Genomic DNA, 72,089 nt, shown 5'->3' with positions numbered 1-72,089 from the left:
GAAAAGCATCTTTGTTCTGGGGCTTTACAGAACTACGGACCCAAAACACTGATCTCATGCACCTACAATGAAACTTCCAGAATGCATGAATTAATCTCCAAAGAACCACAGCACAATGCCCCATGAAAAGAAGAGGGTTATTTATTTTATATAGCATCTCTCTTGCTTTCTTTCTCTGAATGAATGACTGGGTTTATGTGAGTCTATATGAGACATTGACTAAATGAATGTGTTGCAGACTAAGGATTTCCCAACACATTAGTCATGGTGGAGATAACCTGGCAGCGCAAGAAACATTTGCTGCTGTTTGATTCATGGGTTATATTCACTGAGTCGTCATTACTCCAGATAGAGCTCACTGTCAAGGTGAAACTCATCCTCTGCGTTTTACTGATGAGAGACAATTAGAAGAACTAATGTAATTAATGTACTTACATGACACTGCAGATGAGAATGGATAAAGAATCCCAGACAAAGAAGACAGACTTTAAATACCCAATTAAAGTTTTGTGGCTATTAGTTCATGTCTGTTAGCTTTGAGGTCTGATCTGTTCGCTAGTGTACTCCTACAAGTGGAATAAATTCACTTTTAGAAGATATACTGTACACTAAAATATACATTTACAATGTACAGTCTCTCTCTTCCAGGAAAACCATAATGATGCTGACTCATCTTGTACCACACAGATATTTCTGTTTATTCAGATGCTCTCTGAGGAAGTCCTTAACATTGGTGTCACATGCAACCAACTAGAAATGAGCAAATTATAGTTAAGGGCTTTGATGTAAATGAACCTTGTCGCACGCGGGTTTGTCCAGTACTGACGGATCTCCCAGCGTGAGTTTTTTAATGCATACGGTAATTAAAATAAATCTTAACTTACACTTCACAGCAGATGCACTGGTGCACTCAAGGTCAGATTATATATTATCAAACATATAATGTGGTTTTAGATGTTTATAATGATTGACCCGGAAGTGGTTGTGACGGACGGAATGGGAGCTCAAATGGACTGACTAGTTTGTGTATTTTTTGACGTCAGAAAACACGACCGCAGCACTGCATCTAAACAGTGCGCTTCAACAGTAATGGCTTTATATTTGTATTATTGATTTTGTGAAAGATAGATAGTCAGATGGACAAATAGAGACAGACAGATAATCACAGAGACAGACAGACAGATAATAAGACAGATAAACAGACAGACAGATAAGATAATCAGGCAGATGACAGAAAGACAGATAGATAATTAGACAGATGACAGACAGACAGATAGATAATCAGACAGACAGATAGATAATCAGAAAGACAGACAGACACACAGACATATAAATAATCGGATGGACGGACAGACAGACAGATAATCAGACAGAGAGACAGACAGACAATCAGACAGACAGACACACAGACATATAAATAATCGGATGGACGGACAGACAGACAGATAATCAGACAGACAGACAGACAAATAATCGGAGGGCTGGATGGACAGACAGACAGATAGATAATCAGACAGACAGATAGATAGATAATCAGACAGACAGACAGACACACAGACATATAAATAATCAGATGGACGGACAGACAGATAATCAGACAGACAGATAGATAGATAATGAGTCAGACAGACAGACAGACAGATAGATAGATAGATAGATAGATAGACAGACAGATAGATGACAGACAGATAGATGACAGACAGATAGATAGATAGATAGATAGATAGATAGATAGATAAATAGATAGATGGATGACAAACAAACAGACAGATAGACAGACAGACAGACAGATAGATAGATAGATAGATAGATAGATAGATAGATAGATAGATAGACAGACAGATAGATGACAGACATATAGATGATAGACAGACTGACAGACAGACAGATAATCAGACAGACAGACAGATAGATAATCAGACAGACAGATAATCAGACAGACAGACAGATAATCAGACAGACAGATATATAATCAGTCAGACAGACAGACAGACAGACAGACAGACAGATAGATAGATAGATAGATAGATAGATAGATAGATAGATAGATAGATAGATAGATAGATAGATAGATAGATAGATAGATGACAGACAGATAGATGATAGACAGACTGATAGACAGACAGATAATCAGACAGATAATCAGACAGACAGATAATCAGACAGACAGACAGATAATCAGACAAACAGACAGATAGATAATCAGACAGACAGATAATCAGACAGACAGACAGATAATCAGACAGAAAGACGGATAGATAATCAGACAGAAAGACGGATAGATAATCAGACAGATAATCAGACAAACAGACAGATAGACAGATAATCAGTCGGACAGATAGTGGGAGGGAGGGAGAAAGAAAAACGAAAAGAAAGAAAGAACGAGGTTTACGTCTGGAAATGACAATCCAGTACACGGAGCTATAAACATGGATTTGTTTGATTGGACATTTACCCGTTCAGTCACTGCTTTTCTCTGCCAGATGTTCTTCAGGTAAGGCATTTCAAGTGCAATCATTTCCTAGGAGTCATTTCTTCTTTTTAGGCGTGTTTGGTCAACACTAGAGAAGACTTCAGAAATAATGTTGCATCAGTACACAAGCACTTACAGATGATATGCTCTTCAACATCCACATCACGTTGCAGTACTTTCACAATAGCCACTGATTGAAGATGTGGAGAAAGAGCACAACATATCCTCCTGCTCAATCAGATATTCACCAAGACCAAATCCTGTCATGCATGAAATTCTCAATAGTGCAGGTCACATCAACACTTTAACGAGAACGCACGGCAATTAACACGCAATTATCTGTCGCCTTCAGCCACAAAACAACCATGCCATCGCTAACAATATCTGTCATCTGTCTCTTTGCATTTAGGTTTCAGGTGTTGGTAACTTGCCTCTTTTGTGTTTATGTGTGTTTAAAAGGCTTGACAAGCACAGTTTTATTTCATGTGTTAATATATTTTATATTAAAATAGGAAGTCGGGGTGGGACATATCAAAGGCCTCATCCCTTTTCTTTTTTTTGTAGATAACCAATAGACTTTAATTTGAAGGAGATCTATTATGCCCCTATTTACAAGATGTAATATAAGTCTCAGGTGTCCCCAGAATGTGTCTGTGAAGTTGTAAATGCCTTTTGTTGGGTGGAATCAAAAACACGCTGGTTTAGTGCGAGTCTCTTTAAATGCAAATGAGTTAAGTCTCCCCGCCCCCTTTCGGGAAGAGGGATGTGCCTTTACAGCTCGTGCTTAGGATACTACAGCAACAAAAAATCAGAATATGACTGACAGCGTAATTACCGGAGTTCAGGCAGGGCTGGACTGGGAAGAGAAATCAGCCGGGGATTTTACATAGCAACTAGCCCAAAAGTTGAGCAGGGGTGGGGTCTTTTCTGCATATCGCGACACCATTTTGTGGTCGGCTCTGCATAACACGGCAGCTCATTTTAGCTTATCGTGGCCCACCGGCCCGCTCTGTTCTCGCGATGGCCAGTCCGCCTCTGATCGGCCCCAAAGTGTGTCGGCCCACCGGGAAAATGCCCGGTATACCAGATTACCAGTCCAGCCCTTTTATGAGTTCAGCCATGTGTATATCTGATCTCCACGAATACAATCAGAGACAAAGGTAACTTTTTTTTGAAAATCCTGCTTTATATTGACACTCATTCACAAAGCAGTGTGGTGTAAAATGATTTGCACAAACATACGCACATTTTTGTATGTTTTTGGGCACATTTCCTTGTCCAAAACTTGTCCACTGTGTCTTCAGTGGCTTTGATGCCGGAGTATTTGAAGACTCTTTTACAGCCAACAACAGAACACTTATTCTAGACATTATTCTTCTCACTGAATCTGCTCCAGTGCGGAAAAAGATGGCGGACTGTGTGTAGATCACTCTGGGGTGGATCTATGATAATAGGGTGGAGTCCATCACCAGTCGTGGGCGTGGCCTATGAAAACCATTCATTTTGACACATTGTTTTTGATTAATAGAAATATAAGAAAGAGTGGGTGGACTTTTAACATTATAAGTTGGTTGTGTACACACACTGCTGACTCACATTTATGTACAAACACCATGTAAAAGTACATTTTGCATAAAAGGTCACCTTTAAGACACACTGCCAAAACATAATTTGTTACATGCTATTGCTAATTATTGGCTGGTAGTATTTTGGGGAGGGGCACTGTCATTCTAAATATATATATTGACTAATATATTACCTCAAACTGTTGCTCTACAGGTACATGACATAGAAGCAGACAGTTCACAATAATCTCACTGTAGCACCCCTTGTGGCAGTGTTAAGAATGCAACGCACAAAATCAAACTTGAAGCATCTGCGTCATGTTCTTGCGTTGAAAATATGTGTATATTCAGCCTTTACATCCTTTACAAAGGGATGTGATTAATCAACTGTAGTTGCTCTATAAATATTAAATATATTTGTATTTAAAACCACATCAAACACACACACTTTACCTTTCTGGTAATAACGAATTAAGAACATGTATTGTAAATACTGTGGCATTTCATAGGTTGCTATATGTGAGAATTCAAGTGTGTAATGTAGAGAAAAATCCAAAGCTCGTGGCACAGTACAGTCCAAAGACTCCTGAATATTCATTGCAGATTGACAAGCAATTTCCATTTAGTTTACCAATGAGAACACACACTCTACTTCTGCGTTCATCTCCCACCACTCATTACAAACACACAACTTACTTGGGGAGTTTTCACTCAAAATCAGAAGCGTGATGTACTGTATGCAGGATGCATTTGGGCTGCAGTGGAGCAGAACGCTGGACTCTCTGCGGTCTCATTGGCGAGTGAAATAATGAGCGTGGTAGAGCAGAGCAGCCATTACTAAACCCTCGACCGCTACAGTCGCTCTCCATTCTCTAACACTGCTATAGTCAGGCCATTACTGCTTCACTTCCCATTACTGTGAGGAAAACAACCAAAATCCATCCGCACCAATGTACAAATACATCTACCAGAGACAGAGGTATATCCACACTGCAGAAACAGGGCTGGAATAGACCTTTTAGACTTTGTTTTGACCTGTAGACGAGAACTCGACCCTTGCTGCTTAAACATTAGAAGCCGTTGTAAAATGATGGTCGATATATAGACTCGTGACTGAACGTAAGAATGTTAGAAATGTAAACTTTGTCATTATTCACCCACTTGTTGTAAATTGACTTGAGAAGAAATTCTGAAGAATTGTGCTGTAATTACAATTAATGGTGAGTTTTCCATGCTTCAAAAAGGACACAAAAGCACCTTCAAAGTATCATAAACGTAGTTCAATATATGACTTGAAACTGTTGACATCTATTGAGTCGGATGTTTTGAAAATTACATGACCGTGGCAAAATTTTTGCTAAATGATAGTACGGGTTCATACACGTAGTATTGCGGCAGTTCCGAGGTGAAATGTCCACTGAGTGGCGCTAAAAGCGAGTTAAACGTTTTCCCAAAAAGACGACGTTTTCAAGGTTAGTGCGAGTTCATTGAGTTTTAAAATTAATAAAACTGACCTCCCATCCCTAAACCTTTAACCTAAATCTAACCGATAGCAAATGTGAGATGAAAAACGCAATTAACTCTTTGCTAAGCTCCGCCCCCTTTTGTTGCAGTCGCTCACTCTGAAAAGCCCTGCAGAATTCCCCATTGGAATGAATGGGAGATTGCCGTGGACGGACTAGTTTTTTGGCTAAATATTCTCATAAACGGAATGGATATTATTTTTATGTGGGCTGGTATGAAGAGTGACATTGTAACGCATATTTATCTGAAGATGTTTGTAAAATAAATTGTTAAATTACACAGTAATTTGAATAAAAACTGCGGAGACTGAACCCAGAATCAAGGCAAATGATTATTACAGTCACTTGAAAAGAGAAAACTTCATTTAATAGTGATTACACATCTAATAACATTAGCGTAAGTGAACAGAGCTGTTTATAACGTCTTATAACACGCTCATTTTGATGCTGTGAACTGTTTATTTATCACTTTTACTATTTACAATCAATGCATGAATAAATTAATGTTCAGCTTTAATTTATCTGGGAACAAATGTAGGTGTTGTTGCAGATATGCAATGAGGAATGACACAGTTTAATCCATAACATGTTCTTCGCAAGATTTGTATAAAGATTATTTAAAAAAATAAAGAACAACATTGAGTGTATCCTCTCTGGCTAATTCGTCTCACTATTACAAATGACAACTGGCAAAAACTAGTTTTTTTATTATTTGGATCAAATCCCGGCTAAAAGTACTCAAACATACATTATGTCCATAGGCTCCTATTGGAAAATAGCAAAAGCGTGTCAGTGTAATAGCGGCAGGGCAACAGTTGCTAAAACAGGATTGGTCAGAAGCACTTTTGAGGTGGGGCTTAGCAAAGGATCGATTGCCGAAGCAACCATGTCATTTTGTGTCAACTCGCATGCACTGTAGGATTCGTACCCAGGGCTGGACTGGGAAGAAAAATCAGCCTGGGATTTTACATAGCAACTGGCCCAAAAGTTGTTGAGGGGCGGGGCTGGCGTTCAGCCAAAGTTGTTGGGGTGTCTTTCGCTGTTCTTTTCTGCATATCGCGGCGCCGTTTTGTGGTCCGTTCAGCATAACACGGAGGCTCATTTTGGCTTATCGCGGCCCATTCCGGCCGATTCGCGGCCGACCCACCGGCCCGCTCGGTTCTCCCGATGGCCGGTCCGCCCCTGGTTGGCCCCAAAGTACGTCAGCCCACCGGGAAAATGTCCGGAATGCCAGATTACCAGTCCAGCCGTGTTCGTACCTTTGCATTGCAAGTGTGACAATCTATCAGTTGAGATACTGCGCAATTTGATCGCACTCAAACAAGCTTGTAAATGTAGTTGGTTTTTGTACTTCACACGTTAATACGTTATCATCTTACAAGCCATGCGCTATAGTAGCAGTGTTTAGATGTCATAACATAGCATTATGTAAAGAACAGGGTGAAAAGTAAACCTTTATGAATTAATAACCTGCTGTTTCACTCGGGATTGGTGTGAAAGTAAAAATATTCTTCCGATCCACGGATAAAAGAAAGACACACAGAGTTCGGACGAAATGAAGGTGGGTTAATGATGCAAAATGTGTTGGGTGAAATACTCCTGCGAATCAGCAGCAAGCTTATGATGCCTTAAAATACAGTCTCTGTAGGCAGCTTATTCGTAAACCCTCATAAACGCTCCTGGCCCAGAAATGAAACAGCAGATTTGAACAGCAGTCTTTGCTCTCAACTAAATCAATAAATGAACAGCCCTAATTAAGGGCGAGGTCACGTCTAATGTTGCACTTCATCAAACAGAGTTTATGCTTTGCACTCCAGAGAGAGTTATGCTCGATACACACTTAAAACAAACATTTAAAGTGGATTCATCGAAATTACAATGCAACTGAGCATTTCAATCTTTAATTAGAAAATTTGGATGGATGGATGTATGTGGATGGATGTGGATGGATGGATGGATGTGGATGATGGATGTGGATGGATGGATGTGGATGGATGTGGATGGATGGATGGATGTGGATGATGGATGTGGATGGATGGATGTGGATGGATGTGGATGGATGGATGGATGTGGATGGATGGATGGATGTGGATGGATGGATGGATGGATGTGGATGGATGGATGGATGGATGGATGGATGGATGGATGGATGTGGATGGATGGATGGATGTGGATGATGGATGTGGATGGATGGATGGATGGATGTGGATGGATGGATGGATGGATGTGGATGGATGGATGGATGGATGGATGGATGTGGATGGATGGATGGATGGATGGATGTGGATGGATGGATGGATGGATGGATGGATGGATGGATGGATGGATGTGGATGGATGGATGGATGTGGATGGATGGATGTGGATGGATGGATGTGGATGGATGGATGGATGGATGTGGATGGATGGATGTGGATGGATGGATGGATGGATGGATGGATGGATGTGGATGGATGGATGGATGGATGATGGATGGATGGATGGATGGATGTGGATGGATGTGGATGGATGGATGGATGGATGGATGTGGATGGATGTTATCCATGTTATCGTTACTAGCCCCATTCTCCCCCATATATTAATAAAGGCCCTATTTATTGTTTATATATATATACACTCACCTAGAACTTTATTAGGAACTGTATGGTCCTAAAAATAGTTCCCAATATGGTCTTCTGCTGTCGTAGCCCATTCGCCTCAAGGTTCGATGTGTTTGCATTCTTAGATGCTATTCTGCACACTACAAATGTACAGAGTGGTTATCTGAGTTACTGTAGCCTTTCTGTGAGCTCAAACCTGTCTGGCCATTCTCCGTTGACCTTTTTCATCAACAATGTGTTTCTGTCCTCAGAACTGCCGCTGACTGTATGTTTTTTGTTTTTGGCACCATTCTGAGTAAACTCTAGAGACTATAGTGTCTGTTGTGCATGAAAATCCAAGGAGATCTGCAGTTATACCAGTCAAACCAGCCTGTCTGGCACCAACAATCATGCCAATTTTCCCTATTGTGATGGTTGATGTGAACATTAACTGAAGCTCCTGACCCATATTTGCATGATTTTATGCAGTGCATTGCTGCCACATGATTGGCTGATTAGATAATCAAATTAATAAGTAGGTGTACAGGTGTTCCTAATAAAGTTCTAGGTGAGTGTATATATATTTCCGTACATACATTCATATCTGTATTATATTGTTTTTTATTATTGTTGTTTTTTCTAATTAGCATATAGTGGTATAGATTGGCTCATACAACGGGAGTTCTTCAACATTAACATCTCTCTAGCGCTCCATTCCTGTCAATACCCTTCCTCATTCTCTATTTCTCTCACTGTGCACTCTTGCCATACATTGTGTGTGTGAGTGCATGTGAGTGTGTGTGTGCGTGTGTGTGTGTGTGTCAGCGGGTCTTGTTTACGAAGTTGTGCTGTTTTTTTCCCTCAGGGGGTTCATAGACTCACGACTGTGGACCCAAACCAGCAACAAAACATCTCACTGACAACCTCTCTCTCTCTAAACAAGGCATGTGAAATGGCAGTTCTGAAAGAAAAACCATGTCAGCAGAGAAATTAAAACAAACAATAGAAAATGTGAGTGAAGTTTGCCCATGCAAAACTCACCACCACAATCCTAGGGTGGTGAGGGGGATTGTCAATGCATTGATACAGTGTTCTGGATGGATCCTGGGAGACTGAGTAAAAAAATGCTACCAAAACTACAGGGAAGAAACTTTCTGTGAACCTCTTGTTCACAGAAAAAGTACCTTGTTTCAGCCTTTTTCAATCAATACCTGTAAGAACAGACTGTTTTCAAGAGATTTCCTCAAAGAATATGTCGTTCGCTGTCTATTATGTTTTAATGCACTCTATTAGAAGCATCAAACGCATATTAAAACACAGAAGCATAATTAATCTGTTGAAAGAAAAAGGAGCAACTTCCATGCAAACCAACTGATTAAAAGTTTGAAAACCGCTTGGTCAAACTTCCTCAGAGTAACGTTGCAAGAAGTCAAGCATAAAACCATTTTGCACGACAAGTCACAAACACACCGAATGTTAATCATTATCGTTTTGAAGGAAAACAATGAATGAGTATGAGCTCCGTCTATTGTTTTCCATGCCAATCATTGAGGTAAAAATTAACGCAGCATTTCTCTCGCGGATATTTTAATGAGTGCCGTTTCTCTGCAGTCTGACAGTCATTCTCTTGCTTTGTTCAGAAGGTAAAGATAATGTTTCCTCTATCAGTGGATGAGCACAGGCTGTCCAGCTCGGATAAGAATATGTTTCCATCGCTGTTGTTGAAAGGTGGCATGAAATTATCCTTGCTTTTTTCTTACTGTCTATTTTGTCCCGAGATATGTAAGCACAGCGTAGTTCTAGCGGGAAGACTACCAGCTGTACATCATCGCACCATTAGCGGGGTAACTCCTGGCCAATCACATGTAAGCCATTGCTTTATAAGTCTGCTCACAATCTATCACATTGCTGTTTCAGTGTGCTAACACGGCAACCTCCACCACCCCACCACCACCTGTTGAGTCCCGTCCTGCACGGGGGTAATTCTCGCCCCTGCCTCCTATCCCCGGTAGGATATGACGGTTCCGAGTACAACTTCTTCGGACCTCCAGACGGGGCTTAAGCCAAAGAGAGACATTACAGTTCTGTTTTATATTCATCAAATAAATGTCATCTTAAATCTAACTCAAATCTGCAAGTCTTCCTGATAGAAATAATGTGCCGTCTTGATATAGCTTTCAATCCAATCGCGCAGTTGCTGTATTTAATTGTCCATTTTTAATAATGCATACCTTGTGATGTGAACTTGGTGCCTGCAATGAAAACAAGTTTTGAGCTCATAACTACAATATCTAATAATAACGTATTTATCTTAAAAAGCCAATGTTTTAAGTGTTAATAACTTAAACTATTGAGCAACTGAAGTACAGGTTTCTTTGCATTTCTTTGGAGAATTAAGTGTATTTGATGATTGACTGAGAATCAGTTGTAATATTTTTTAAGCGGTGTTATTGCATGATCTAAATTAAGAGTCAATTAAACTAAAATTATTGAGTAGAAACAATAATGTTGAAATGGCAAATCTGAGTTAAGTCTACTTGTGTCACATTAAGTTCTTGTTTATTTTTGAACTTACATTAATTACACATGTTTTGGAGACACTGCTAAGTAAATTCAACTTATTAGGTTTTTCATTGTACAACTGTAAAAAGTGCAACAGGTTAATTATCTTGTTTTTACTAAAAGCACTAGCACGCACATGCAATTGTTTTTACACTTTTGCATACTTTTTAATAAAAAAAAGTGTCAGGCATACAGTTTACACTGCTCAATATTCAGCCAGTGGTCAGCTAGTTTTCCAATCCAAACCATTATTTTGTCACAGTGTTATGCGACCAAGATCTTAAATTGTCTCAAGGCCTTAAACCAAAATGAGGCGAGTCCAAGGACATCGGTGCATGCCGCGTGGAGAGAGGGAGATAAAATCTCCATTTGTCTCTGGGGATAATAACCTCTATCATGCTCATCGCCTGAAATAAAAGCCAAGACATCATCAAACCTCATTACCGAGGGAAACGGCCTTATGGATTCATATCGTTCCACTAAGTTTGTTTCCCGTTGTAGATTACCTTTGGCTGTCCCATTTGTTGCCTAAGACTGTTTGTCCATTCTCCTGACCTCTTGTCCTATCATACTAATGTGTATAAATGCAAAACATTGACTGATAAAGCAAACCTCTTGTTCTTAAATATAAGCACGATTGGCCGTGTGGACTTTTAGAAATTAGCCTCCATCAAAACACACTTTTCACACTCACGCTAGTTTAATGTGTCTACCAACAATATCCAACTGTGGATATACATATCACAATCAGTTTATGTTTTTCTGAACCAACAAATGCAATTCCAATCTCAAATTATGTATTTTGTTTGAAAACTTTAGTGAGAAAATGACATTTTAAAATGGGCTTTGTCTTGTTAGGGTTAAATGTTTTTGGTATCCTAAATACAATTAAATTAATAAGCGTAACAAGGTCAAATTAAATGACTACAAAAATGTACTTTTATGTAAGTGATATTTACCTTTATATATTTTTATTTATTTATATATATATATATATATATATATATATATATATATATATACATATGTACACATATATATGTGTAAAAATGTTTTTTTGTTTTTGGCATCATTCGGAGTAAATTCTAGAGACTGTTGTGAGTGAAAATCCCAGAAATACTCAAACCAGCCTGTCTGGCACCAACAATCATGATATGGTCCAAATCACTGAGATCAAATTTTTTACACCATTCTGATGGTTCATGTGAACATTAACTGAAGCTCCTGACCCGAATCTGCATGATTGTATGCACTGCACTGCTGCCACACAACTGGCTGATTAGATAATCGCATAGATGATCGTTGGTGCCAGATGGGCTGGTTTGAGTATTTCTGGGATTTTCACACACAACGGTCTCTAGAATTTATTCCAAATGCTGCCAAAAACATCCAGTGAGCGGCAGTTCTGCGGATGGAAACACTTTGTTGATGTGAGAGGTCAACAGAGAATGGCCAAACTGGTTTGAACTGACAAAGTCTACGATAACTCAGATAACCACTCTGTACAATTGTGATGAGAAGTTTATCATCTCTGAATGCTATTGCTGGCGCTGTTTTGGTGGCACTAGGGGGACCTACGCAATTTTAGGCAGGTGGTATTGGGGTGGCTGTGGCTCAGTTGGTAGAGCGGGTTGGCCACTAATCGCAGGGTTGGCGGTTCGATTCCCGGCCCACACGACTCCACATGCTGAAGTGTCATTGGGCAAGACATTAACCCCAAGTTGCTCCCAATGGCAGGCTAGCGCCTTACATAGCAGCTCTGCCATCATTGGTGTATGAGTGTGTGAATGGATGAATGGGACACAGTGTAAAGCACTTTGAAAACCGCTACGGTTAAACCATTTACTCAGTATCGGCGAGTACTAATTATTGGTACATCCCTAAAATATATACACACACACACACACACAGTGTGCGTTTAAAATATATATTTAATATCTTACAAATTATCACTCATTGTGTAGATCATCATCAGTCAAAAAATGTAGTGGTGGATTTTCTTTATTAAATATTGAACGTCTGGGGCAATACAATAAAATCAAATGCCATTTGAAAATAGCAAAAATAAATGAATGCATGGCAAAAACTTAAACAACTAGTTTTAATGTGACCAGAGTTAATTTGAATAAAATCATTGTAATAAAAATGTATTCTTCATCCTGACTGTAGCTGAAGAAACACGGGTACATTAGGATTAGAATCGAATCTGGCAAACGACGGCAGATTTATTTGGGGTGATTTAATTATGTGGGTCGAAAAGAACAGACATTAGCTGTAGCGACTCTTTTTATGAGAAACACATTAGAAGAATGAGACGCTGAAAGAATGACTTTGCAAAATCTGCTTTTTTTTCCCCCCATAATAGCCTCATTGAGAAACTCCACGGCCTGAATGCTCTAAAAGCTGTACGATTCTATTCAGACCGGACAATAGTTGAACAAAATGAGGAACGCACCACAAACTCTAACAGACATACTTTCCCTCGATACGAACATACCCAAAGAATGAAAGGCCTCAGGAGAACACAAGCAAACAAAGATGCTAATTTGCAAGTGACATCCCAAAAGCGGCCCCACAAACAAGACAACCGCTTGATAGACGCTCTGCAGATATCACAATCTGTTCATTTAAATGACAAAACAAAGAGAAGAAAACAAGACACATTCTGCGGCATATGTGATTGTTAAGAGGGTTTGTCTGTCATCTCACTGGTGTCTGAGTGTTTACATTGTTTGGCAGTGTAAGACCACTGTTGCATTCTTGTCTCCAAACCATTCAAACTCAAGGAAAAGAGACTTATACAAAATAATAATCGGCTGCCTGCTGAGTCGGTGTTTACCCAATGTGCAGTGAGTGAGAGACAGTGTGTGGAAAACTCTCTGGCCTTGATGCTTAAACTTTCATGAAAAACAAAACAAAACACTGGCTTATACTCTCCGCAGCAGTCCAGAAAATATTCCCTGATAGCACAAAAACACATTGCAAGCAACAAGCTACTCATAACAAAAGCAGTTAAACAACAGTCAAGCTGCTCCTTTGAAAAAGTCTTAAGCTATGCTATACGCTAATAACAAATAGTAGCTAACTACTCTAAAGCCACGTGTGAGGTAGAGTGCAAGATTAAGATCCAATAATAAAACATTGTAATTTTCAGAGATGTTTTGAAAAACAAACAAACAATCACACTGGGTCAAAGCAGTTAAACAACAGTCAAACTACTCCTTAGAAAAAGTACTAAGCTATGCTATAAGCTAATAACAAATAGTAGCTACTCTAAAGCTACGTGTGAGGTAGAGTGCAAGATTACTATCCAACAATAAAAAATTATAATTTTCAGAGATGTTTTGAAAGAACAAACAATCACAATGGGTTAAAGCAGTTAAACAACAGTCAAACTTCTCTTCAAATTAGCTATGCTGCATGTTAGCTATGCTACAAACTAATAATAAACTATGTTCAAGCTACTTGGGGGTACAAGATAACTATCACACCCTTCATCTCACCTTTCCTTCATATTCAGCAAGCGCATCATCATTAGTTTCACCTGTTTTCCATCAGTGTTCACAGCTGTTCCTCATGTTGTTAATTCCCATGTCTGTATGTATTCCCTTGTTTCCTCACACATTTGTTTATCAAGCCTTGTGCCATTTGAATAATCTTCATTAAATACTGCATTTGGGTTCACTAACTTCTCTCTCACCTTGTTCACTGCTGACAATAACAGAATCCACAATATAATATCTTATTTAATCAGAGATGTCTTTTAATCAAACTGTGTTTGAATGAATGAACAGTTGCAATAGCTTTAATTGAGCATTAAGCTACAAATAATAACTGTACCGTTACGACAAAATCTTGCTGAATAAACCTCATAAACCAGTTTATTGATGGTTTGCTGAGCTAGTGCTCGACTGGTTGTAATATAGGCTACAGGACATACTGTATACAGTACTGTTTAGCATCTGAGAGAGCGAGCAGAGAATCATGCAGTTAGCATGCAGTGAGGCTAATGCAGGAGCTATGATTAGCCAAACAGACTCAATGCATTATTGAAGAATTCAAAATCAACATAGCTGTTTTGAGTAGCACTGCCGATGTGAAAGATTTCATTGAGCCGACGATAGCAGGATACCATTGATTCTGACAAATAAATGCCATTGAAACGAAGCTGAAGGGTGTTGTACTGTTAGCACTCCGCTCTGCACGCCCAAAGAATATTGCCAGTTTCATAAAACGAATCTTTCCCACACAGTGATATTGCTGAACTTCATAATTTTCATTATAAACTCGAGCGGTGACCTTTCTCACCCACGCACTCTCATATGGCTGAATTATGTGACATTATGGAACACTTTTTATTACCCTTCCTTTTCATTATCTTTCTTTTCTCACACCTCACTAAACCAAGTTTTCAAACTTAATGAATTTACTCACCCTCATATTGTTACAGACCTTTATGACTTTCTTTTTCATAGGAAATGCAAAATAAGAGGTTTAGTAGAATGTTCACCCTGCTTATTTCCATGCAATGACAGTGAATGGGGACTGGGGCTGTCAAGATCCAAAAATGACCATAAAAGTATTGTTTATTAATTATAATCCTATATTCCAAGTCTTCTATACAATAGCTTGTGTTCGAGGAACAGACTGAAATGGAAGTAATTATTCGATAAATATCACACCCTTCACTGAGATTTGATAGCTGTGATTGAGGGGAAAAAATCATGTTAATTATTAATTATTACATAGCCCCCTGGAATACTAAATGTTGATTGATCACGCCAACCACACAGCGGTATGACATTTCTGAATAACAACCACACATTTGGGGATTGTGTTATCAGACCGGTCATCCGGGTATTGCAAGTCATCTTTTCTACTTGTCTAATCGTTCTGCATTCTCTGCAGTGAGCTTATACAATAATTTAAATATCCATTTATTTATTTCACAAGTCGTCCTGTAATAAGCTAGATAATGAGCAGTCAGATGAGTCAAACTAGAGACTCCGCAGTCTCTTTAAACTCCCATAATAATGTGATCATTTATTTCACAAGTTGTCCTGTAATACGGCATGCGTAACAACTTAACATTTCGGTAGTCGGATGTCAGAAAGTAGGATGTGACACTGTTAGGGTGAGTACTTGATGACAGAATCAAATGTGTGCGTGTTAACCAAATAACATTTCAATATTCATTTCAATGCAATAATTGATGCATCAAGAACCGCTTGTTACAAGCGCAATCATTCTCGAGAACACTTCCTTAATGCAACATGTCCTCAAAGCCTTTATTTGAAAAAACAGGTGCCTGGAAGAGTCAAATCCAGGTTATTTTCGAGAGTTCAGAGGAAATGGTTGAAGAGTGAGAGAGAAGGGTGTGCGCGAGAGAGAGGTTTGCCGAAAGACACGTTATCGCTAATCCTCAAGAGTGAGAAACCGAAGCGATACACATCACATCCTTAAATTCATTTGGGTCATCAAACGTGCACAGCTGACAGAAGGCCACACTGCCCGTGATACTCACTTCATATAAACAAGATATTACTCTGAGCAATAAAACGGCCCTTTACGGTGTTTGCTTGCAAGAGTTTTTTTAATGTATTTTTTTTTATCTAAAACTGCTTTGCTAATCTCTATCCTTAAAAGTGCCATGTAAACAAAGTTGAACACTAAAAGATGAATTGGACCATTTAAGAACAAGACAACTATGAAAGTGCAAGTTAAATTGGACAGTAGAATAGAGTATGACCGTAATAGTAAATGCTCCACAGCATGGTGTAATGTTTGCTTTCTATAATGAGGCTTGAGTGTATTTTCTGGAGTCTGGAGTTTCTCGCACTCTGTTTAACTAAACGGCGAGCTCGAAGGCAATTATTTGAGAGAGACAGAGGAACGTGTCTCTGTGGAGTCCTAAAACGCTGATGGAGCAAACCAGTGAGAGAGAACCAATATAAAATGTGGCTTCCTCAGTAACGAGCAGAGGATTAGTTTTTGGACAAAGTTTTTGAGCCTTGAAAAGATTGTTTAAATTAGCCATCTACAGCTTAAGACAGTTAACAACCAAGACATTGACTTCAAGACCTGTAGTTAAAAATCGGAGGCTGTATCCCAATTCAAAGACCACTTTATATAGACCATGCATACTATACACACACAATATATAGTCTCCGAAATGCACATTAGTATGTCCCAAACAGTGGTGTGTTGAAAACAGTAAGTCGAAATGCCAGGATGAGTTTGTTTATTCAGTAGTAGAAAAACTGCGAGGAAAGTGAGGCTTAACCTGTACTAACTGTTTAAACCAAACTATAAGGTGGTTTGCTGGTCTTAACTGGTCTCCCAGTCTGACCAAGCCGATGTTCAGACGGTTTAGCTGGTCAGCCAGCTGATCTCCAAAATATCATCCCCTCCTAAAAACAAACAAACAATCAAACTAGACCAACTTTGGTGATCAGCTAAGATCAGTAAACCACCTAGGCTTGTTTAAGATGGTTTTATCAGCAGGGTGCATCCTCAAAATCATGGACTTACCAATCACAAGCAAAGTACATACTTTTTGTACATGCTAGTATAAAGGCTAAAGTATACTTTGGATTACTGCGTGTTGGAATATCTCATGCACCGCGAATTGTGGCTCAAATTAGGTTATCAGCACAGTGGCACACTTTGCGTGTCATCAGTTCATGTGCCTGGCGTTGACTGTGCTAAAAGAGTATCGCAAAGCAGTTATAGTGCGCATGCCTCGAATGAGTCCGTAGGAGCTTGCGGTCAATTTTGCATGGCAGAGTGCTCTACAGAAAATAACGAAGTATACCCTAGTGTAAGTGTAAATATGTAAATATGGGGACCAGTAGTGGCTCAGTGGTTAAGGCTCTGGTTTACTGACCGAGAGGTCGGGGTTCAAGCCTCAACACTGCCAAGATACCACTGTTGGGCTATTGAGCAAGGCCCCAGCTTAATTGGGATATGCAAAAACATCTGCATTTCATTGGGTCTGCACCTGTACTCTGCACAATGACAATAAAGTTGAATCTTAATCTTAATTGGTAAGCAGCCAGAATCCAATTCTCTGGATGGAGAGGTATATCCTTTTCTTTTAAGCCCAGGTTTCTCCATGCTGTCCTACGTTTAGTACAGTATCATTCCCTTCGGAAAAAGCATCTTCTAAGTGACAAGTCCCAGATGTGTGTCCACTGCTGCTAATGCAAGTGCAACCAGTAAGCAAAAGTCACAGCTTGGGAGTTGTTCAATGCAGGGATCCATACTTCATAAAGAGAGCTCTCTAGGGAATTATGGACTCTCAGCATGTATTGACTTTTCTCTCCAGGCATTCTGACATATTACAATAGTTTCTAGAATGACTTTTGGTCTTGCTGGGATTTGCTGTAGCGCATCTTGCGGTGATGCTGAGAATGCAAAGCATACTTGCACTACATAATGAATTGCACCTGAATATATTTTGAAATACTATGCGTGAAATCCAGCTTGTGGTAACAAGTAGTGTTAGCGTCCACATAGTAGCTTATGCTTCAGCCGTTAAAGTAATTGTTAGACTTATATTTTGGTCTGTTCCTCACACAAATCTAGTGTACAGCTTCAAAAGACCTGCAATATAGCACATGATTCATACGGACTACTTTTTATCATGCTTGTTTGGAGTTTAATGCTTTCATTGCATGGAAAATAGCAGGTTAGACATTGTACTAAAGTCATTTGTGGTCCACTGAGGAAAGAAATTCCCTCTTGGAAAAAACTAATGAGGGCAAGTAAACAGATCTTTACAAGAGTTACAGAATTAACATTTCTAATGTGAACTATTCCTTTAAGCTCTGAGCTTTAGTTTTGGATGTTCAGTGCAAATCTTTCCTAAACGTCAGAAACATTTGGATCTGTCTTTCTCATTCTCAACAGTGTCTATCTGGCAGATCATTTATGCACCGAGACTCTGAGAAGATCCCAACGCCCTAAACCAGAGCAGAATTTCGAATGCAGCTCCCGCAGGGTGTCTGGTGTTGACTTGCTCCCCAGAGACTCGGTTTGCTCCTCAACAGTCTGCTAATACAAACCTGCCTGCTGTGGGAACAAGAGAGCGACCCGAACGACCATCCTGAATACTAATGTCCTCTGCTGGCCTGCCTTTATCGTTATATATGCACCTCTCTTACACATAAAGCAGCACTCCATGGGAGCTGCATAAAGGTCATTTTCACCTTGTTGCTGAGCTTTTAAAAACATGGCAAAATTTATTGATGTGCAAAATTTGGTATTTTCAAACTAAACATTCTAAACGCTTGTTTAGTTCATGAGCAAATCTGTCTTTTTGAACAAATCGTTTAAGTGAATGACTCGTATTTGATCACTTCTAGTATGCTTCTATATTTCTCGTTCACTAAAGTCTCTCCCTTTAGAAGCCAATTAGCTCTAATTTGCAGCGTGAGACTGCTTTGTCAACTTTTCTTGCCTCTAAAGTGCGAGCCAATAGCACTCGAGTGCAGGCTGTCAAGAAGCATGTGTTTGGTTTGACCGACTGAACGAATATGCCTGAACCAGTCGAATAAATCGCTTGATCTCTTTTGTGAATGAACTGAACGTACGGACACACTCGTTCGTGAATTAAATTAATGCATTTTTCATCTAGTTCGTGAACGAGGATCTACGCTCATTTGATGCCATCTACTGTCAAAAAGGTGTAATTTACAGAAATGGTCACTAAACGAATCAGTGAACTAATCTAAACAAATCTTTTTGGTGAATATATTAAAAATACTTGAGTCACTGGGATAAACCCACAACTAACGTCAGTCTATTGGCACTTTTTCTGTGCACGTTACGTTTGGTTCGACTCGACTCGTTTTACTTTTCCGAGGTTGCTTTTCCACTGCTGTTTAGAACATACAATTCTGGTGACGTGTGACGTGTTTGAGTTTGACACAGCTCTGTGTTTGATGGATAGCTCGGGTGGATCTGATGTCAACCAGCAATTATCAGCCTGTCCAGGTAATCTAGAGTGCTGAGGAATTATGCACTGATCTGCGGTGTAATCACACACACAAGTCCGTCCGTATTACCACCCGCTCAACTGCACACAGAGACAGAGCAAAGGTCGTCCAGAAGTGTCTTACAGGTTTAGAGAACACTATATTCACCAAAAGTATGAAAAGATTTCACACAGTGGAGCTGGTTTGCTCGGTCACCAAACCTTCTGCATGGTGTGCGTTTGTGTCGCTCCATTAGGGATGAGCACAGATATTTGATATAGGAGAGGAGCGCTTAAATTGACCTGAACTTAGAAAGGATCCCTTAAGAGGCAACCCACATCCACAAATATCTACTGTAAAAAGGAGGCGCTGAGAAAACACAACTTAAGAGAAGACACCATCACAGTGAGCAATACATGCGTATGCTTTTAAATGACCGCAATCAGTTTACTCGAGAGACTGGTTTGATGGTCAGTTGACATGACAGGTTTTTGAGGGTTGTGTCCCGCTGTACAAATCACATCACAATATGTGGGAAAGAGCAGTCAGATTTAGGGTAATTCATAAGGGTAGAAGGCCCTCAAGTGATGGACGAGGGTAATGCATTCAGTCAACTGCAGAAATGTTACTAAATGAAACAGAACAGCAAACATGACTAGAGAACTCGGTGAGGTGATTAGACCATTGAGCAAACATCAAGAGGACTAAACATAACTGGGACAAAGGGGAGGCTAGAATGGGCATTGCCCCCCCTTACATTTTCCTTGTGCCCCTTTGAAGCATGTATGTGACAGACACTGTCAATAGAGCTTATCTTGTATTTATTCAGGAGCATTTCTTCAAAAAAAAAAAAAATAATAATAATAATAATAAAAAGTCCTGTAGAGGTTCTTCACAAGGTTTGAGAATGTTCTTCAGAGTTGAGCTTCATACGCAGAATGCAAAGCAGCGCCTCTTCGAAATTAACGAAACCGAAGCTTGAGGCTAGGCACTTCTATCAGCTAAACAGCATTAGTCTTTCGTTTATATGAGTTTTTGCATTTAATGAAAGAATGAAGCCATCTCTCCCTCTGGATCAAATATGTCAGATGCTTGTTATATGTAGCTAAATCCAACTATGATTGAATTCGTTGCTAACAACTCCATCTGAACCTCTGTGATGAATATTAAATCAAAACTGCTCACTGGTAATGTACCAACGAGCATCGGGGCACAAAGCCCCTGAGAACATCATACATATTCTTTTTTTGGTAATAAATTGATATCTCCGCCAGACAGATGGCACAGACGTTTAATTTTTCATATCTCTTGGCTGTTTAAGTCCATTTTATTTCTCAGGCTAAATTTGATTAGATGTCAAGATAGTGCTCGAAATTTGTGCAAACAGCAAAACAAACATGTTTTCCTTTGGGAAAGTACTTAATGACTGAGTAACCATCAAATCCAGAGACGTGATGCTAAATCAAATGCTTTGTTAGAGTACCCAATCTACTTTAGCGACAGCTTCATCAGTTTTCATTGGGAAAAAATGACAGTGCCCAACTCTTTGTCTGAGCTAGTTTTAAAAAAAACATTTATATAACTCTAAATTATCATTGGATGGGCAACATCTGTAATGACTTAATCAAGTCCTGCCTTTCAAATAGCCTTTTTGCTCGTGGCATCACCTAGTAATGTTATGTGCATGTAAATTAGCTGGACCAGCCTGAAAAATACTGTTTCAGTGTGATTTAAGGTAAGAAAGCAAAATGTAAGATAACAGTTTTGTACGTTTTAATTGGTGATTTGATGCGGAGATGTCATCTTGGCAATTTTGATTGAAGCTGTACTTGTCAGACAAGACAATAGCTGGCCAGAGGTCCTAACAAGATGTTTGTGGAGTGAACTGTCTTGCTTCATTAAACACTTTGGTAATGTCCAGTTGTTCCATTAATAATAGTCAAATACATTTTAAATGAATCAGACGACAAACATTTATTCAGGTTAATGTTTATTTGCCTGAAATAATTAGAAAAGCCTAAGTTAATCTGTCATTTCAAGTACATCAAATAATGAAATATTGCATACAGAAAATGTACAAGTGCTTGATTCACATGCAACTGCACTTAGTATACTCCAAACAAAACCCACCAGCTTCAAACTCAAGTTAAACAACGCTAATAAATTAACAAGGCCAAACTTATCGTCATTCTTCAGTGCAGAGATGCCTCAATTTAGGTTTTGAGAAGCTTGAAATTTGAAATTAAACGTTAATCTTTCACGAAACGTAGTGTACTTTCTCGCCAAAACCAGCGTCAAATCTGCAGCATGTATCAACAGTTTTGGGAAACTGACATTAATCTCTATCTGGTTTAATTTCATCTCAACATTTCCAGTTATTCTGAACTCTTAAAATTAAAAAAAAGCATCTCCTCTGATATGATCCATATTATATGATCATTATTACATTGGTTCAACAGTTTCCTGGACTGCACTTCTAATCGGATGGGCCGATCCAACCCTTCACCCTGTTTGGATACTATCAGTTGGCCTTTAGCCGTTTGTTGGCTGCTTCCTGGCTGAGGTCATCTTGCTCTCTCTTGGCACCTCTACTTTTGTCTTCGAGTTGGCGGCTTGTTCCAGGCTCGCCATTAGCCGGCATCTCAATGGTCTTCTTCATCTCTCTCTTTTCTCTCCTCTCCTCCATCTCTCCAATTTCCTCTGCAAACAATGCCTTCAGAGGCCGAATGAGCCGTGGAAGCATCTTGAAATCTCCAAATCGAATCTGTAATCCAAGTCAGAACAAAATGAAACAATGTATCAAATTTTCATTCCAAAATGGAATAAACTCAACTTCAATTTTGTTTGTATTTTATTACTAACATCAGTGGGAGAGGAAGGAGAAAATATCTTAGTAAAGAACTAAGGAAGGAATAAAGAGGGAAGGAAGGAAGGATGGTACGACGGAAGGAGTAAGGAGGTAAAGATGAAAGAATGAAGGAAGGAGTGAAGAAGCTAAAATGTAAGGAAGGAAAGAGTAAAGATGATGTTAGAAAGGAAGGAGTACAGAAGTAATTAAAGCTGCATGCAGCGATGAATGGGCCCTCACACCCTGGTGCACATTGGGGCTGCTGTGCCAGGGGAATGTCTCTCATCACTTTTATTAGCATTTTTAGCACTTAAATGTTGTTGAGTGCATAACAATGTAAAACATGTCATTTCTTGTTGCCAGTAGGTGTCGCTATGACTATAACTGAATATTGGCATATAGAGATGTTCAGGCCGGGACTCTTATAAAACATGTGAAGTTTGGAGCAGATTGGACATTGTATGTATGAGTTATAACAACTTCCTGTTTCATGGTAAAACATTGAAATACGCTAGGTCGCGGACACGCCGTTCAAAGAAAAATCAACAGCTTCGCAATTTAGCATAGCCAAGGCCTTTACGTTAAAATAACCAAATATGAAGAAGATCTGATGAAATCTCTAGGAGGAGTTCATTAAAGTGCGAGGCCTGGAAATGGAAAAATTGAAGAGAAAAATCAAAATGGCTGACTTCCTGTTGGGATTAGGGCTTCTTGGGTTGGATTTCTTACGTGTAGGTGAAACGTAGCGTAAAGCACACATCGTTGAACGTTTGTAGGTGGCGCTATCGAGCCATTTTGCCACAACTAATTCTAAAACCCATATCAGATGTAATTGTTCGCCACTTCTGATGGGTGTGCAAAGTTTCATGAGTTTTTGAGTATGTTTACGCCTTCAAAAATGTGATTCATTTGGGAAAAGAATTATAAACAACTAGAAGAACAATAGGGTCACTCGCACCATCTGTGCTCGGGCCATAAAAAAGGAAGAAAGAATTGAACGAAGGAAGGAATGAAGGCATGAAAATAGGAAGGGAAGTAGAGAAGGAAACAAGGAAAAAAGGAAGCAAGCAATCAATCAATCAAGGAAGGAAGGAAGGAAGGAGTGAGGAGGTAAGATGAGGTGGAACTCCATACCTTCATATGGTCAAAGGAGATCCCCACTTTGCTGTTGAAGTCGTCACTGAAGAGTGGGATTTTAGCGTACCGCTGACTGAAGTGATTCAGGACTATGAATTCAGCATTCATCTTCATTCCGATGCCAATAGCCTGAGATGTGGTGCTGACAAGAGGTACAGACAGAAAATGGTTTGGAAATGGAAGAAACATTCAACCTTTCCGGAGATGATTTCTAATGATTAATGCACACCTCAAACTCGCCACAGTCTGCATGGATCATTGAAGTTGTGTGTTGTAGTTTCTCAGAACAACTACACAACTCACCTACATTGTAATGAAGCAGTGGTTTCACAATCTACACTAAAACTAAGTAATATTGGGGCCATTTTTCTCATATTTAGTGTTGGCAAATACTGCATTTTGCCTTAGTAGTGTAGTACATTTACATTTATGCATTTGGCAGACGCTTTTATCCAAAGCGACTTACAGTGCACTTATTACAGGGACAATCCCCCCGGAGCAACCTGGAGTTAAGTGCCTTACTCAAGGACACAATGGTGGAGGATGTGGGGATCAAACCAGCAACCTTCTGATTACCAGTTCAGTGCTTTAGCCCAAAACCATGCGATTTACCCAAATAGTAAATTTTTCACGATCAAGATCATCTGTTGGATTCCTATCAACGCATCATAGCACTAACCCTTTCCCCAACCCCTGACCCCATCTCTGAAATCAAACGCCAAAGATTGGTTATGTTAGAAGTGCTTCTCTGAGATGTTTTCTGCGAAGTGTTGAAAACACATGTCTGCAAAGCTGAACAAACTTTTACAGACCTGTCCTAAACTCTCTACCCTCACTCAGGCAATCAGTTCCCCACTGAAACCCAAATTAATCCCCCACATAAACTCAAATCAGTTCCTCTCAGAAACTCAGAGCTCTTAAAGGGATAGTTCACCCAAAAGTGAAAACTCTCATTATTTACTCACCATCCCAGGTGTGAATGAATTTCTTCACCAGAACACATTGGAAAATTAAAAAATAAATATCCTTGTGGACCAGTGTCCTGTATGCACATGCCTAGCATTAAAGTCTGACTGAAGAATGCTTTACACTACGAGCCGTTTGTGGTCACATGCGTTTTCGACCACTTTTGAGCACCGAATGTGATTGAAGTGTTGGACTCGGTTTACAACCATCTTTAGTATCGTCCCGTTAAAACATATAAACAGGGTCTTAATCCGGTTGTATGCATGTACCCGTTTCACAGTAGCTGTGCAAGTCTGGCTGTGTTGACCCGTGACGGTGTGGCTATGCAAATGTATCCGTGCTGATGTACCTGTGTCTTTTCTCTACCGCCTCTTCTTCCATCCCGTCTTCCAGCGTGGCTTCATGAATTAAAAGTGTTGCATTTTTGCCTGAGAACACACCAAGAGCTGAATCAATCTCACACACATACATACATACAACAGATAAATTACAGTCGTCATGCAGTTCCATCTTTCCCCCAATTGTAAAAACACACAAATAGCTACACACACTTCATCTTTTCCCTCTAGATATCAATCATTGGAAGTCCAGCAGCCCAACAGCAACCATTGAGACAACAAAGAGCTTTCCTAACGAGCAGAAAGGAACAAACCAACTCCAGCGTTCTGGGAGGGGGGCAGTTCAGGATGAATACTCCCTCAGGAGCCATTAAAGAGCGCTCTGTGTTCGATTACATCACTGATAAAGACAGGAAGCAGCATTTAAACAGCATTCATTCATATCGATCTGCGAGTGCTCACTGAAAGACTCACAGACTCTCAATCTTTTCTGTTGGACTAATGGAGGATTAATGCCCACATTTTTGCAGTGAAAACTGCATTTTTAAGGCAAAACTCTCAGAAGTAGACAGTATTAGTTGTAGAGCTGTTGGAAAAAATTGTTTCTGCCAAGCATTGCGATTCATTCTCAACTGATTCTGAATCGATTCTCAAAAGAATCAGAATCGATTCGGAGTTCAGTTTACATCATGGCAGAGCACTGGTGCGCGCCAATGACAGATGTGGAAACAAAGATGCGAGTTAAGTGCATAAACTAAAGTCAAGTGCACAAACACAACTGTTTGTGCACTTGTATACAAAAGCATCAACGGCAAAAAAGGTGCAGTTACTGTGGTTTGTCTTTGTAAGGCAGTAAAGTGTGTGTGGTACATACCCATATTAGCGAGAGCATCGCATGGCATGGTGTCTCCAGAGAACACGAGCTGCCAGCCAGACTGATGCGTCAAACTGCAGGCATATGCGTTCTTACAGTGACGAACTAAACACGTCTGAAACTGCACACACGGTTATCATTTTAGGGTGAATAATTCCATTAAAGGAATATTCCAGGATCAATACAAGTGAAGCTCAATCAGCAGCATCCAATGGCACTACCACCCCTGGAGTCATGAGTTTGAATCCAGGGCGTGCCTCCAGCCAGGTCTCCTAAGCAACCAGATTGGCCCGGTTGCTAGGGAGGGTAGAGTCACATGGGGTAACCTCCTTGTGGTCGCTATAATGTGGTTCTCGCTCTCGGTGGGGCGCGTGGTGAGTTGATCGTGGATGCCACGGGAATAGCGTGAAGCCTCCACACGCACTAGTACTAGGTCTCCACGGCAACGCTCTCAACAAGCCACGTGATAAGATGCGCGGATTGACGGTCTCAGACGCCTCCACAAACATGGATTGAGGCACTACGCCACCATGAGGACTTAGAGCACATTGGGAATTGGGCATTTGTAATTGGGGAGAAAATAAGGTTACAGTGAAACACTTACAATGGAAGTGAATTTTTTATTTTTTTGTGGTAATCCCGTCGATTGAGCAAAACTTGTATTGAACGTGAAATATTCCTTTTAATTAGGGCTCAAATTATGAAGTGAAAAGTTGTTTAAGATCAATTAAACTTATTGTAAAGAAAAATATTTGTGATTCTTTTTAATCCATGTACAAATCGGTCACTAGATTTTGAAAATCGGTTTTTTTTACCTATTAATCGGCCAGTCCGAGCGGTTCATACACACCTTGAGGAGGTCGTTCTTCTTCAAAACGGCTTGAATGAAGGACTTGGTCTTCACTTTGGGAGTCTCGGCACCGTCACATAAAAACTTAGCTGGGATAACACTGCAACGATCGAAATCAAACATAAAGACTTGTTTTAATGGCTTTATTTTTTTGGGGGGGATTATTGATGGTATTGCAGATATAAAGACAGATAATAGAGACAGTTAAGCAGTCGTTCTTTCATACTTGATCTGGCTGAGTATCTCCTGGCAGTGGTCGTGGTACTGGTTTAACCAGGTCATGATGTGCACAGGAGCGATCAGGTACACGGGACTGAACGCTTTACCGAGACTGTTCTACAACACACAACACATCATTAGTGCACGAACATCAACTTTGCATCAAGAAATAACTCAACTGAATTGGACAAATACGTACCAGAGCTCTCTCGCGCTCCACTAATAAATGAATCAAACCCTGAGTGAACAAAAAAAGATACAGAGCTGTCAGCACACAAGGACGAGTACAATATCCTGTTGAATCAATAAATCATTAAAAGAATAAACGTGCTTTAATAATATAGTAGTGAATGAATATTCACAGCTGGGCAGAATATATACAATATAGCACATCCATGTGCCTCATCAAGACACACATTTTAATTCAAATGACTAGCGGTCGACCGATATGTATCGCAGAGGCCAATAAATCGGCCGATACATTTCCCCGTTTGGCCAATTTGTTTCTTGTGGGTGCCGAAAATCACCTGCTTGCACGTGAAGCGACTGAGACATGTAAACGACCAGTCACGGTTCGTTTTGTTGTTACGTGCCATTGTTTAACTACAATAATAGACCGGGTGTGCAACACTGTGTGGAGTTGTGGTGGCGTAGTGGCTAAAGCACATCACTGGTAATCAGGAGGTTGCTGGTTCATTCCCACAGTCACCACCATTGTGTCCTTGAGTAAGACACTTAACTCCAGGTTGCTCCGGGGGGGATTGTCCCTGTAATAAGTACTCTGTAAGTCACTTTGGATAAAAGCGTCTGCCAAATGCATAAATGTAAATGTAACAGTGTCATTTAAACGGTCCGCATATCAGAGACATAATGTCATTATGAGCTCATAATGTTAAAGTGCTCACCTGTTTCATTCTCCCTCTCTCTCAACAGTTCCCTGTAACTATTAACTGTCTTGTCTAATGACAAAAAGGCAAATATCAATAAGACTAAGAGCATATAAAGTCCGCAAATATGCACATATCTCGTTTAAACAGATGTAATAAACCAACCTCACAAAACTTGAGCAGATCCAGCATCCCGTGGAGCGCTCATAAATCTTCCCCTGAAGCACGTAATCTAACAGTCTCTCCTCAACTGTAACTTCTCTAATGATAAAAGGCAAATGCATATCAATAAAATGTGTATTATATACCGGCTGCAGATATCTCGTTTAAACGAGTGCTCATCTAATGTCTTCTTCTGGAGCGTGTATTCCTTCAGCCAGAATCAAAACATCAGGATCAGGATCAAACGTTCCTCTCACTCACAAATCATGACGGTCAGTCCGTGACAATCCAAGCAGGTGATCCAGGCCGTTTAAACTGTCAGGAGATCGCTGCTCGCGCTGGATCCGTACGAGCGCAACTTCAAAGTAAAAGTGCGTCACGCGTGCTTTAAGTAAATGTCTTATTCGCTATGGACTCTATGTGCAATCGGTCAATCACTACAAATGACTACAACCACCATCCAGTTTATAATTGGCATCCATACGTTCATGACGGCTCTCACCGTGTGATGATCTGCGTGCAGGTGCGACACAAAGATAGTGGAGAGTTTGGAGAGGATCTCGTCCACATCGTCGCCATAGTGACGACACAACTGCCCGAACGTGCCCTCACCGCAGTCCAACAGCAGCGACTGAGACGGGCTGGAGGTCAGAGAGACAATCAAGCGCACACTTATCAAGTACTAGAGCTGTAATTATACACATGCGCTGCATTAATGCAGGTGTGTGTATTTCAGCGCTGTAACTGAGATTTACCTGATATTCACTAAAGTTCCACTGACGTTTCTGATCTTCATGGGCAGAGACGAGCCAGTGCCCAAAAACACAATCTCAGGAAACCGCTCACCTTTGCCAATAAACACAATAAACATCTTAAAATCGGTCAACAGGTCACTCAAGGAATTTGCTCTATGAGCTGATTTAAACCACAAAACTAGGGACTAACGTTCACTGGTTATTTCCTACTCCCAATTCTGACACTGTTGTAATCTGGTAAGTAAGTATTTTTTTATCCATAGTTTTATAATAAACTGCCTCAAATCTGCCATGCCAGCAGTCAAAACCTCTGCTGTAGGACTTTTGCTTCAATCAATAGATTCATTAGAAAAATCGATTAAAATAAAGTGGGGAATTAAACCATTAAATACAGGTTTTAATTAGAGGGAATAAGAAATTAGAAGATTAATTAGGAAATTAGAAAAATCTAACAATTATTTTATTAATTTAGAAAGATGTATTAAAAACAAAAAAGGGAATTTAGCCATTAAATATTTAAATTAGGGGGAAAATATAAATTCAGAAAAATTATAACGGTATTAGAAAATCAAACAAATGTTTCAATCATTTTGAAAAAATAAATAAAAATAATAATAATTACATTAAGTTATGAAATGTAATAATGATTACATATTTAAATTAGTAGAATTTAACAAATTAATTACAAAATATTTAATAAAAACAAAACATATAATTAAAAAAATGTATGAATCAAAATAGGCAATTTTTTCTTTACATACATTTTTTAAATTAGTAGAAATTAGAATATGTTAGAAATCTTTAAATCAGAAAAAAAAACTTTAAATACATTTGAAAAAAAAAAATACTTTCAATGTATATTTAAATTAGGGGGAATTAGAAATAAAAAAAATATAATTAAGACAAATTATAAAATATAAAAACCAAACAAATATTTCATTAATTTAGACAAAAAATAACTATAAAAATATATTAAATTAAATGATGGAATGTAATCATTATAAACATTAAAATTAATAGAATTTAAAAATTAATTACGAAATTAATAATTCCAAAATATTCAATTAATTAAAAAATATATTATAAATTTGAAAAATGTATTAAAAATCAAATCAAATTAGGGAATTTAATATTTAAATACAGATTTTCCTTACGGGAAATTACAAATTAGAAATGTATTATCATACATTTCCAATATTGACACTTTTGAAATTTGGGTACTTAAAAATGCTAAAAGTACTTTTTACTTTTATACCGTAACACCTCAAATCTGCCATGCCAGAATCTCTTCAGTACTATAGTTCATCCAGGTGTGCACATCCAAAACAAATCATCATCTCGCTCATTAAACTTTCCTAAATCACGCTTCTCTTCTCTGATTGGACGAGTTCTGTCAGACGCAGCATCAGTACAGAGTGACTGTCCAGACTACAGAAAGTTTTACTCTGAGAACATTAAATGTCAAGCTGCAGAAGTCCTCCTGTCTTTCTCCGTGTACTAATCTAATACTTCCTTCTCTCTCGCTTCTCTCAGTCTCGGTAGGACACTCACCAGACGAGGAGATGGATTCAGCCGCCTGGAACGTCCTGCACTCCTCCACTGCCTGTAAGAAGTTTGGCACTTCAGCTGCTTCCTTCACAAACTCTTCCGAGTCGCAGGACGGGATGGCATCTCTGCACACACACACACACACACACACACACACACACACACACACATTTAGAAAGAAGTAAAGATTCGCAGAAGTTAAAAAAAGTGATAAATGAGAAGTCTGACTCCTTGTAACTTGTTCATAACAATGTGATGAAAAGGAGCCTAATAAAACGCCATTAAAGAAATGTTCCCGGTTCAATCCAAGTCACAAACAGTGAAACAGAAAAGAAACAGTACCGCCCTCTACAGGCCTTAACTCGCATTGAACCCAGAACTGACCGTTGCCACTCCAGTTTGGGCCGAAGTTGAAACTTTAGGAGACACTCGGCTCTGATGTTAGGAACATGAAGAGAAGCCTGCGGCTCCTAAACACACACACACACACACACACACACACACACACCTATTAAACAACTAATACATCTTTCCTCCGAGATCAAAAACATGAAATAAATATTAAACAAATTATATGAAGTACATAAACTTCATATTAAATATAATAAATACTTAAATGTTACATCAAATGTAAAACAATAAATAACTAAATAAAACATTTATTTAATATAATATTTAATATTTTAATATAATATTAATAATATATATTTTTTAAATACAATAAATTATAAAAAATAATGTGCAATTCAACTAGGAAATTTAAATTGAATTAAATTAAACATTTAAATTGGGGGAAATAAAAAAAGAAAATAAAAATCGAACAAATATTTAATAAAATTATATAAAACTTCAAATAAAAAAAAGAAAATGTATTAGATCAAATTAAAGATTTTAATCATTATGTACTTATTTTAAATAGGGTAAATTAGAAATGAGTAAATTCATGAATTTGACAATCAAATAAATGTTTAATTAAATTAGAAAAACATTAAACAAATTATATAACATAACATAAAATTAAATTTGGGAATTTTAACATTAATAAATACATATTGTAATTAGGGGGAATTAGAAAAATGTGTTATGTAACAAGAAAATCTAATAAATATTTAATTGAATTATAATTATTAAATTATTTTATAAATTAGAAAATATAAATTAGGCAATGTAATAAATAAATACATATTTAAATTAGGGGAAATAAAAAAGAATTACAACATTTACTTAAGAATTATTTTTTTTTATGAACAAATAAAAAAAAACCACTAAATTAATAATAATTTTTTTTTTAATGAATGAATAAAAAATACTAAATTTAAGAATATTTTTTTTTTTTAATGAATGAATAAATAAATAATACTAAATTTAATTAAGAATTGTAACCATTAAATACATTTATAAATAAGGGAAATAGGAAGTTAGAGAAAAAAAAATAAAAAATATTACGTTTTGTTTTTGTTAATTATTAAATTAGGGAATTTAACTATTAAATACATATTTCAATTAGGGGAAATGATAATATGTATTATGAAATGCATTTTTATATCAATCCACATTAAATGAGATCAGAAAGAGCCGAATATGTTACTTTGGTTCTGTAGAGTTTGAGCTGAGGGAAGATCTCGGGGTGAATGAGGTTCAGCTGCGCCTGGAGTTTGTGACTGCGAGCGTTATGATGCGTGTACGTGTGCTCGTTCATCAGCAGATGCTCAGTGCTGCTGGGAAACCTGACAGAGAAAACACCCGTCACACCTCGTGCTCACAGTACGATCAGATGTGTGTGCGTAGCTCAGATGTACCTCTCCATCCAGCTCTTGTACTGATCCCGGTTCAGAACCGACTCTGGGCTCATGTGAACCACCAGAGCGGCCGAATCTTCAGACCCCCCAGTCTGATACCTGCACGCATGACAATATTAGCAGCAGTTATTTATTGATAGTTCAGAGGTTTACACGCGGGTCTTGACATCATCTACGAATCAGACATCTCTTCACCTTTGTAGAACGGGATTGGTGCAGAGCGGCTCTATGAACTCCTCTGATGGACAGTCCAGCACTATGAACACTGGTCCAGGATCAGCTGGAGTGCACAGCTCCTCGGGACGAATCTGTAACACACAGCACACAGGAATGTTTTTGCAAGCAGTTCAATTTGACTTGTTGTAAAGTGATGTGGGGGGTGTTGGTGTCACCTCTTTTCCATCATGTGTCACAGTCTTTCCTGCTTTAAGAGCGTCGATTATGGGTCCAATGGCTGCTGTTCCTCTACAGAGAAAACACAAGAGTGTAATTGTGCTGTAAACTATGACAGGACGACAGATAACTGAACTGATCTCAGACACTTACACTGGCAGGCCCATCTCTTTAGCTTTCAGTGCCAGGAAGTTCCCTTTTTTGGCGTGCAACTAAACAAATGTTGGATAGGACAGAAAGTGGGCATCAACAAAGAGTGACGAGAACCGTGAAGCAATGTTAAGTGTTTGATTTAAAGTGATTATTTCTGCTCACCTTGCACACATAAGCCACCACAAGAGATGAATCTCGAGTAGTACTTCCTCTGCCATCTGGGGGGAAACATCATACAATTTCGGATTAAACGCATTAATTCTTTACGTGGCTAAAAACAACAAAAAGAACAAAATAAGTCTAAATGTGCTTAAAACCACTAATATATATATATATAGTGTGACCGGGTGGAGGTCCGGGTCGGGTCGTGATGCCACAGTCCCGTCCCCTAATCAGGCAACTCAAGCCTCAGAGAGGGATAAAGGCCGACTGGGGACGGCAGTGGGACAGAGAGAGTGTTACGGGCAGCTGTCCGACACCTGTGTGTGTGTGTTTGACTTTTTGTTTAGTTCTTCATTAAACTATTATTTATATCATCAAGCCGGTTCTCACCTCCTCCTTTCCATTAATCCCTTTACAATATATATATTTATAATTATAATGCTATATACTGTGTGTGTGTATATATATGAAAAATTAACAATAATATAATTTAACATTTAATGTATACAGTATTTTGTAAATAAAAATACATTAAATAATATTTATATATATTAATAGATTAGAAAAAGATGATAATTATGTTCAGTAAAAATAAAAGATATTGATAATAATCAAAATCTATTAAAACTTTATATTATTACACTGTATATTATACAAATACATAAGAAAAATAAACTATATAAAATTTAAAATATAATGCATATACCACAAATAACATTTTACAAATATTATAATATAAAAAACTAAAATAACATGAATATTAGAAAATAGTAAAACTCAATAAAATATTATATAAGATATGAATAATAATATATTTAAACACTTCATTATATATAAATCATACTTTATATGAAAATCAACTATAACATGCTTTAAATATAATATATTAATAACATTATACTAATAAATAAACATAAATAAAAGGAATTTTATATTTATTAAAAACATGACATTGTATATAATAATAACATATGAAGAATAAACAACAACATGTGTAATTTAAATATAATGAAGATACCATAAATACAATAATACAAATATTAATAAACTAAAATAATATGAATATAATAGAAAAATATATATTTAATATAATTTTAAGATTTAAAAACAAATTGATGGTAAATCTATTAAAACATCATTTTTAAACACAGTATACATAAAATATATTTATTTTAATATAATATACTGTATATCAAAAACAATTATATAAATATTATAATACGTAAAATATTCAATAAAATATATGAAAAAAAATGTTTAATATAATTTTAAGATTTAAATAATAATTGATTGTAAATGTATTAAAACTTAATTTTTAAACAGTATACATAAAAATATGAATTAAAATAATACATTATAACATTTATTTTTATATAATATACAATTATATAAATATTATAATATGTCAAATATAAAAAAATAATATGAATATATTAGAAAACATTAATAATGTTCGATAACATTATGAAGATATTAATAATAATTAATTGTAAATCTATTAATACATTAAATGATATATATATATATATATATATATATATATATATATATAATATAAATATATTTTTTAATATAATGCACATTTCAAATACAAATACAATAAATTAAATATAAAATAATGTAAAAAAAATATATGTAAAATATATCTTCATTAATAATAATATGTAAAATATTAATAATTAATTGTAAACCAACGAGAGGTCTTGACGGGTGTTTCAGCTGATTTTTTGCTTAAAGTGATTTCAATAAAACGTTGAAGATTTGACCAAATAAATAGGGCAAATTAGCTTGACTTTATCCAAAGCGTGAGTTGCATCCCTGTTAAAGCATTTCATCGGTACATTTCCCAATAAACTACAATATAACAGGATTTACAGGTGAAACTCGAAAAATTAGAATATCGTGCAAAAGTTCATTAATTTCAGTAATTCAACTTAAAAGGTGAAACTAATATATTATATAGACTCATTACAAGCAAAGTAAGATATTTCAAGCCTTTATTTGATATAATTTTGATGATTATGGCTTACAGCTTATGAAAACCCCAAATTCAGAATCTCAGAAAATTAGAATATTACATGAAATCAATAATAAAAAAAGGATTTTAAATACAGAAATGTCGGCCCTCTGAAAAGTATAATCATGCATATGTACTCAGTACTTGGTTTGGGCCCCTTTTGCATTAATTACTGCCTCAATGCGGCGTGGCATGGATGCTATCAGCCTGTGGCACTGCTGAGGTGTTATGGAAGACCAAGATGCTTCAATAGCGGCCTTCAGCTCTTCTGCATTGTTTGGTCTCATGTCTCTCATCTTTCTCTTAGTAATGCCCCATAGATTCTCTATGGGGTTCAGGTCAGGCGAGTTTGCTGGCCAATCAAGCACAGTAATACCATGGTCATTGAACCAGGTTTTGGTACTTTTGGCAGTGTGGGCAGGTGCCAAGTCCTGCTGGAAAATGAAGTCAGCATCTCCATAAAGCTTGTCTGCTGAAGGAAGCATGAAGTGCTCTAAAATGTCCCGGTAGACGGCTGCGTTGACTCTGGACTTAATAAAGCACAGTGGACCAACACCAGCCGATGACATGGCTCCCCAAACCAACACAGACTGTGGAAACTTCACACTGGACTTCAAGCATCTTGGATTGTGTGCCTCTCCATTCTTCCTCCAGACTCTGGGACCTTGGTTTCCAAATGAGATGCAAAATTTGCTCTCATCAGAAAAGAGGACTTTGGACCACTGAGCAACAGACCAGTTCTTTTTTTCTTTAGCCCAGGTAAGACGCTTGACATTTGAAGCCCATGTCCAGGACCCGCCTGTGTGTGGTGGCTCTTGATGCAGTAAATCCAGCCTCAGTCCACTCCTTGTGAAGCTCCCCACACATTTGAATGGCCTTTTCCTGACAATCCTCTCCAGGCTACGGTCATCCCTGCTGCTTGTGCACCTTTTTCTTCCACACTTTTCCCTTCCACTTAACTTTCTATTAATGTGCTTTGATACAGCACTTTAAGAACATCCAACTACTTTTGCAATTACCTTTTGAGGCTTTCCCTCCTTGTGGAGGGTGTCAATGATGGTTTTCTGCACAACTGTCAGGTCAGCAGTCTTCCCCATGATTGTGAATTCAACTGAACCAGACTGAGAGACCATTTAAAGGCTCAGGAACCCTTTGCAGGTGTTTAGCTGATTAGAGTGTGACACTTTGAGCCTACAATACTGAACCTTTTCACAATATTCTAATTTTCTGAGATTCTGAATTTGGGGTTTTCATAAGCTGTAAGCCATAATCATCAAAATTATATCAAATAAAGGCTTGAAATATCTTACTTTGCTTGTAATGAGTCTATATAATATATTAGTTTCACCTTTTAAGTTGAATTACTGAAATTAATGAACTTTTGCACGATATTCTAATTTTTCGAGTTTCACCTGTATATTTGGATTACAATTTTTTGATACGTTTCATGCACGTCCAGCAAACCCATATGAAGCCCGTCTCAGGTGTGTCGTCTTACCTGGACTCGCTGCTCGTCTGTTAGCGTTCAGAGTCTCCTCTGAATCCTCCAGTCTCTTGAGCGCCCCCCTCTGACTGCTGTGAGGACTGCAGCTGCGGACAGACCCGGGGGAACGTCTGCCCTCACCTTACACAACACACAGACACGGTGCCGTTATTTACTGCAAACAGATCGCACGCATCCGCCTTTAATGTTCGGGGTTAACACTCACAGACTACGGGAACTTGAGTGACAGTCATGGTGTCGTCTTTATATTGAGGTTCTGAATGAGGTCTCGCAGCTGTGGATCAAACAGAGAAAGAGAAACTTCTAGAAAGCAGTCGGAGGATAATTGCAGGACAATGTGGAAAGATGGATCCAGAGGAGTAACGGTGCGCTTTACCAAGTTTAATGTCATCAAGCGGTCCTGAAAACACTCGAATGGCGCTTAGATATTTCTCCTAAAACAACAGATCAGTCAGACACAACCACATATCATATACAGGTCTGCAGACAAGGAGCGTGTTCAACAGAGGGATCAGTGTGTGACACGTACCAGCTGTGGCGGTCCTGACAGGACACACTGAGGGACTCCGGTGTCTTTGAGCGTCAGTATCATTCCTGCAGACAAAACATTGAATTAACATCTTCAAATGTGAGAGATTCAAGTGATGTAAAAGAGTCAATGGCTGACCTGATAAACCCCCGACAGTGTCCCAGCTCATCCTGGTGAGGAAGATGTTGTCTAGACGAGCGATTTTCAATCTGCACACAATAAGGAGCACAAAGAGGAACAGAGAGATGTATTCAGCAGTACTTGTGTTGGGCTCTGAGCATGATGTTATTATGCTGTTACACGTCGATCAATGTCTGCTATTAGATGTTGCTCTTGTAAGTGTCATCATTACATACTTGTGTTCCTGCATGAGTCTCTGTGTCCCCTCTCCACAGTTAAACAGATACCTGCAATGCACGAGAGAGTCACTTAATTCATCTTAAAACATTTAAAAGTTACAGTGATACTCCATTATTTACAGACGACCCTGGGAATATTCAGACACATGTTATTGCATATATTTAATGTATAAATAAAGCTTTTTCAAATGTGTGTGTGTGTGTGTGTGTGTATATATATATATAATTCAAATGATTTAATACAATATACACGGTAACACGTCATAAAACCTGTCATTAATAACATTAATGGTCAACAATGTTTTCTTATATATCAATAAATACATTTTTTGTAATTATTAATTATAGTAAAATATTTAAATAGCAACATTGTTCAAATTAAATGTTCAAAAACAAATATTTTATTATATAATGCCTAATTCATTCAAATATATTATTCATATAATATTTATATTTGGTCATTTTACTATAATATTTTGTCTTATAATTGTCATATTTTAATGTGAATGTACATAAATTAAGAATTATATAATAAAATAATGTTTATAATATTTATCAATAATGCCATTTTAATATTCAATGTTGAACTCAGTGTTAATATACTAACAAAACTGCGATTCATTTCTATTATTAACTATTATAACTATTATTGTACTTATTAACTACTAATAATGTTAATTATGGGCGGCATTATGAAGTGAAACAATCTCATGTAGCATTTATATGCATATATTTACATTTATATGCATGAATTAAACCATATATAATGATTAATGTAATGATTTTTATAAATAACTTAATTGTAATAATCAATAATGTTGATATTTAATTATAATATTACCATTAATAGATTTATTAATAATTTCACACTTAACTACTGTATTTATAATGTTTTTATGGAAAGTTTTACCTTTAATTTTGTATTAAATTATTTGAAATGTCACAATATTTATATTTATATTTATTTACACGAGTGTACATGAATTAGACACTATATAATATTTATTAATGAACATTTAATTGTATTAATAATTGTAATTAAATGTAATAATAAAATACTACAATTATAACAGATTATTATTTAACGACACAATTAAACACTAGATACTAATTAATTTATTAGAGTTTTAACTATTATATCATATTCAAATAATTCACAATATTAACATTTCTAAATGTACAGGTAAATATTCATGAATTAACACTATATAAAGTCATGTTTGCTATAATGCATTTATAATAACCATTAATGATGATAATAAATTAAATAAAAATTATTATATATAAATAACATTGTTAATTTAATAATGTTTTTAATGGATCAATTCATAATATTTAGATTCATGTATATTTACATTAGTGTAAATTAATTGAGCATTATGTAATAATATATATATATATATATGTCATTTTAATATTAATTTATATTACAATTATATGATATATTAAATATAATATATATTATATGAATAATGTAATTTTAATATTTGTATTTAAATGTATTATAAATACTAATCATTTATTGAAAATTAAATTATAGCCAATTAATTCATATTTTCTTACAAGAGATATGACGTGTAGTATTCAAATCGCTTGAAACCTCATGAAACTTTATAAACTTCTTATACTTTCATATTCACATTATTATGTTCATCAACTGCTTTGAGACTTTCTACAGAGCTGTGAAAAAGTAATTGCCCCCACCCTGATTTACTGTTTTTGTGTATTTCAAACTAAATTGTTTCAAACAATCTAACAAAATAAAGGCAATTTCAGTAAACACAAAATACAGTTTTTAAATGATAATGTTATTTATTGAAGCAAGAAAGTATCCAATACCAATTGGGACTGTGTGAAAAAGTATTAGTCTTGTTTTCCATTTAAAATTGTCTAAAAATCCTTAAAACAAGATATATTTAATTGAGAAGCAACATATAAGATATTCAGACTCGCTTTAAGAGGATGTATCTTAAATATACAGTAAGTGTATTTTATATATAAGTGTATTTTTCACTTGGTTATACATCTGCGAGTGCATTAAAGATAAAAATATACTTATATTCAAGATCTGTTCTCTAAAAGCAAGTCTAAATATCTCATATGTTGCTTCTCAGGTCAGTGCATCTTTCTAAAGGACTTTTATATATTTTAAAATATTTGTATTTTTAATATTATATTCAACATTTTCAGATAATAAGTGTTTCTTCTGCTTAAAGCTGCTAAAGTTAATGTATGTTGTTTTACATGAGTTTTAGATATTTGTTTTGTTGCCGTGTATAATGGGGGTGAATACTTTCTGTTCACTTCAATCCATCTTTAACTCACTATAAAACAAACTCTCTCTTGAGTCTCTTATTAATAAATAATCTCTCGCATCAATAAAGGTCACTGTTCGTGACTCCACTATCAGAAAGACAGCGGGCAAAAATGCCATCCATGGAAGATGCTGTGGCAGGACCTTAAATGGGCAGTTAATACTTGAAAATCCTCCAATATGGCTGAACTAAAGCAGTTCTGCAAAGAAGATTGGGACAAAACTCCCCCACAGAGTTGTGAAAGATTGATCTCCAGTTATCAGAAGTGTTTTGTTGCAGTTGATGCTGCTAAAGGTGGCACAACCAGCTATTAAGTTTAAGGGGGCAGTTAGTTTTTCACATAGGTGATATAGATGTTGGATAACTTTTTGCTTCTCTCTCATATATATATATATATATATATATATATATATATATATATATATATATATATATGAAGAAATCAGGAATGGGGCAAATACTTTTTCACAGCACTGTATAATGATTTTATAAATGTTCTTAAAGCAAGCTAATGTAAAGTGAGGCAGCTTTATTTTATGTATTTTTTTACATATGACTGGGATATTTTGTTATTGTGGTTATACCTGTTATACTCAGAGAAGACATACAGTGAAGCTCCATTATCTCGACTGCCCGCCCCGACCACCTGCACATAGACGGTGGAGGGTCCGTGCAGGTCGCCCTGCCTGCGGTTCTCCTTCATCTTCACATGTCGCAGTGTGTCTTTAGGAGGTTTGATCTTTCTGGAAGTGTGTGTGGCCATTAGTTTCACACACTGAGACACTGATCTGTGCAGTAAAGTCGCTTCACCGCCTCTAAACACTCTACATGTAAATACTGTACAGCGGAGAGCCGCAGCGAGCATAATAAACACTACAGCGGAATATCAGAGCGATCATCACCAGCGAATAAAATATATTACAGCAGATGTTCAGACTGAGCCTGTAGCGAAAAGTGAGTTGAAGGACTGTCACATGTGTGTTGATCCTCGACGCATTGTTTCCGGCTCATAATGATGACGTCAATAATGGCAGTTGCCTTAGAAATATAATTAAATAGAATGGCAATGGTACATGGGTTTTCATTTTTATAAAATTTATTAATAATTTATAATTAATAAAATCATAATATTACACTACAAATTTCTCCTATAAAACAACATAAACATAAATCAAAATACGTCCTGAGATATGAACGTCGTTCACTGATCTATATATAGAGAGAGAGAGAAATCAGTGATGTGGTTTAATGGTGGAGTTGCTCTTTGAGCCACCGTGCGCCCCCTGGCGGAAGACTTTGTGTTTACATGAAACCGTTATAAGCAGGTAAATAAAATAAAAAACCCGGTTGTAGCATATTTAGCATGTTCAAAATATGTTTTAAATAAGATATAGTTGGGGTACATATTATACTAGCTAAGCTAAGCAACTGAATGAAGACTTCGCATGTGTGTTCATGAGTCACAAAATATCTTCCTCTAGGGGGCACTTTATGGCTCATAAAGCCGAATCCACCGCTTGGGCTAAAGTCTTATTGTTTACATTTATACACAAAGTATGTTTGTTTAAAATATTAACTCCAATAATGGGTTCCTGATAAATATAAACTGAGATAAATTTAAATCCGACTGGTAATCGAAATAATATTGTAGTAGTAGTATTAAAACACAAGATAATTGGTCCATTCTAGTCAGCGCTGAGAAAAGTAACACTTACCATGAGACATCGTGGCATGCGCGGCTTCAACGACAGTTTGGAAAATAAACATCTGAATAAAGAGAAAATGAGAAACTGAAAATACAGTAATATATATATATATATATATATATATATATATATATATATATATATATATATATATATATATATAATTTTTTTTAAATATTTAATAATATATATTTGTTTTATATAATAACATCAACAAACATCAACAATGGAGTCCTTTCCATCTTCCTCAGTTTTATTTATATGTCAGCACATAGTCGTTGTACATTACATTTACCCTGGGTGCTTCTGCATCATTCACCTTACAGAAACCTCTTTAACATACAAAACACATGTTTAATATCACATACATGAAGAGGAGGGACCAGACACGACGAGCAGAATTCCAGTACGTCAAAGGTTTTCCAAATCATATATTCCACAAGTGATTTCAGAAGTATAAATACAATTCCAGGCTTATTTTATTATTATTATTTAATCTTTATATATGTTTAAAATCACTATTCTGCATCCACAACAGAGATCAGACCCGATCTGACCGCCGTATGATACTAGTATATTTACGCTTCATAGATGTGTGTGATGTGAGACGGAGAGAGAGACAGACAGGTTGGAGGTATCTTACAGTCGCACTTGAATTGAACATCAATCGTCTCATAATTGATGTTCTAGTTTTCGTTTTTTCTCGCTTTAATACTGCAGATCTGTGATGAAGCAAATCTTTACACCGTGGTTCGTTTCGTCTTGTATTTCCCATGTGGATGATCAGGTGTGTGCGTGTCAGTCCACGTACATCGGGGAGCTGGGGGACGCGGGCATTTGATCGAGGATCCTGCACACGTAGCTGGCCACATCTACTGAACGCTCCTCGTACATCTGGATGAAAGGATGTTTCTGCAGTAGACAAAGACAAGAAATGTTACAGAAGTGCCTTTAAATCTTTACCAAGTTGACAGATGGTGCAGTTGAAATAAATAAAGTTTAGGTTAAAATGTATATTTATAAATAAGGGGAAAGTATCTTTTATGAGCCGCAACTAGTCAGATTTGTCATGATTTTAATGTCCCTCAAAAATCTGTTCACTTAAAAATCCTGTGGTGAGTAAAAAAACATGACATATATTCGTTCAACTAATACTAGGTCTTAAAAGCTGCATATATAATTATTATATGCGGAGTATAGCATGTCCAGGGTTCCTACATAGGGTTGCCCAACTGTCCGCTATTACCTGGGACGTCCCGTATTTTACCCAAAATTACAACGTCCCACACAGGGTGCCTCTTGTCCCGTACTTCAGCGGCAAATCCCACAAGGGTTCCCGTTGCAAGGCACTGTCCCGTATTAAAGAGCTCAATATGCTACAAACGTCCCGTACTGAAGGAATCGTGTTCAGTTTTTAAGCGCTTACAATGCTCAAGTGTCCTGTATTCAAAAGGTAAATTAAAAAATAAACTATTTACACCTTTGCACCAATTAATTTTTTTCCACAGTATTTTTCAGTCCTTCATGTTTACTAGATAAGAATAACAAAAATAATAAAAAAAAATTATCCAAATTATAAATACAAACAAGTTTTTAGCCAATTAAATATTTAATGAGCTGAGAATAATTCGTATTTTTTTCTATTTATAAATATATATATATTTTTTAGACCTGGAAAATTTTTAAAGTTCCCTAATTTTCCAGGTTTTCATGATTTTCATGAGGTTTTCTCTCATGGATATAAACTTTGGCTGTTAATAGAATAAGATAATCATAATTGACCCTTCGCTAAGCTCCGCCCCCCTGTGTTACAGTTGCTCGCTCTGACAAGCTCTGCAGAACTCGCCATTGGAATAAATGTGAGATTGCCGTGGACGGAGCATAAACGGAAACATTATTTTAATATGGGCTGTTATGAACGTGTTTTATTTTGTATTTTGATCAAATCCCGCTTAAAAGTACTCAAACACACAATACGTCCAAAGGCTCCTTTTGGAAAATAGCAAACGCGTGTCAGAGTAATAGAGGCAGGGCAACAGACGCTAAGACAGGATTGGTCAAAAGCGCTTTTAAGGCGGGGCTTAGCGAAGGGTTGATTAATCTCATTATTTCCAAACAGTCTTTAGAATCCAGAAAGAAACTGTTATAATGGCAACTTGTCATGTAAGCTCGGAAATGCTACTTTAGTAGGAAAGAGTAACTCACCAGAAGCTCTTTGTACTTTGGCCTTTTTGATTCGTCCTTTGTAAGGCTGTTACAAAACAACAACAATTAAAGATTTCATTAAAACCCTTGAGAGCAATTAGAGTCAAATTCATCGCAACTGCAATCTTTGCCAATCAATTATGTAGACTTAAAAAAAAACACTATTGCAGTTCCTATGCATTAGCAGCAGGGGGCGTCATGCATCATAATATATATATGGATAACTCAAATCTGGGCCATCCTGTGTGATGAGCGTGCAAAATCTTCCAAAACAGGAAATGCTCTAATTTGTGCTCCGGAACTGGACTGCTCATGACCGCAGGCCTGCAAATGTTTGTTGTTAGTGTGCGTGAGAAGTCTCACCACAGGTTGACAAAGTTGATGAATTTGGGCGAGAACTGTCTCTCTTCCGAGCTGCTGAGCTGCGGCGGGTCGCCCTTCACCACCTGCGTCAACTGATCAAACACACTGTTCCATTTGGGGTATGGAAACCGTCCTGTGGCCAGCTCATACTGAAAAAAGCACACATGCACACAATATATACAGCATCAATCACACACAGTCAATTTAGCCATATGCAATCACTAGCAAAGGGTCACACACACTCAATCTCATGATGAACAGAACTCACCAGTGTGATTCCCAAACTCCACACGTCTGACCGGACGTCATAACCCTGTCTGGAAGCACTGGGGTCTATCCTCTCCGGCTGAGACACAAGAGAGAAATAAACACAGGCTCTGAACGATGACATGAAATCAAAATGTACCCCGTTTACTCATTAAAGCATTTTGCTGGCAAAGAAAAAGAAAACATATGATGTTAATTTCTCCCGCTCTTATTACAAACACAGACTTTCTGTGCTGGTCCAGACACTTTACGGGTTTTAACACGATGAAACAGATGTGCTCCAGTCAGCCGCTTCCTGCGAGACAGCAGTTTCATAATAACAGCTGTAAATGCTTGTGTATGATCTCATCCCTAGTAAACACACACACATGTACAATACTGATGTTTACTGATTAATGATGTCATAATGGACACTGTCCTCAAGGGGAAACTCGCAGTGAGATCACACGCTCAGATTAGAGTATGACTACTGCACAGCGGAGGTTCATTCATCTTCAGAAACATGCTTACAAAGCTCTCTAAATGAACACATACCATGAACTTCTATTGTTTCTATATAAAGACTCAATATCAACCATCAGACTGTAATGTAGGATATACATCTGCTCTCAAAACAATTGAAGATACGATAAGGAGAACAAACGAGAAATAATGAATGAATTTGTAAGTGAATGAATGATTAACTGAACGATTGTGTGAATGAGAGAATGATAGCATGAATGAATGTGTGACATAATGAGTGAAGCACTGCATGAGTCAATGGCAGCATAAATAAGTGAATGAACAAGTGAATGAATAATTGTGTGAATGAGTAAATGACCGCATCAATGATAGCATAAGTGAATAAATTAATGATTGTGTGAATGAATGGATGAGTGAATGAGAATGATAGCATGAATGAATAATTAAATGACTGAATGAATCATTGCATGAATGAATGTGTGACATAATGAGTGAAGGATCATAATAAATAAGTGACAGCATAAATGAGTGAATGACTGTGAATGAGTGAATGAATAAACGAGGGAATGACTGTGTGAATGAGTATCTGATTGCATTAATGAAAGCATAAGTAAATAAATTAATGATTGTGTGAATGAATGGATGAGCAAATTAATGTGTGTGAATTAATAAATGACCACATGAATGATAGCATTAATTAATAAATAAATTACTGAGTGAATGACTGAATAAATAAATAAAATGAATAAATACAAAATGCATGACTGGATAAATTTTTTGCGTGAATGAGTGCATGACAGAATGAGTGAATGATCGCATCAATGACAGCATAAGAGAATAAATTAATTAGTGCAAATGAAAGGATGAGTAAATTAATGTTTGTGTGAATGAATGAGACAATGATCACATGAATGAAAGCATTGATGAATGAATAAATGACTGAACAATCGAGTGAATAAAAAATGCATGACAGAATGAATCTGCGTGAATGAATGTGTGACAGAGTGAATGATTGAGTCAATAAACAAATGATCAAGCGAGTAAATGTTTAAGTAAATAAATGAATGTGTGAATGAGGAAATTACCACATGAATGGTAGCATTAATTCATAAATAAAACTGAATGAATGACTGAGTTAGTGAATTAATTAATTAGTGAATGAGAGCATGAGTGTGAATGAATGAATGAATGAACAAATGACTGAGTGAATAGATATTTGCATGAATGAATGCGGCAATGAGAAAATAATCACACGTCAATGAGAGCATGAATGAGTGAATGGGACAAATTATTGAGTGGGTGAATGTTTAAGTGAATAAATGATTGTGTGGTTGAATGAGTGAATGATCACTTGCATGATTGCATAAATGAGAAAGAATAAACAAACAAATGACTGAGTGAGTGAATGAATCATTGCATGAATGAGTGACTGATCACATGAATGATAATGAATGAATGAACAAACGAATGAGTGAACAAATGATCTAGTGATTAACTGAACCAATGACTGAGCATCTGAATGAATGAATGAATGTGTGAATGATGAATGGTAGCATGTGTGAATGAGTGAACTATTCCATGAATGATAGTGTGAATGAATGAACAAATGATCCAGTGATTGAACCAATGAATGAGTGAATGAGTCTTACTGCCATATATGGTCTACAGCCAGCATCTCTGGTTTTGGCGATGGAGTCCACCAGCTGCCCGCTGATGCCAAAATCACAGAGTTTAATGTTCCCTGTCCTGTCCAGGAGGATATTTGATGGCTTTATGTCTGCAGAGGAAGCATGAAAGAGTTTCAATCGGAAGATCTCATTCTCATCTAAACAAGAACATACAACTAAAACATTCCAGACTTTAAATGGCACCAGGACGTTGCCTCTCTTACCTCTGTGAATAATTTTCAAGCTTTCTTTTAAGTGGTTTAGTGCTTTCACAGTCTGCAACGACATAGGACAGAGAACATGTTAACCACCTCAAACTACTACATCTCTTATTAAACATCAGACAGGAATGAACGAAAACTCACAGCTAAAGTTATTTTTCCTAAAATCTCCTCTGGAATCACTTCATCTAAAGAGGAATAAACGTATTTGTAGAATTTGTCGAAGGAGATAGACATAAGCTCCATGCATATCCAGCAGTCCCCCTGGGATAAAGAGAAAACACTCCTTTAAGTGTCTTTTATAGGAAAACGGCTCTAACAACAGTAATGTGAAGGTTAGACAGACAATCAGACCTCTCTGAAGAGAGCCCCGTAAAACTGGACGATGTATGGACAGTCACTGCTCCTCATGACCACATCCAGATCCATCAGCAGCTGCTTCTGTTCTCGCTCATCTACCGTCGACCTGATCCTCTGTCAAATGCACACACACAAGCATGAAACTAGAGTATTTGAGATTGTCTGTGCTGCTATTCAACTGTTTTTCTAGGTAACGATGCACCAGACAGACTGATTTGCACTTTGCATTGCGTCTCACACAGGAGCGGCATGTTTTCTCGATGGCGTGTCAAGTTAATAAGAACTTCAACTTTTAAAAATGCATCTCGAGACACTTGCGTTATGTTCTATTTGTTGCGTGGCGTCTTGATTTATTTAGAGCAAGAACACATTCGATCTGAATGGCCCCTTGGTGTCACATAATTTGACTTGACTATCAGTATAAAGTCTGGTCCAGATTAGAGCTAACTCTGGCAAAGAACTGCCCACTTCCAACAGGAAGAGTCTGTCCGACCAACCAAAGTTTGTTTATGGGACATTTAAGGCTGCGTAAATCTACTAGTAAGTTTTCTTTTGCAAACGCATACAATATGCTAGGTTAACGCCTCTTATCCACATACTGTGCTGATGATTACATTTGCTTAGAAAACCTACATAAATACAAATGTATCCCCTTTTCTCCCAATTTGGAATGCCCAATTCCCACTACTTACCAAGTCCTTGTGGTGGTGCGGTTACTCACCTCAATCCGGGTGGTGGAGGACGAGTCTCAGTTGCCTCCGCTTCTGAGACCGACAATACGCACATCTTATCACGTGACTCGTTGTGCATGACATTGCGGAGACTTTCAGCATGTGGAGACTCATGCTACTCTCTGCGATCCACACACAACTTACCACACACCCCATTGAGAGCGAGAACCACTAATCACCACCACGAGGAGGTTACCCCATGTGACTCTACCCTCCCTAGCAACCGGGCCAATTTGGTTGCTTAGGAGACCTGGCTGGAGTCACTCAGCACGCCCTAGATTCGAACTCGTGACTCCAGGGGTGGGAGAGTATACTTCTTTAATATTGTTCAAAGACTAGATCTTTCTTGAAAGTGCTCATTGTGGCAGCCTGGTACCGAACACGACTTTGTTTCCTGGTGGACGATGATCATTGACTCTAGGAAAGGTAGCCAGTAAGACTGGAGCTCTTGTTGCTTATGTGTGCAACTTTCTTTAGGCGGTCTATGAATGGTTCATTAAAGTCCAACCAGACTGAACATGTTTTTTATGGTTCAGAACCCACATGATAGACTCAATCGTTTAACATATAACTGAAACAATTCTGTCAAGGACATTTGTGCTTTGTGCTTTCTCTCTTACTTTGACGGCCATGATTTTTCCGCTAGGTTTGTGCACCATCTTGTTGACGGAGCCGTAAGCGCCTCGGCCGATCTCTCCCATGTCCTTCAAGTCTTCTGCTGTGAAGTCCCAATGCTGCTCTGGAGAGAGCTTCAGCTTCCCAGATGACTCTATACTGTGATTTCGCAGTCTTTCTCTTTAAAACACACACACACCAAAAGAGAATAGCAGTCGGAAATACACAAAACCAAACGTCCAAACGTGGATATTTTCAAACGTCTTGCCGGAGGCAAGTATTAGTCCTTAGCTTTAGAAGATGAGGTCAAAATACCTACTTCAGTTTCTGTTCTGGTTCAAGAACTTTCATTGGTGAAAGTTTTTAAATAATTAAACCATAGGTACCTAATTCTACTTTTGGAGGACTTTATAGCACAGTTATGGCTATAATGCATCCCAGATTGTACGTATGCAATCTGGGATGCAGCCTTGTTTTAATTGACTACTACTATTGCTACTACTATTGTTTGTAATGGGAAAGTGCATTCTTTTGGGTATGTAATAAGTAAATATGCTAGTTTTGTAGTCAACTGTGGTTGCTAGAAATTTAGCATTAAAAATATGTTGACCATGTTCCAGACTTTACCAAATGTCATTTTTTAATAAAGTGTGACTGTACATTTTTCGGTTCACTATCATTTATATTATTAAATGATACTATAAAAGTCTGCTTTTCACTTTAAAATGTAATGAATTGATAATCACTACAGTAACTACAGAAGGCCACATGATGACTTTTAAGTTCATCCAGGAACAATAATTAATTCACATTTACATTAATGCATTTGGCAGACGCTTTCATCCAAAGTGATTTACAGTGCATTCAGTGTATACAAATGATCAGTTTTGTGTTCCCAAGTAATTGAACCTGTGATCTTGACATTGCTGGCACCGTGCCCTTTATATTGAGCTACATGAACACATGCAGAGACGGTGCACAGTGCTAATCACACAAAACACCATCGGGTAACAAATGTAACAGAAACATTATGCAATAACAGGAACTAGACTACATTACATATAACATAGAACACCCAATGTGCTTAACTGATGTTAAAGATAAGAAGGAACATAACTATTCCAAAAAATAATATAATGAAATGTGACGGATCTCGCAGGGACTTCTGGAAACATCCGGTTATTGTTTTCCACCGTAATCTTAACAACAGTTTACCATAAAAAGCATGTGTTCTCTTGTTAAACGTAATCTACATTTTAACCATTAATTATACAGTAAAATCCAACGTTTTTACACCTCAAAAACAATTACATGCATTTTCTTGTTAAATATAAACAAGGTAACCCATTATGCAATTTATGTTTTAAGTCAAAGATCGCAACAGTGCCCACTCTCATTTTCGTACTGGTCGTACTGGTTCCGGAAGTATTTTTCCCATTCATTTTTTCTCCATTGGGATTTAATAAGATCCTTCATAAGGCATGAAACAAACCAACCAGCTCCAAGGTGAATCACAATATTACAAACTTTGATTTGAAGGAAAAAGCATTTAAAAATTGGACAGTAAGACAAAGTCTGTATACTTAACATCTTCAATTTGAAATAAACTACTATCCCATGAAGCATTGCGATTGACAATCAAATTAAAATGATTGAAAAATGTGCAATTTTCATTTCTACATTTATTCCAAAATATTCAGATGTATACAAATATATAAAAAGTGTGAATTTGTAGGAAAGCCGACTCGACTTGTGCATCATGGGAATTTGCGAAATGAGAGCAAAGCTCTTTTGGTGCACTTTGTTTGACGTGATTACCCATGATCCAACTGAGAAAGATCCACCAATCAGATAACGTAGTGACTCACCTCAAATTCCACAATTAGATAACGACTTTTAAACAGTACGATGAAATAATGCAGACTGATGGCTTCAGAAGAAGCAGATATCATCGATGGACAACCTCAGAGTTCACGGCAGGTCTGTCTTTAAATATATAGAAGTTATGGACTATTGCGCTCTATGGTGTCTTGATGGTTCATCTTCGTTTAAGCTTCGTGTCAGGCCTAAAAGAGCTATCTGATCAGTTGCAGGCGAGGCTGTACTCACATGTGTGGATTCTGGAATGGAAGTCCGGCCGTGTTCAGAGTGATTCTGGAAGTAGGTTTGATTGGAGGATTGGCAAAATTTAACTTCAGGGCTTTACGTTTACCTGATTGAGGAAGAGACCCTTGTATTAAAAACCATAGCCATGATCTTTTAGCACACAAAAGGGGAGGACAAGATTCACAGGTGAGTTGTGTTGAGATGGCAAGAGATTGAGATGTCTAGCTAAGTCATGGATGAAGGAGGGTTGTGGGTATACGACAGATGTTCACTAGAGACATGCACATCTGAGCACCAGGAGAGGAAACCAGAAGCCAGATTTCCTAAAGCCATCAGAACGACATTGAACTTTTAACATGTACTTAACACAATGTGGAAAAATAAAGTAGATAACAGCTTTAGGAAATCTGGCAGCAGAAGATAGTGACTGCAGTCCAACATGCACAAACCCTGCGTTTAACAGAACCAATCAACAAATATTTCCCCATCTACGATCACTCTTAAAAATAACAGTGCTTTAAAAAGATCTGATCACATTCGGACGTGAAATGAATCTGAAATGAAAAACAAAAAAAAGGAACAAAGAAACTTACCTTCACCACATGCAACACCCGGCTCAAACCAGTTACAAGATCATAAATAAATCAGTGATCTGTTTCTTTATGTTATAGACAGCAGAGAATTCAACAAGACAGCCATAGTGCACACTTTGCTCAGTTCATCTAGTGTGTGAGTTACTATAACCACTAAAATATCCACAATAATAATGCAGCCAATGCAAACAACATGACAGAATCATACCAATAGTGTCATATATTGTTGTATTGATGGAGAATACACAGGAGCTAACAGAATTGGGACTTGTTTCAAATGGAGAAGACAAGCCAGTGTGCAAAATTGGCTAATTACTAATAATATCATAAAAAAGTAAAAGCAACATGACTCTCCAGAGTGTGTTTGAGAGACTCTAGACTGGGGAAAACTGAGTTCTTTCCAAAAATAAGGAATGTTTTCCTCTCTCCCTCTATCTGCGACACCACAAGAATGCAAGGATTCAAAAAACACAGGAACAACATCCATTTTCTGAAAACTCATGGCATGTGCAATCATGTCACAACAAGCTCATGTTTGTTTGAGAGCTGCATACGCCAAATCATCCCAGAGACTCTAGAAAACAAAATGCAAAATGCAAACGGGGTGGGGAGGAACAACGACCACCCCAAAGCAATATTTGCTACATTGGTTAGTAGATAACCATCTAAACCGCCAGCAGAAAAACCTGCCAAAGCTTCCATTACAATGTTTGAATAAAACTATAAAAATGTATCAATACAGAAGATCCATGCATGATTACTTCAATAATGCTGGGAAAAGTTGACGGTTGATTTTGCTGAATTTAACAGACTGATGAAAATGAGGATCAATCGATTGCCCAAGTGTGAGTCTTCTCACTCCATAGTCAATGGAAGCTCTAAGATTTAGGGTACGTCCACATTAATCCGGATACATTTGAAAACAGCGTTTTCGCTTTCAAAATGCTGTACATCCACATTACCCTAAACTTGTTCGTCCACACTAAAACATGCAACAAAATCACTGTTTCAATTACAGTCTGAAACACAAAAGACCTTATTCACGCAAGCGCCATCTTTAATTTTGAACGGGAATGTCAACCAGGCTGTGAGGGATAGGCTTACCATCTCTTCAATGGCACGAACGGTATAAAGCTGTAAAAAGCTCCTGGATCACATCAGATTTTCCACAACTGATGTTGTCTAGAGTTCTTTGTCTACTGAATGTTCTTGGACATATATTTTGTCAATGTTTAGTCTGTGGAACGATCCAAAAACACTTTCTCTCAGAGACTCTCCCTCACATTCACACTGTCATTCCCATAATAAAACTCAAATATAGCGCTAACGTGAATAAGGTCTATTGTCCTCATGTTCCGTCTGCGTGATGAAGACCCAAGTGGTCAAAACTTTGTCTTTCTATTATATTACATGGGAGCATTTTTAGTAGTGATCCGTTCTCTCCTTGTTTTATAAATTGTTTCCATTTTGGAAGTGCGTGCGCATACTACTCCTACACGTAAGATGAATTAATCTCTAACAATGCTATCAAAGTGGACGCCATGGGACACCATCTTGATTGCGTTGGGTTGAATGGATCACATGACTGCATCACATTACAACAAACACATCCATCAATTTCAGATACGTCTGTTCCCACTGTCCAGACTACAAAGTGAAGACACTTGGGAGAGTGTTTTCAAAATGTTTTTTATCAATATGGATTGAAACATTTCTAAGCTTGGACGTGGCCTTAAGACTTGTGTCGATTTCTCACTAAACTCCAGGTTACGTAGTCATTTGGTGCAGATGTACGAACATTTGACTTTCGCGTTCGTTCAAAGTTTCTGAAGCCAAACGATAACTTGCATTGCGAAAGCAACAGTCCAAATTTAAGTAAATATTCGCTGAAAGTCATCTGCAATCTCATGTTGGAGGACATTAAATTATTGCGCACAAAGACGCAATGCACCCGTTGACGTCAATCAGAAGTTCTGTTTCAAAACGTAAGTGATCTTGGTTGATCTAAAACTCTCTCAGGACAGACCGTAAAGCCACCCGACACCACTAGCAAGCAAAATGGTCAGTCCTAGAGCAACACAAGCCTAACAGTGAGGATGGATTAGTATCGAGCAGAGGACAGACTTCCCCAGACCAGTTTCAGACATGAACAGAGCGAACAGACACGGTTTAGGGTTGGCTTACTTTGGGGAACTCCAGACAGGTTTATCTGAAACCCTGGTGGTGAGAAGAACAATGAACACACTTCACTCATCAATACACAAACATGGTTTAATTTGGAAAACAACTTCCTTTATCTACAACTATTCACACCCTCTGTTTAAAGCCAATGCTAATTATGTTCCCTGTTATTATGTGTTATCTAACACACTAATGTGAATGTGTGTTAGTCAACATGGAACAGCATTTTACTTCCATAAAGTGACACATTTGGGTGTTTCTTCAACCTCGGGCACTTTAAGCAGCAATATCCAACAGTGAATGTACATACATGTAATGTTTTTCCCACCACAGACATTTCCAGCACATCTCAAATTCTATAAGTCTGTATTGTAGAATTCTCTGATGGAAATGATGCTGATGGAAATTATATTTTTGCCGATTTTCTTTCTCAAATGGCTAACTTCTTTGACTTCCTAAATCTAATTTCATAGCTAACATTTTATGCATTCTATAAACACACTAGGGCTGGGCGCTAAAAATCCACAATATCGAATTAATCCACAATATTTTGTCATTTTCGATATTTAGCTTATGTTCTACATCTAAACAATCAAGTGCGTGTTGCTAAAAACTTCAGCAGTTCGGCTTTCTCAGACTATATGAAGTTGCTACCGTTAGCTGCCTTACTAACAATTAGGCTACATCAGTCAACGCGGTCCGGACACAGAATTTTCAATGAAATTACTAGTTGCTAGCCTAGTCTTACTCACTTTAATGAAAATAGGAAAAAATGGTCTTTTCAGACTTTTACATTTTCTAAATTTTCTCACACGACCCCCATAGTTGGGTGAATGAATGTAAAGAAATATAAAAATATATAATTTGAATGTAAAAATATTCAAATACTGGACTGCTTTCATTATACTTCAAAATGAACAGATGATCTTTTAACATTAACATCCAACTGCACTAATCCTTAACAAACTATAAAAATATATATATTTTGGTAGAAGATACCTCAGAAATGTGCATGTACTGTATATCAGGATAAACATGATATCAAGCTAAAAATATAATGATAATTTGAGTCATATTGACCAGCCCTAATACATACAATTATATCATATTTTCACACTTTTTGCATAATTTGCCAAAATTAGAGCTTGATTGGAAATGGCACCCAGTAGAAAACTATTTTGTCCATTTGGTTAACAAGAACACTAACTTTTGAAGAAACTTAATTTGGGGCAAAATCTTTGAAGTGGTGGAAATGTCATAATTTTGGACAAATGGAAAGAAATCATAATTTTCACAAAATAAGTATTGAAATGATTTATGTTTGTTTTACTCTGTTTACTTTAGATGCTCATAGTTTTAAAAATGTAATAATTCCTATTTTTATAATAAACCTTAAAACTTAAAAAGCTAAATATGTCAAATCTATACATAAAAGGCATTTGAAAAGGACCAAAAGTTCATGATGGTGTCGCATCAACACTTGGGACATGAAAGCGCAGTTGAAGAAATACCCATTTATGAGTGGATATTCAATGGGGGGAAAAAAACTTGATTTCATGCATTAGTATTACTGATGATTGTATTAAATTATTGCATTAACTTTTAGGCTGCCTTACCAAAAACATTTGCATAAAACAATACCTAAATATATTTTTATATTTGGTTAACGTTAATCAAAACACATTAAGAGTAAGTAAATGGGGTCAATTTTGATTTCATGTTGACTGTAATATTCACATTTTATGATTATCAGAAAACACAAAATATTAATATTAGTGCTGTCAGTCGATTTAAATTTCGAATTATGATTAATCGCATAATTCATCATAGATAATCACATTTAAATGCATGTATTTACTTATTAGGAAAGAAAACAAATTGTTTTTTTAAACAATATAATGTTTTTTTACATTTTACAAACAAAGCCTTCCACAGTATAAAGAAAGAAATGCACTAAATTAGCACCAATTCAAGTCACATTAAACGTTTCCCAAAGTCTAAGTGGGAGGTTGACTAATTGAAAGAACTAGTTTCCATATAAGTTGCATATTCATTACAGTGGACATTAAATCTCTTAAACTTTCATCCTTCACAATATCAATCGGTCAGCAGACTGTGGCTATCTGCTTTGTTACAGCAAACATGACACCTTGTTCATGATTCGCGTCAATTGCCGCTTTGAACTCCACATGAAAAGCGCTTGCAGACATGTCTTATTCTGCATATTGGTGATGTTAAGACTTTAAGTGCTTCTGTGTTGAACAAAATGCACATTACAAAGGCTGAAAAATACTTGATTTCTATCACAAGTCTTATCTGGCCCTATTTTGCACAACAAATAGCATCAGGGCATCACTGTTGTGTGTGTTTGTTTTGTGTGCGTTAGTGTAATGACTCCGGACACATCACAAAGTTTCCGCCCTTCCAACCAGAGTTTCTGGATTTTGCTGTATTAATGGAAAACTTGTTAACCATGAGTCAAACTTTTTAATTAATCACATGCATTAACAGGATAATAAGATGTCTTAGACTATCAACAGGACAACGTTCCACAAATTATGAAATAATATTAGTAGTGCATTCAGCTAAATCTCTCAAAATATCTTTGTACCAGTATATTAAATGCATGAAAATACTTATTTCGATATGTTAATAGAAATTATATTAATTATAAAGTTTTAAGATGTGCTACTCGGAAGCATCACAGTTTGACATGGACATCAGAACAATGTTCTTCAAGCTGAAGGATCATTCAGAACTGCGCTCAACATAAACAACTCTCCATAATTCAGTTCCCATTGAACTCTCAATATTCAGGAAAACACAACCAGATGTTGCCTCACACAAAACTGAACCTTGTTCGCTCAAACTAAACCTTTGTGCCGGGATGTGCATCAGTGAACTGGCAAACATGGAAAATATGTTGACATGCAGAAGAACATCACATACAGAAGTCAACAAACCAGCAGAACATAAAATAATAAAATAAACCATCAGACTAAGAAATGAAGAAGAGAAAATAAAAATGAAACTATGAGGGCAGCTGGAGGGGAACAAACTGCAGTTCTGAGGAAATACATTTGCAGAGTCTCACCATGGTCCAGCATCAGGGAGAATTGTGGGTAAGTGGAAGGAGATAAAGGGAGAAAAAATAACATGAGGAATTATTCTGTTAAAAATCCATCCAGATGGGGTATAGGGACTTCAGACCATAAAATAATAAAATATATGTTGAAAAATCAGGTTAGCTCATTTCATGACAGACAACAATTAGAAATAAGTTTCATAACACAGAATGAAAGAGAACATGATCTAGGAACAATACATGTGTAATTTCTGAAGCAACAGGTTTATAAAACATAAGCTTTGCCAGAAACCTAACCCAGCTGTCTTAAAGCCCAACTAAACAGGCAGCATTTTATAGGAAGGTGCCTCAGAAGGAAACTGGTTTCACACAGACTCCCAAGGCAGAATAACATTATGACTAATGATCTAGAACAAATTTAAGGGATCTTACCAAAAACCAAGCATATATATATTGCTTATTTCAAGATCAATTATGACAAAGGGATGCCTGTATGTAGCATTTTTCAGTTTTCCAACAAAGCCATTGTTGTGACTGACTTCTCAAAACCTTGTGTTACACCTAAACATGACATTCTGCACCCAAAAAATATACATATATATATATACACTTAAGATTTACGCATTTCAATTTCATTACAAATTTCCATTAAATTAAATGGAGTAATCTTGAACAAAATAGAATAAAACGTAAATATATTTATGTTTTATTAATTTTATTTTGTTCAGTATCACTCAATTCAATTTGATGGAAATGTGTTATGAAAGTGTAAGTGCTTATTTTTAGTATAGTTCAACATAAAAATAAATCAGTATACACGTGAAATGAATCTCACGAAAAGCACGTCTGGGTCATAAATTATATCATAATATAATATCACATCATATAACAAATACACTATAATGCACAATGAAAATTAAGCTTATTTTCAGACCATTACGTTTTTTCATTGTGATGTAATTTTAGTGAATATTAAGCACATTTTAAACATTACTGTAAAAGTATCACTATTAAACAATGATCTTTAATTAATATAAGTATAAACTAAATGCAGTACAACAAGGTCTACCATGATGTTCAAATACTTTGATTTAAATATTACAATATATATATATATTTTACTCACATTACTGTAATGAGATCTGGGGAGGAAAATGTGCTTAATTGTCATGAAAATAATGTAACAATGCAAAATAATGATAATGGTACCATAAAAAGGCACACAATGGTCCCACAAACAAAATGGAATGTCTTATTATTATTATTATTATTATTATTTTAATTTGCAATGAAATATGACCCGCATATATTCCTGACAGGTATTCATGAGATTCACCCAAACACACATGGTTTAAGAAGGAGGAATCCTTCTGAGGTTTATTAATGAATTAGTCTACATTTAAACCAACACATGAAAGCTAGTCCTAGCCATTGAAAGAAATGTTTGTTACTACCTGAATCACTCTGACACCTCCAGCATGAGTTCATCTCTGAAAATAAAAAATGAAACGGGCTGCTTTGTACAGAATACTCACACTTACTGCATATGAAATAACTGAGGTTTACTTAGAGGATTTTAGACCAATCCTGAGCTGTAACTGTATATTACAGGTATTTTCTGATGCACATTGAATGAAAAATCAGGACCTTTAACTAGCATCAAGCAGAACGAAATGAGAATAACATTCATTTCTGAGCCCTTCAGCAATGCATTGTATAAAAGACAGTACATTCATTAATCAAGTAATGGCTTGACTATGTTAAGTCTACAATGTCCACTTTTATAGCTGGTTCATGAAATTAAGTGTGGTGTGACCCCTTGTGGGGTCCGAACCTACTTTCTTTTTCAAGCCCAAATAACAGATCACCAGTGCTGGGTAAGTTACTCTAAAAAATTGTATTAATAATTAACTATTAATTACATCTTGTACAGTGTAATTAGATTACTGCACCAATTACTCTGTCTGAAAAGTAATTGCGTTACTTATTACTAATTACTTTTGAAAACCCTGATCAACCTCGACCAGATGAAAAATATAAGTATAGACATGAAACTGTTCTTTTAATTCTTTAAAATAAATCATATAAAACCAAATAAATTATTCATGAACTGGCCAAAGAATTTAAGGGGCCAGTGTTAAATTAGAAAACATACATTTTAACATTAGACGTTACATTTAGATTTTAAAATCACTACTGTTTCACATATAGAATTGTTCTATAGTCTATGCAGTATTTGACACAATTACATCAGAAGTAACTGTAATTAAAGGTGCTATATGTAAGATTGACAGCAAGTAATTGAAATGGGTACAGCAGTCCAAATTCAAAATATTGGAGAGTTGTCCCGAGTTGCCCCACCCCAGACTCAAAGCTCACGTGAGTGGCCAGGATGAGGACACGCAACAGGAACGAGTGAAACTGAAATTGTCAAGCAATGAGCTTTACACTGTGAGTTGATCTGCTAATGCAAACGTTTGCTATGTTTAATTGTTTACAAATTATAAACCAGCTTGTATGGATTATTTTGTGATCCAGTTCGTTTGCTGGCTTCCAAAGCTGCAGTACGCTGTGTTGTTTGCCTGCAAACGTGTTCAAATCTGGCAACTCTAGCGGTGTCGAAATACTATTGGTGAGTGGGCAATGGGCGGGAACACACAGGCCAAAACAGAAACAGAAATTCCGGCCAGGAATGGAAACTTCAAATTAGAGTAAACTGGATGTAGAATTGTTATCAGAGAAGCCAGTATTTCAGCTTAGCATGATTTCTAATTCTCTAATGACATATTATGGTCATTTTATGATATAGTACAGTAAACATATTACATATAGCACCTTTAAATGACTGAAAAACAACAAGTAATCCCTTCATTGAAAAAGTAATTTAATTACAGTAATTAATTACTTAGTAATGCATAACACCCAACACTGCACAAACCACCAAAATAACCAAAAGACCTTCAAATAAAAATCTAATAAAATTAACATTTAACTCAGACCCATATTTATATGAATTTGAAGCTAAATATATCCCATAGTTAATCACAAACACACTATGATCGCTGGTTAAGACCCTAAAACTAACCCATTCAATAATAAACGCAACATATCGCAGATAATGTCCTAAATGTTCAGTGGATCACAAATTATTTAAACAACACATTCATCTTTCTATTAAAACACACAAATGTGTCTGACGTTCATATTAGCGTTGACGTGCTGCTAGCCAGTTAGCCATCAAGCTAACGTATGTCAAAAACTCCAATGACAAGCAAAAAAAACAAAACCTAACGAAAATATTACATATGTTAATATAATTCTCGAAAACATGTGGACATACTAAATATACATTTGTATGTAATTAATCAAATAAATAATGGAATAAAAAGCTAAATAATGACGGGCCTGACACTGTTTGGCTAATGCGGTTAGCAAAACACTGTCACTATAAATAAATAGGACAATTTATAAAGGATTTGAAAGGAATGATTCATTTTAATAAACTCAGAGCATGTAAATACAGTTGTATTTAGTCGTAGATCAGCACTAGGGCAGATATTTAGTGTTAACTCGCTGAAAATCTGTGTGTTTGTGCCTGAAACACAGACAACCTTTTACATCTAAATAATATGGCATTATTATTTAAACATAAATGCGCACTTAAGTGCTTATGCACCATGCAAGCGTAAACCATTGGCTTAGATAAAGCTTCCGCATTGATCGTACAGCGATCTACGGTGTATTTCTGTCTTTCCGGCTGACCTGATATATTTAAACCCACATTAGAACACATTAAAATGGTCAAATGATTGTGGTCCTGGTGTGTCTCACCTTGCATGCTGCTCATGGTGCTGGTGTGTTGACTTTGGGTCGGGTGGTGCTGTGGGGTGTTGTTGCTGCTGAGGTTTGAGGCTGATGTTGAGTTACTGCTGGAAGTCGCCATTTGGGTTTGAGTTCCAGCAGCAAGTGATGGGCTGCAATGCAGAGGGAGAGAGACTACAGCAATCTACATCTCGCTCGCTCTCTCTCTCTCGCTCTCTCTCTCTCGCTCTCTCTCTCACGCTCTCTCTCTCTCTCTCACACACACACACTCTCTCTCTCTCTCTCTCTCTCTCTCTCTCTCGTTCTACGGTGCTATTTTATCATAATATTATTAAATATTTATACACATTTTCATATTATGTGTATATTATTATATTTAGATGACATTTTCAGCATATAATGATGGTAGTAATACCATGGTATCATTTTAAGAACCCTCAGAATTATAGATTCTATTGGTTCTAGATAGAATCTATATTTCTATAGATTCTATAATAGAGTTGCGTGTCAGTACATGATAGTCATTCAGTATGGTATTACAATCTGAAAATGACCATTTTCACCCCCTTTACTAGGAATGCAGGCACACTATGGCAAGCCAAATTGTCTTTTATTCATTTGCAAGATATGAATTGTTGATATAAACAATTCAATTTTCACTAGTTAAAATGATAATAATTGATATCAATAATGTAATTTTTTGCTAATGAAATTTGAATTCTTGATAAACTATTCAAAATACAATTATTGCTATAAAAAAAGTGAACTTTCACATATCAACAATTGAGTTCCAACTAATAAAAATGCTAATTTTTGACAGCAGTAATTTGTTTTTCACTAGTGACATTTTTAATTTCTGATATCTGTAAAGTAATCATTACTAGCCCGAAAGTCTTTTTAGATATCATTAATTACACCCATTTGTAACATGTTGAAATACAGATATCGACAGTTAACGTTTTTACGAGTAAAAATTACATTCTTGATATCAAGAATTAGCATTTTAACTAGTGAAAATGTAATTGTTGATATCTTTAATTACCTTTTTATAGTTTTGGCACCCTTTTAACTTTTAATCACATGAAGGATGTGAACGTTGACGTCAACAGTTTAAATGCAAACTGTTGATATCAGTTGATATAAATACATTCTTGATATCAAAAATGGGATTTCAACTAGTAAAAACTGTAATTGTTATCTGTAACGTAATTCTTTCCAACCGTAGTAATGCGGACAACGAGCTACAACCTCATTTTCATCCAAACAAGCCTCCATCGGTGCTGAACAAATTACATTGATCTCTAAGCACAGCCGGCTACACCGAATCCATCCATCCATCTTCAACCGCTTATCCGAAGTCGGGTCACGGGGGCAGCTGCTCCAGCAGGGGGCCCCAAACTTCCCTATCCCGAGCCACATTAACCAGCTCTGACTGGGGGACCCCGAGGCGTTCCCAGGCCAGTGTGGAGATGTAATCTCTCCACCTAGTCCTGGGTCTTCCCCGAGGCCTCCTCCCAGCTGGACGTGCCTGAAACACCTCCCTAGGGAGGCCGCCAGGGGGCATCCTTACCAGATGCCCAAACCACCTCAACTGACCTCAACCTTTCTAACACTAATGATACTAATGCAATATTTACTACTTAAAATGGTCATTTCAGATATCATAAATTCCTTTTTGGATATGTGCATACTAATGAGGATTATTAAGAGTTCCTTATGCACCTCATGAATATTCAAAAAAAAGAAAAGTATGGAACCTCACAAGGGACACACAAGGGGGAAAGAGAATCACTAATTCATCTCCATGATCCTCTGTCATTTCAAAACCACACTATTATTTTCATATCAACACAAGGTGTATATTATTCTTATATTTAATAAGATTGTATGATATTATAATGAGTATGGAGATATCTGCAGAGCCACAGCCATCTCAGGACCGATGCGGTGTTAGTAGATTAGCGCAATCTATCATTAAGAGTGTCATTTCTTACATTTGTTTGGTTATTTAGATTTCAAATGTTCACTTTTCAACGAGGATCCATGTGTTAACATTAGCTTATGCAGTAGGTTTCATAAAATAACAAAGAACATTTTTAACACCATTTATTAATCTGTTAATATCAATTTATAAAACATTGTTCTTTTTCATTTATACTTTATGAACTAATGTTAACATCTACAACTTCTCATTTAAACAATAAATATATTAGTAAATGTTGAAGTTAACATTAAACAAGATTAACAAATGCTCATGCTTTTCTCATTCGAGTTAACACATGTAGTTAAAGTTAACTAACACATGTTTTACATTGTATGTGATCATTTGATTTCCTTCCTGTTCATAAAGTTATAAAGTGCACTTAAAAAAGACTCAAAGAACGGGCATTTAATGTCGTATGTATTAAATCACATCAAATTCAAAATAATCTCTAATAATAATAATCAATATTATATAATTAATAAGACATTTAAATAATAATAAATTAAATATTTAAACAACAAAGGCTTGAGTGACTCAAAACAAAAGCCAAATGCTAATCGAACAGTTTCCCGAATAATATTAATTCTGACGACCAATTAAAGCTTCTAGAGAAGAATAATGAGAAATACATGTAGATCCAGTAGTTAGCAGATAAACATAAACACTTAGCTTAATAAAGTAATTGTTTACCAAAAATACTAGTTTAAATAAAACTTACCATGCTCTCCGACATGACCGTCATTCGCTCCTCCCGTAACATCCGTCTGGAGACTGCGGGTCTGAAGCTGCTGTGACTTCAGGACGATTTATATTTCTGTGTCAGACCTGCAGCAGATGGATATTATTGTGTCTATTGAATCTGTGTGTTGTTGATAAATGTATGAAAACATGTTGCATCGCTTTGCATAAAATCATAGGCTAAATGAATGTTAGTGAATTAGAAACAAGGTGGAGTAGATATAAAAATCAAGCAAACATGTTACTTGATTGAACTTACCCGGTGTGTGCCTGTGTTTGCAAAGAAGCCGTGAAAATGATAGTTTTACCTTTTAACAGTTGAGAAAATAAACTGGCTAAATCTTTGACTTTTTTAAACGATTGTTTTTTGCACATTAGTTTAACATGCAATGCACTAATTTACAGTAACAGCTAGGAATGTTCTTTTCAATAATAACGCGGTGCTGTCGGGTTTATCTGTCAAGTAGCGCCATCTGGTGGACTTCAGTAACATCAATTTAAATATCTCTGAGCCCTGTTGACTTCACTATAAATTACCTTGTCTAACTAACTAAAAATGATGATCTAATATATATATATATATATATATATATATATATATATATATATATATTTTTTTTTTTTAGGGCTGTCAATCGATATTTTTTTTTAGGCGAATTAATTACATGGTGTCCTGATTAATTAATCGCATATACAAATATTTGCTGAGAAAGCCCCTCATATAACAATAACTCAATATATAATGATTATACATATTTATATCAATATATAATTATATATAGTTATCTTTTTATATATATATATATATACAAATATTCAGATAATTAAAATGCATTACATTCTTGTAGCAGAAGAGTTAATCATTGATAACACAATATAAAAATTGCTTTATAATACAATGTTTTGTTTACTACCATATTATTGATCATAAGTCAATCATTGTCATACAGTTCACAGCAATCCATTTCACAAGTGAATTTGTCAATCAGTTGGAGATTTATTGTGAGGGCTTGTTTAAGGACACCTGCGTCAGACATGCTTGTGTAGCGTCTCGGGTGTGTTGCATCATAAACATAAAATGTTTAAGTCACTGTGTCAAGTTAAATATAGTTTAATACTCAATCTTTAAACTCATCTTGAGATCCCTTAGATCGGATTTACGCTCCATCATGTGTTTTGAACGCAAGAACGTAACGTGTGTTTGTGTTGTTCTGCTGAAAGGTTGTTTTCTTCACTGTATAAACTCACACAGCTGAAGTTTCACTTACTGCCCTCTGGAGTAAACAGGTGGCACTACAAGCATTTCTCAGGAATTTTCCTAATTATGGTGCGATTAATTGCGTAAATTTTTTTAACACGTTATTTTTTGTAAAATGAATTGCACTGAATTAATGTATTAAATCGACAACCCTAATATATATATATATATATATATATATATATATATATATATATATATATACTTTACATACATGTTTTACTCAAATACAAACCTATAAATACTAAATCCAGTGAAACTGATAACTTATAAATACTATATATGCTCAAATATTTTTTTGTAGGATGAAAGTTATTCCTGTCAGTCGGCTTTGAAGGGTAATAATTGTGCAATCAGACAATTTGAAAAGCCCATATATACATACATTTTTCATTGAACCTGATATCAAAATTCACCCCATTACATAAAAATAACTGAGAATTTCCAGAATGTTTGTGCTTGGATTAAATGCAAGACTAATTTAGTTTGAAAGGGTGCAGCCATTATTAGTCTTCTTGCACTTATTACCATACAGTAACACACATGCGTACAATATAAGCAGTCTAGAACATTCATTTATGTTACATGATATTGTAACACACATTCCTCTTTGGTTGGGGCGTTAAATGCAGGTAGCGATTCGTTCATTACTGGTTTCATGTCAGAAAACGCATGAAAGAGCTGTCAATTATAAACACTCATTTAAAACAATCAAACTGTAACAAAAGCTGTCCAGACTGTTATTAACACATAATGGAAACAAATGTATTACATACTCATACAATTTATTCAATATAAAAGAATTATATATATTCAGCTCTGGAAATAATTAGGAGACGGCTCCAAATGATTTGTTTCTAAGGATTTACTATTTATAGGTGTGTGTTTGAGTAAAATGAACATTTTAGTTTTATTCTATAAAGTACTGACAACATTTCTCCCAATATATTATACTTTAGAGCATTTATTTGCAGACAATGACAACTGGTCAAAATAACAAATAAGATGTTTTCAGACCTGGAGTAATGCAAAGCCATATAGAGAGAGAGTTGCGACAACTCCATTGACTCCAATGGAACGTTTTTTTTACAGCAATGGCGGCTCGTGGAGCCTCTCAATAGTTCCCGGAAGTATGCAAACACATGCCGCGCCATAGAGACAAACCGTTTGCGACGCACTTTTAAAAGGTGAGACGTTTAAAGAATAATATTATCTTATTCTGTATATTATCAGTACATCTAAATAAAAATAACTTGTAAATTAAAACCTTATAGTTGAGTATTACTCATTAAATTAGGAGATAAGGGATGTTATCGGATAACTAACAGATTAGGCAAGGATTGGAGCTGGATAAAGTTAGTAACAAACACCCTATTAATTGTAAAATCTGTTCTCTTGATTCAGTTTCATCCATCGTTTAAAAAAAAAGTAATATCGTAATATATTATTACAATTTAAAATAACTGTTTTCTATTTTAATGTATTTTAAAATGTAATTTACTCCTGTGATGCCAAGCTGAATTTTCAGCCTCATTACTTTTGAACGGCAGTTTATATACGAGTATGCTTAAGTTGTTTTAAAGCTGAATATATTGTGTATATGAATAAGTATTGTAAGAATTATACATTAGATATATAATATTTATAATACATAAATAATTATATTACTATATATAGAATTGTAGAATTGTAAACAATAAGCTTCATTTCACTAAATTGTACATTTACGTAACTGCTGCTAATAGTTAATAGTTCATTGACCCATTGTGCGGTGCTGAGCTGGAAATCACCTGTCACCAGCCTGTCTCTGTACTATCTGAAAAGTCATAAATATGACATTAGTTACCATGAGATTAGTGAAAACAATGAACATGAGGTAACATAAAAAGGCAACAGAAACCCTAGCCTGAAATGAGTTGAGGCAAATAACGGTAGCTGAACACTAATCCTCAAATATTAGCTGATTTGATCTTTAAAAAAACAACATCGCTGTAACAACATACTCATGCTACATACATATGTCAGTGTGTTACATAAATATATCAAATAAATGCATTTATTGACTACTAATAACCAGAAATCGCAGTTCTGTCACTCTACTCTAACAGTTTGAAATGCCCGCCAAAGCACTTCCTGGAACTATCTGAAGTCTACGTGAATCACGTGACGATCAAGCATTTAGAACTTCCGTTGTCGCGACTCTCTCTCTATATGGCTCTGGAGTAATGCAAAGAAAACAAGTTCATATACATTTATAAACAACACAATATTAATATTTGAACTTAGGAAGAGTTCAGAAAATCAATATTTGGTTGAATAACTCTGATGAATCACAGCTTTCATGTGTCTTAGCATGTTCTCTACCAGTCTTTCACATTGCTGCTCATGAGAGGGATGGTGTAAGCTCGTTGGTAACGTCACGCGTCATGTGGAGGAGGCCGGAAGCGCGTCATTGTTTAGAAGAGGAGCAACGCTGTACTAAAGTTGAAATGTCTTTGCTGTAAACAATGACGCACTTCCTCCTCCTCCACATGACGTGCGACATTACCTGAGCTTACATCATCCCTCTCATGACCGTGTGTCACAGAGATGTGCGGAAGTGAACATTTGAAGTTAAAAATATATAAGTATTGATTTGTTTCTAAAAATAATCAATCGTTTGGGTCCCGAAGAACTGGAGTCGTGTGGATTATTTTGATGCACCCTAAATATCCATTCTGGACCTTCAAAAAATGGAGGACATTCACTTGCATTGTTTAAAGGAGGAGGCCTGAAATTAAATCCTAAAAATCTTAAATTATGTTTTGATGAAGAAAAACTTTTATAAAGATGCATTTTGGAATGAGTAAATTATCAGCAAATTTTCATTTTTGTGTGAACTATTCCTTTAAGATTTCTATTTTCACGAGTCGCAAAGGCTGTTTTAGATATCAAGGCAATAATTGTTGCTTGTAGAGCTCCTTTTACTGATAACAATAATTCAATAGTTACAAGTAAAATATTAATTCTTGATATCAACAATTGAATTACAACTACTGAAAATTTTAAATTGTATTAGTTGGAATTTAATTGTTGATATCAGAAATGATCATTTTCACTTGAAGAAATTACATTCTTGATATAAAAATGTATATTTTTATTAGATGGAACTCAATTGCTGATGTGTGAAATTGGACTTTCAACTAGTAAGAAACTCATTTTTGATATCAATTATTGTGTTTTGGATAGGAGTGATTAACATTACTAGTGAAAATTAAATTTAATGGCGAAATTTAAATGATAGATTATGGTTTTTACTAGTTGAAATCCCATTTTTTATATCAAGAATTAGTATTTTAACTAAATAAAATGTAATTGTTGATATCAAGAATTCATATCCTGATAATCAATATAAGATAAAACGGTTTGCCATAATCGGTTACTTCCGGCCATACGCCATAGGTACACGTTAGCAACACCTGAGCACGTGCATTTTGGCATTCATGAGGTTCATTTGTGAAAGATTATGTCATTTATTCATTGTATTAAGATTCATTCGGTGTCGATATTTCTCTTTATTATTATTATATTAGAATATTATGTATTATTTATTATCTTTTATTTATTTAGTTCTTGAAATAAATGATCATGCTTGGATTTATTCACTTTTTATTAGTCTACATCTGTCACAATGCACTATTTCACACTTTGTACATATAGTATAATTATATTTCCACTATTTTATTGTGTATTTTATTGTTTTTTAAATGGGCATTTAAAATTGTTACTTCTATTTCTACTTCTGATCTATATACAGTATATATATATATATATATATATATATATATATATATATATATATATATATATATATATATATATATATATATATAATCTTTATTGTAAAATGTGGGGAGAAAAGTTGTATCAAGGATTTCACTACCAGTCGTAATGTGTATGTAAGTGACAAATACAACTTGAAACTTAATTGAAATACTTCTCATGTAGTACCTACGAGTGTCCAGAAGATGGCGACTCAATTTGTTAATTTGTAGAATAATACTGAAAGGGAACTAACCTTGAAAAGCCTTTTTGATGAAACAAGATACTTCCAAAATACAGCTTTGTTTTGTGTAATCCCAAAGATAAAATAGTTAATAGTGTTCAGAATGCTCTAAACTGTTTATTATATAACTGTTTTAATGTATGTAAATATATACTTAAAACAGAAAAGTTTAACATAAATGTAACCAGTGATGGAAACATAATAAACATTAATATACAAGAGAAAAGTATGAATGTGTTTTACAGACAAAATTTAGGAAGCTCAGATAATCCAGGAGAAGGAACGTTTGTCTGGACAAGAAACTGTGAAAGAATTCTCCTAATATTACATACAATTAATATTCAACAACATATTTCACTTTGAAACACAAAGTTGTGCTTGCATAATAATGTAATATATACAATAAAACACAAAAAATCGAGGGTAAAAACGTCTAGGTTACGTATGTAACCTCCGTTCCCCGATGGGAAGAACACCAGTTTGCGAACAGACGCCACTTTAGGGCGTAAAGATGCCTGGTCGAGGGGGCTCTGGCTTGGTTGATAGTATCTATGACGGTCGGTGGAAGGCCGGCTAGATCTTCCGCATCCCGTCCAGGGGCCAGACGTGGAGGTTCCAGAGGTCTGGGTGCGGGTGCCAGAGCGTGCCCCGTCCCTGAGAAAGAAGGTCCTTCCTCATAGAGGGGCTGAGGAGCGTGAGGTCCGAGAACCAAGTCCGGGTGGGCCAGTAGGGGGCCACCAGAATGACTTGCTCTTCGTCCTCCCTGACCTTGCATAGCACCTGTGCAAGAAGGCTCACTGGGGGAAATGCGTACTTGCCAGCCCCGCGGGCCAGCTGTGTGCCAAAGCATCTGCCCTGAGGGGAGCCTCTGTCCGGGCATACTAGAGCGGGCAGTGGGAGGTTTCTTGGGAGGCAAACAGGTCTACCTGGGCCTTGCCGAACCGGTCCCAAATCAGCTGGGCCGACTGGGGGTGGAGCCTCTACTCTCCGCCGGGCAAGCCTTGTCTCCGCTATCACATTGAGATTGCCGGGGATGTGAGTGGCACGCAGTGACTTGAGTCGCTGCTGACTCCAAAGGAGGAGACGACGGGCGAGCTGTGACGTGGAGGGAGCGTACTCCGCCTTGGCGGTTTATGTAGGCTACCACTGTGGTGCTGTTTGTCCTGACTAGGAGGTGTTTGTCTCGAATTAACGGGAGAAACTTCCTCATGGCAAATAAAACAGCCAGCAGCTCTAGGCAGTTGATGTGCCAACGCAGTGAGGCCCGGTTCCAACGGCCTGCGGCTGCGTGCCCGACACCTGCTGCAAGGGCACCTGCTTCACAGGTAATGCGGCGTCGGGTGGCAGTGAAGCGGCCCGAGGCTCCGGTGCTGAGAACAGACTCAAAGCACTTACCTTGCTCTGCGCACCCAGTAGGGGGCGGGTTCGTGACTGAGGAGGAGGTCTGATGTTGGCCTCCTCTGGACTCGTCTGAACCGGCCGGCCGGGGAACAGGCGTGGGGCTGAAGGCAGGGACACCGCGTCCAGGAAGCCGGGACTGTTGAGGCCTGAAAGCAGAGTGCCGTGAGAAAGGCATTTGCGGGCCAGGTGACCCAGAGACAAAGGAAATAGCTCTTTTATTTGGGTACCGCAGCCACTGTTGGGGGTGCAGCAAATGAAAAAACACAAAATTCTCCTCCCGGCCCTCCACCGGGGGACAGAGCTAACGTCTTGGACTCTGGGTGGGCTGTCTCAGGAGCGCCTGGGAGCCTTCCGGGTCCTCGAGGGGGTCCGTGAGACAGGGGGCATGCGTTTCCCTGGAAGGGAGGGAGGACGCCCTCGGCGAGCAGACGGGGCATGAGCCGTGGCGGCAGGTTTGCAGCGAGGCATGATGTGAGAGATGGCCTCCGTCTGTTTCTTCACCATGGAGAACTGCTGGGCAAAATCCTCGACGGTGTCGCCGAAGTGGCCAAACTGGGAGACAGGAGCGTTGAGGAAGCGAGTCTTAAGTCCACCAGGCTTAAATAGTCCTGGCACGCTGGACGCGGACCACCGCCCTCAGCCCCATGACTGTTCCCCGGCCGGCCGGTTCTGACGAGCCTAGAGGACGCCTGCACTGGACCTCCTCCTCATTCACGAACCACGAGGTAGGTAAGTGCTTTGAGTTTGTTCTCAGCACCAAAGCCTCGGGACGCCACACTACCTGCTTCGCCCTGCTGCAAAGCCCCGCCGGGTACATCCAAAATACTCATCCCCTTGGTGCCCCCAGCACGCACGCTGGATGCACCGGACCATTCGACTCGGTTACACAATTCAGTTTGCCAGGCCCCCGCCCCCCTTCGCGGGCTTCCGTTTTTCCGCAGTACACGCCGAACATGCCAATTCCCTGCGCAAAGACGCGATAGGGCCTGTCCCCCCAACCGAAATGAAGAAGTGTTTTTACAGCCCTTACTTCATTGTACACAGGAAAGGCAGCGGCTTATGACCGATCTTGTACCTGCGAGTTTTCAACCGGCCTCTGCCGAAACTCCCATTCAAAATGCTCACGCAGAAACAGATTCTGACTGCCGTCCGACATCTAGATTGGTTCGCAGTGAGGGATGCGTACTTTCACATCTCGATTTTTGCCGCGACGCCGACCCTTCTTACGGTTCGCGTTCGCCGGCCAGGTGTATCAGTACAAAGTCCTCCCCGTCGGCCTGTCTCTGTCCCCTCACGTCTTCACGGAAGTCGCAGAGGCAGCCCTTGCCCCGCTCCGAGAAGCTGGCATCCGCATACACAGAGACCAGGTGCTCAGGCACCCCAGCCGTTTGGGGCTTCAGGTCAACTGAGAAAAGAGCAAGCTCTCCCCGGTTCAGAGCATCTCTTTTCTCATCATGGAGTTAGACTCAGTCTCAATGTCAGCATGTCTCACCAACGAGCGTGCACAGTCGTTGCTGAAATGCCTCGCTTCCTTCAAGCCAGGCACTATGGTCCCTTTAAAACTTTTCCAAAGGCTGCTGGGGCATATGACATCCTCCGCGGTGGTCGCGCCGCTGGGGTTGATGCATATGATACCACTTCAGCACTAGCTTCAGACTCCAGTCTCAAGACAAACATGGCGCCGCGGCACTCACCGTGTGATGATCACCACCGCCTGCCGCCAGAGACTCAAACCCTGGACAGACCTCTGCTTTCTACGGGCAGGAGTACCCTTGCAGCAGGTGTCCCGACGTATCCTGGTCACAACCGACGCCTCCAGATCGGGGTGGGGCGCCATGTGCAACGGGCACGCAGCCGCTGGCCGTTGGAAAAGGGCCCCGCTGCGCTGGCACATCAGCTGCCAAGAGTTGCTCACTGTTTTCTTTGTCCTAAGTTAGTTCGGGACTAACATGTCCTGGTCAGGTCAGACAGCACCGCAGTGGTGGCGTACGTAAATCTCCAATGCGGAGTACGCTCCCACTACATGTCACGACTAGCCCGTCATCTCCTCCTTTGGAGCGACTCAAATCGCTGCGTGCCACTCACATCCCCGGCAACCTCAATGTGATAGCGGACGCGCTGTCACGACAACGCTTGCCCAGTGGAGAGTGGAGTCTTCACCCCCAGTCGGTCCTGCTGATTTGGGAATGGTTCAGCAAGGCCCAGGTAGACCTGTTTGCCTCCCAGGAAACCTCCCATTGCCCACTCTGGTACGCCCGAACAGAGGCTCCCCTCGGGGCAGACGCACTGGCACACAGCTGGCCCACGGGGCTGCGCAAGTACGCATTCCCCCCAGTGAGCCTTCTTGTACAGGTGCTGTGCAAGGTCAGGGAGGATGAGGAGCAAGTCACCTTAGTGGCCCCCTACTGGCCCATTCGGACTTGGTTTTCGGATCTCACGCTTCTCGCGACAGCTCCTCCCTGGGGAATTCCCCTGAGGAAGGACCTTCTCTCTCAGGGATGGGGCACGCTCTGGCACCCGCACCCAGACCTCTGGAACCTCCACGTCTGGCCCTTGAACGGGATGCGGAAGAGCTAGCCGGTCTACCAGCGACCGTCGTGGACACAATCAACCAAGCCAGAGCTCCTACTACCAGGCACCTTTACGCCCTAAAATGGCGCCTGTTTGCAAATTGGTGTTCTTCCCGAGCTGAAGACCCGCAGAGATGCGCAGTGTGGTTCAGTGCTTCTGTTCCTACAGGAAAGGTTGGAGGGGAGGCTGTCCCCTTCCACCCTCAAAGTATATG

The 72,089-nt window shown here is 37.5% G+C and overlaps 2 protein-coding genes across 6 annotated transcripts; both read right to left on the bottom strand.

Moving 5' to 3' along the window:
* Positions 1-21,664: 21,664 nt before the first annotated feature.
* elac2 (elaC ribonuclease Z 2) lies at positions 21,665-40,490 on the bottom strand. Its single transcript, XM_052132007.1, has 24 exons — positions 40,079-40,490; positions 37,177-37,227; positions 36,959-37,029; positions 36,821-36,885; positions 36,668-36,725; positions 36,497-36,565; positions 36,286-36,411; positions 32,771-32,826; positions 32,609-32,667; positions 32,455-32,527; positions 32,258-32,370; positions 32,063-32,161; positions 31,852-31,990; positions 30,648-30,733; positions 30,267-30,388; positions 28,716-28,806; positions 28,463-28,601; positions 27,111-27,149; positions 26,919-27,028; positions 26,693-26,792; positions 25,843-25,963; positions 24,980-25,058; positions 23,662-23,806; positions 21,665-22,443 (listed from the first exon to the last, which is right to left on the bottom strand). Exons 1-24 carry the CDS (start codon positions 40,357-40,359, stop codon positions 22,201-22,203), a joined length of 2,535 nt encoding a protein of 844 aa, XP_051987967.1. The 5' UTR covers positions 40,360-40,490; the 3' UTR covers positions 21,665-22,200.
* A 947-nt stretch (positions 40,491-41,437) lies between these two features.
* On the bottom strand, positions 41,438-60,055 carry LOC127647515 (dual specificity mitogen-activated protein kinase kinase 4). 5 transcript variants are annotated; one of them, XM_052131786.1, is made up of 13 exons: positions 59,888-60,055; positions 57,511-57,546; positions 52,975-53,007; positions 50,201-50,303; positions 48,097-48,271; positions 46,740-46,859; positions 46,530-46,649; positions 46,389-46,440; positions 46,147-46,274; positions 44,037-44,114; positions 43,769-43,917; positions 43,406-43,451; positions 41,438-42,112 (listed from the first exon to the last, which is right to left on the bottom strand). In XM_052131786.1, exons 1-13 carry the CDS (start codon positions 59,997-59,999, stop codon positions 41,999-42,001), a joined length of 1,266 nt encoding a protein of 421 aa, XP_051987746.1. In that variant the 5' UTR covers positions 60,000-60,055; the 3' UTR covers positions 41,438-41,998. The 5 variants fall into 5 exon arrangements, with proteins under 5 accessions (XP_051987746.1, XP_051987747.1, XP_051987749.1 ...); XM_052131787.1 differs by lacking the exon at positions 52,975-53,007; XM_052131789.1 differs by lacking the exon at positions 52,975-53,007 and having other exon boundaries at positions 50,201-50,291.
* Between the last annotated feature and the right edge of the window lie 12,034 nt (positions 60,056-72,089).

Source organism: Xyrauchen texanus, chromosome 8, assembly GCF_025860055.1.
Source record: "Xyrauchen texanus isolate HMW12.3.18 chromosome 8, RBS_HiC_50CHRs, whole genome shotgun sequence".
Lineage (NCBI taxonomy): Eukaryota > Metazoa > Chordata > Actinopteri > Cypriniformes > Catostomidae > Xyrauchen > Xyrauchen texanus.
Note: the sequence above shows the minus strand (reverse complement) of the source record. Positions and strands in the feature narration are given on the sequence as shown.

Coding starts and splice junctions, on each gene's coding strand:
- elac2 (XM_052132007.1), bottom strand. CDS start 40,359: ATGCTCGCTGCGGCTCTCCGCTGTACAGTATTTACATGTAGAGTGTTT. Junction 23,807..24,979: donor GCGGTAGAGAAAAGACACAG/GTACATCAGCAC, acceptor ACCTCTTGTCAG/CACCACATCTCAGGCTATTG. Junction 22,444..23,661: donor TCTCCTTTGACCATATGAAG/GTATGGAGTTCC, acceptor CTTGGATTACAG/ATTCGATTTGGAGATTTCAA.
- LOC127647515 (XM_052131786.1), bottom strand. CDS start 59,999: ATGGCGACTTCCAGCAGTAACTCAACATCAGCCTCAAACCTCAGCAGC. Junction 53,008..57,510: donor GAGGTGTCAGAGTGATTCAG/GTAGTAACAAAC, acceptor TCTCACCACCAG/GGTTTCAGATAAACCTGTCT. Junction 43,918..44,036: donor GGAGTTTGGGAATCACACTG/GTGAGTTCTGTT, acceptor TGCTTTTTTCAG/TATGAGCTGGCCACAGGACG.